Source organism: Corvus hawaiiensis, chromosome 5 (genome assembly GCF_020740725.1).
Source record: "Corvus hawaiiensis isolate bCorHaw1 chromosome 5, bCorHaw1.pri.cur, whole genome shotgun sequence".
Classification (NCBI taxonomy): Eukaryota; Metazoa; Chordata; class Aves; order Passeriformes; family Corvidae; genus Corvus; species Corvus hawaiiensis.
Genome location: NC_063217.1, coordinates 33,920,778 through 33,992,866, shown reverse-complemented (window position 1 = coordinate 33,992,866; position 72,089 = coordinate 33,920,778). Strand labels below are relative to the sequence as shown.

The 72,089-nt window shown below is 41.3% G+C and overlaps 2 protein-coding genes and 1 long non-coding RNA gene across 5 annotated transcripts; 2 read left to right on the top strand and 1 right to left on the bottom strand.

The window, feature by feature from the left end:
* Positions 1-32,027: 32,027 nt before the first annotated feature.
* On the top strand, positions 32,028-36,884 carry LOC125326468 (CDKN2A interacting protein). Of its 3 annotated transcripts, XM_048304749.1 has the most exons (4): positions 32,028-32,272; positions 32,369-32,499; positions 33,234-33,733; positions 33,773-36,884. In XM_048304749.1, exons 1-4 carry the CDS (start codon positions 32,049-32,051, stop codon positions 34,781-34,783), a joined length of 1,866 nt encoding a protein of 621 aa, XP_048160706.1. In that variant the 5' UTR covers positions 32,028-32,048; the 3' UTR covers positions 34,784-36,884. The 3 variants fall into 3 exon arrangements, with proteins under 3 accessions (XP_048160706.1, XP_048160705.1, XP_048160707.1); XM_048304748.1 differs by having other exon boundaries at positions 33,234-36,884; XM_048304750.1 differs by having other exon boundaries at positions 32,056-32,272; positions 32,369-32,468; positions 33,234-36,884.
* Positions 36,885-47,107: 10,223 nt separating this feature from the next.
* Positions 47,108-51,834, top strand: ING2 (inhibitor of growth family member 2). The gene is given in 3 exon segments (XM_048304883.1): positions 47,108-47,356; positions 47,358-47,658; positions 50,558-51,834. Coding segments are annotated over 3 exon segments (1,221 nt in total). The 3' UTR covers positions 51,229-51,834.
* A 5,047-nt stretch (positions 51,835-56,881) lies between these two features.
* Positions 56,882-62,937, bottom strand: LOC125326676. The gene is made up of 2 exons (XR_007203931.1): positions 59,034-62,937; positions 56,882-57,846 (listed from the first exon to the last, which is right to left on the bottom strand). It is a non-coding gene; the product is annotated as an uncharacterized LOC125326676 (long non-coding RNA).
* Between the last annotated feature and the right edge of the window lie 9,152 nt (positions 62,938-72,089).

Sequence of the window (72,089 nt, the reverse complement as noted above, 5' to 3'; positions counted from 1 at the left end):
AAATGCAGCAGTGCTTTGAGACATGCTGTGACAGCATACAAAGTGTTAGTGCCTGATCCTGAGGACTTTCAAAAAGAAAAAATTAAAACCTTCTGTAACTGAGGGTCTGATGAAAAAGATACATTTAGTATTATTGCCAAAGTTCACTGGGGCTCCAACCAGTGCACAATAAAACTAGATGCTGTGCTAAGTAACAACACTTGCCTCAGCTTTCTCTGCTCTTGAGTCCCCATTCCTACCAGAAGCACAGCCCACGATCAGACAGGAAGCCCGGGGCTACTTAAAGAAAACATTCTCGTCAGCTCTCTGACAGCTTTTAAACAAGCAGATTAAGACTGCTTCCAACTTTTGAACACTAGAAATAGTCTCAGCAAAAACAGATCTGTAAGGCACAGAAGGCTGCCAGCAGTGAGAAACGAGTCGAATCAATGAAATTTACTGCCTCACCATCTGATGGAAGATAACACATCTCTCCAGACTGTAGCAAATATATGCAAATATGTTTTATTCTAGCAAAATATTTATTTCATCACATCTGGAAAGATTATAGCATTGTTCCTTTCCTTACCAGCAAATACAAGCAGCAGCCTGGTAGTACCGGCAGAGTAGATTCATGCCCGGAGTACCAGCTTATGGAGTCCTGCAATTTCATCCAAGACTATGCTTTCAGTTTTTGATCACCAAATGGCAATGCATGCCGGAATGTGCAGAAAGCCTAATTCAATTGCTTTGGCAAACACATATCTCTTCTTCTCTGTGCCCGGGTTGTAACCTCAGGCCCACTGCTAGACCCACAGGACAGGCATGTCTCCCAAAAGGGAGCTGAACACCCCGCATGGGCTCAGCCAACACTGTTGCTCTTCCATCCATACACTGTGTTGATCTACAGTAAAGCCTGCTTGCTATTGCTCCCAACACCATGCTAGAGGAGCATTTGGAAACATGGAAGGGCTTCACAGCTTGGAGTAGAATCAAGTTTTAGGAGAGAATGCTCTTATGAATTAAGTGTGCCCATCAAGATTTTGGGTGCACTTGTCATCAGCACATATCTAGCAACCAAACACATCCTATGAAAACACATCTGTGCTCAGACAGAAGTATTAATAACCAGAAGGAATAACTGTGCTTCACACTTCTATTAGCAATGTATTAGCTTGCTGTAAATATTAACTTTGCTGTAGTTTAGACAGCTAAATGCAAATTAATGGAAAGCTTTTGGAACATAAAGAGACTATGCTCTTAATGATCTTCTTAATACTATCTTTCAGCATACCAGTGGGAATTATGGAGAGATGCATTGTGAGATATTATTTCTAGTGTCATTAGAGCCTTAAGACACACATATAAAAGTATAAGATGACATAAGTATGCATAAGGAGGATTTTAGTGACTCTTAATAACTTCTTAATCCTAAAAGTGTTTCTAATACAATTGTTTCCAGCATGTAATTTAAATTTAATGTTTAACAGGAATAGAAGTAATGAACCAGTTTTATTAGGATTTCTTATTAGAATACCTCAGTTCTGCAAATTAGCAGAAGTTAATATTTCAGTATCATACACTGCCATGGTAGAAGATGAATGGTTAGACAACAAACAGCAATGATTCTTTGTTCAGCCATGTTTTGTGAAAGAAATCAAGCACCTTTTCTAACATACACCACTTAAAAGCATTGAGAGTGAAGAATGAAGAAAATTCCCATTTATAAATTAGTAGGGGAAAAGCAGCTGAGAAACTTTATATGGCAAGACAAAATATGTATCCCAGCTATAAGGGAGACCATTTTGTTTTTGCAAAAGAGACAATTGTTCTAGGCAAGAATAGGATAGATCTTCTCTAAGTAAATTAAATGCTTCCTTTTTAAGTTACTTCTAAACTGAACCAGAACAATCTGGCAAAGTTCCACCTGATAGTATGCAAGCTCAAAACAGTAGTCCCTAAGATCACCTAGATTTCCTAAATTTAGACCTGTCCCATGCAAGAGTTTTGTGACAAGGTTCAGCCCTTACACCACAAAAGTATGATGAAAGACATGATTTGTGTCATCAGCAATAAGCTCTACAGTTACAAAAAGGCATCAGGTAACCAACAGACTTCTTCATAATGCCATTACAGATATAATCTGTTAGCTTAGAAGAGAAAATCTTACATTATTTTTGCCTCTTTTTGAGACTTGAAGCTAGTTAGTACTATGCAAACAAAATAACCCCAATCTCCCTTGCTTGCACTGACTGGTGGGGTACATGGGGAATATACCAACAGACCTTATAAATCACAAATTCCAGGTTCAGTTAGGCATATAAAGCAAGTAAGTCAAAAGTTCCCAATGGTAATGACCAGTCTGTCAGCTATGCTTCCTGTGTCTCTTCTGGAAAGCAGAATTTTAAAAGCCTCCATCTCAGGCATTAGAAAGAAATCCATAAGCACTCATTCCACATACCTGGGTGGGGACAGAGAGGACACTGTTTATGAATGCCAAGAAACAACCAAAAAAAGAACTGTCTCAGAAACATGAATACCAAAGCTATGTAGCACCCACTGCCCTGCCATAGGCATGCATAGACCTTGCTACATCTTTTTTTTTCAGGAAGGAAAAAAGCTTAATACTATTTGTGGGGCAAGCCATCAAAGGTATCAACCTCTTTCCAAGAAACCACTCAACTTTTCCCTTTGCTCAATCTAATCTCTATGTGCAAACAACAACTTTCCACACCAGTGCTGCCATAGAAATCCCGCTGGACTGTGCAAACTGGGGCCTCAGTCAGGATTTAAGCGCAAGCATCACAAAAAAATAGTGAGCCTCATTCCGGGTGCCCACCAAGGCCTTGCTGCAACACTTCTCACAGGGGAGCACAGACTTCTGAACTCTCACATCCCTTGCCAAACACCACTGCAGATCAACTAGGTCTGCCCCTCTCGTGGCACATTTCTCTGCAAAGCTCCCATTTGATCCCAGCCTTTCCTTACTCAAAGCACAAACCATAAAATTCCTGCTCTCAGTTTGGTTCCTCCAGTTCCCCACTTCCTCTCTCAGTTCACGTGGATTGTGATTTTCTTGCAGCCAAGCAATATCACTAACTCCACTACTTGAGTTTTCTTCTATCATAGGTCCTTCCTGCCCACCTCCTCAGCTGCCTCCACAGGTTCTTCACACCCCCAGGCACAGCTGAGAGCTAACTAGGTACTCAGGCTCCATTAAGCTTCCTTCCTGCTAATTCAGGATTATACCTCTGCAGTGAGCCAATCCCACAACAACTTCCCATCCCTGTGGTGAAAAGAGGGCAGACTTCAACCCCTGCTGTGTACAAAAAACATTAAGGAGCTTTTGTGTTGTATTTTACTAAGGAAGAACGCAGAAAACAGACTGCTTTCTGCCATTACAAAGATTTGCAGTGGTTTCAGAAAAACAGTTTTGCTTTGAGATGGACCCTTATGCTTTAAAAACCATGGGGAATAAAATTAGATAGACCTGCCCATTCCAGAAGAATAAATAGTTTTGGTTGTTCAGCTGAGATCAAAGAGACTCTATTCAAACTGATTTTTGACCTCTGTCCCTCAGATTTCAAATGAGTGTCCCTGTTGTTTGTGTATGCTTACACACATGACATATTCACTTTTGACTAGGAATGCCATTTACACTGCAGAAGTTTCCAGTGAACAGGTATGTTCTTGTGGAAACTGCTGGGTTACCATACTAGCCCTTCCTATAAACAAAAAAAACCACTTCCCTCCCCAACAAAACATGGAGATTTTTGCCTTAAATGCTGCAAAACTGAACACAAAGTACTCTTACCACCACATGTCCAAGTTCAGGAACAGCAGTGAGGAGCTGCTCCTCAACCCAATATGGAAGTACGCAATTGAATGGCCCAATTCTTAATTTCTGCATGTAAAGAGAGTAACCTCTACAGCCTGGTGGTTAGATCTGCACAAGAGAGGACACATGGATTTCAGTCCTTCTTTTAGCAATTATCCTAGGTCAACTGTTTGTAAGAACCAAGCTCCCTCACCTTCCCTTTCCTTTGGGAGTCCTCTCAGCAAGTGACACACTCACTCTTCCTGATCCAAAGCATACTTAATCATTTCATGCAAAACTTCAGTAAAGGGAATTCAGTAAGCAGAATACTTGAACACTTTATAGCCTGTCAATTAGGACATGGCATTTGGAATTCCTGCAGGCAGTAAATTAAATGGACTTTGTGCACCTACTGCCTGCATTAATGCTCTAATCATTAAACCCTTGGATAAACAAGGAGAGGGTACAGGCCACTCTTGCCTTTTTCCTACTCTAATAAATAAAACTTTTCTATGTCAACTTCATTTTAAACCCGAACAAAACATATGTGTAGCAAGTCAACCCAGCAAGCAGCAAAACATTTTCTCTACCCTTTCTGTACCTGACCCTTCAGACCACTGTGTAGGAATGTGCCTGTGTCACATAGGGTCACCTGGATACTCATACCCACTGAACATCTATCCCATCCAGAGACACTTGTCTTTAGACCACCCACTTCTCTTTCTACACTGGTATCAAAATGACACAGTTAAGTATAAATCAGAAACCCACAGATTGGTTTATCAAGTATTCTGGCTGCTCTCCCAGGCCTATAGAATACCCCGTGCTTCCTACTTCCTCTCCTAAAAAGTACCACTGTTCCTGAGCTACTGTGTTTTGCACGGACCCTGTGCTTGTTAAGTCCGGAATGGTGACAGGATTAATTTCCAGTTATGAAGGAGTTACCTCATCAGTGAACCTCATTGGGACCTGTACAGATGAGAGAGCTCTCCACCACCACCACGTCTGAGACACTTTTGGGCATAGCGTGTGTTCTGTGGGAACTTTATTATCAGAGAAGCAGCTCTTGTGGGTCACTGATCCTTCAGTGCAAAATTTGAGTACAAGTTTTAACATCACATACATAAATACCACTTAAACCCGTTGGTAGTTGTAATCTCTGGGCCTTTAACAAAAACCCCAAAACTTAACCTCAGCATGTATATTTCTCGTTTTGCTTCTCTTAAGCTTTTTTTTTCTCTTTCCCATCTCACCTGGGAATTAAAAGAGCCAACCAATTTACAACAAGGCTGCAAACCAGAATTTGGAAACAAAAAAGAAGACCAATTTGCTTAATATCTACCCCACTTGAATGAACCTCAAATTTGTTCAGCATTTATCCTTAAAGCATGCTTGACAAAGGGGCAACACGATGCTGAAATGCTCAAAGGCAAAATTGTTGTGAGATAATCAGTTTATGCTCATTCCCAGAGCATGGCATTCATTGTGTGCCCAGTACAAACTCCCTTCCTGTGCCAAAGGACAGAAGGGCTCTGGAGGGTTACTGGTCGTGACTGGAAGTCTCACTCTGTATCATGATATAAGCTAGCAACTCTATAATGAATCCATGCCAGTGTGTTACAGTGCAGGATAAAACAAAAAACAATGCAGACTATAAATTCATAGGATAGCTGTTTCCCAGATACTGAAAATATGGGCTAAATGCTAGTTTCAAATCTGTGCAACAGGCTCCTTGACTAACACTCGGTTCTCAATAAAGAGATTACTGTAGGATTAAGCCTTACCTTGGGAAGTAGAAAAGAAACAAATCTCTAATTATGTCTACTCTTGTACTCTGGCCATGATTTCTCTTTCTCTGGGGAAAAATAAGCTTTGTATTGTCTAAAGTTTAATGTATTCTTTCAGGATTTTTTAATATATTTTAAAATATTAATAAGATAACTTTCATCTTCTAGTTTTTACATGTACTTTCTAATAGGAATAATTTTTGTGATTGTTCTTGCAACATATACACATGTTCATGCTAAAAAACCCTTTTATAAATATGTTACTCTGTAACCTGAAATTCTCTATGGTATGTCCTAAACCACTTGAACCACTGCAAGAGAAGGAATTTTGGATTTGCAATCAAACAGTTTACTTTTCATTACTATTTAACTAAACTATTGACAAATATTAGCAAGGCAAACTGTCTCTGTTAATGACTAAACACCATCAAGAACAAAAATAACCTTCCTCATTTAGAGTGGAATGCCATCCAAGAGGCAAAACTTACTATCTTGTTCTTCCTCCTAGGGGCAAAGTTAAAGCTGGAATAACTGAGGAAAAAAACCACGGAAGTCTTGATCTAGAAAAATAAAATCATGGCTCTGCTGAGTGAAGAGGAAAGGAGACTGAAGGACCTGCTTTCTAATATGTCAGAGAAAACTCAGTATGTGATTCCGAGGGAGAAAATGAGAAGTTAATGTCAGGCTGGAACTGCAGTTTAAAATAACGTTAGAAAAATACATGAGATAGTGCTTTTGGTTGATTTGGTGAAGAGGACAGAGAAATGCAGAGAAAAAAATATAGAGAAATGAGGAAAACTAACAAGACATCACAGGGAGGTACAGGAAGATAGTAAGGAAAAAACATCAAGAAGATGTGAGAGAGAAACATGGAGTGTTGCATTTGGAGACAAATAATCAGATGCTGCACATGCAGAAGAAATTAGAATCACCAGGAAAACTCACTAAGCTACACTAAAGAAACAGAATCTAGAAAAGGAAAAAAACAACACGAAAAATAAAGAAAACCCTAAGTTATCTGTCATTTTCTCATTTGTGCTAAACCTAATCTAAATTACACAGAATAATGTTTGATTTAGAGGAAGTCAGGAAGGTTCTACAAAATCTTCTGGTTTTTTTTCCCTGGGAAAAAAAAGTGTCCCAATCACAGTTTTCCTGAAATATTTCTATTCCGTTAGGAAAAGTAGAACAAAATCTGTTATGCTGTGTTAAACTGAAATGATGTTTAGTTTGCCTAACCAATCAATCCCCTTATCTGGGGTTAATCTGTAACTAAGCTTCTCCTGGGTGAATTGTTGTAGGGTTTCTGGGGAGTTATTGTTCAACTACCACGTTCTACTCAATGGATTAGGTTTCCCAAGGAGGATTGCAGCTTTCCATCTGCCAAAACTGTTCATTATACAGTACTTGCAGGAAAACCAGTATGTCACAAGAGACATCACCTAAATAGATGCTTAGCCTAGAGATGAAAATGGGAATAGGCCACAGAACAGCATCTTTCATAGATGTCCCCATTCCCACTTGTGGTCATTATTTGCTTCCAGTCCACAGCCTTATTATGGTTTTCTATTTCCTACTCTCACCTCCTTTCACACCCAAGGATATTTTTTCCAGGCTCCATGCTCTTACCTCTACTACACCTCTCCACATTTCTGCCACCTTCTCTCTGTTCCCTCCTTTATTTACTAGACACTGTCTGCTAGGCAGCCTAGTACGTCTGCAATGAAAAATAATACGCTCTCCTCGGCATTTTGGGCACATCAGCCTGTCCAGGAATCTTCATTCTCAAATGATTGTCACTCAGACCCTTTTCATGAGCCCACAAAACACGCCTCTTAGCTGATGCTAGTTAAAGGGTCAATGGAATATGTGAGCAAAACATTAAGTCCTTGGGGTATGCTGGGACAGAGCACACATTTTTATAGGGTTAAAAAAAAACCCCAACATTTTTCAATGAGGTGTTGAGAAGTATATGCACAGGAGTGTAACATTTATGTATATCTGATAGGTGTGTTGATGATAAGAAATGCTTTCAGCTTCCTCTGGTTTTTGGCTTGACCCTAGCACTTGCTACAGAAGTAAACAGATTTCCAAAAATCTATTACAAAAAATCTATTACAGCAACATAGTTGAATTTAAGATGTACAAAAGAAATTAAGTATTGGATCACAGATTAATTGTAACTAGATTTCTTCTGTTTAGCTTTGTTTTTTTAAAGACAGCAACTTCATGTGTTTTACAAACTAAAGAAGCTTATATGCAAAATTAACTGCTATGTATTGCAAACGTAAAGTCATTTTAGCCCTTCCTTCCGGAATCAACTAACCTCACAGGAAAAACCTTTTCAAAGCTTCCCTCCAAAGAACGTTTGTTTCTGAATTATGAGAGACCTAAAGGATGAACTAGTCAAATGTTCTCCAAATCCTGAGCAAATCAGCTTTGTGTTGGAGAGGAGTTGTCTTCCACCCCCACAAAGGAGTTTCAGAGGTATGAGTTATTCAATGTACTAGTATTTTTCAACAGAAATAACAGATGTTCTCAAGTTTCTCCAAGCTGTGACTCCAACTGTTGTGCTGAAAAACGTCATGACCTAGCTCCTACAAACACATTAAAACTGATTTTTTTCACTTTAAATTTTATTAGCCAGTTGCTTTGCCTATTTATACCTTTAAACGTGATGATTTCAGCGACAAAGGGACTCATCACACACTAATTGAAACCAATGTCAGCACTCCAACTGAGTGCCAGAGTCCTTTACAAACACTGGCAAGCATCCTCAATGAACTCACGTTTTTAAAAAGTCCAATCTTTGCATCAATTCTAATGTCTTGCGGTATTCAGAATATCGAAACAACAGGTATAGGAACCAAAGAATTTAATCAAGGACCTGTCCTTTTCTAATTACACCTCAAAACTGCAAGATTAGACCTCCTTCTCCTTAATTTATAAAAGAGGTATTATTTGATGACATTGTTTGAATAAAGCACATATGAACCAGTGATGCAACCATGGTATAAGGCTCATGAACTGCTAATTCAGTACAGGATTGGACTAAATCAAATTCACAGTGGATAAAAACACTTTTAAAAACACACAGCTATCATTTGCATGTACATTTTAGTACACCATGTCCCCTACCTGTGAGCATGACAAGGCATAGCACATGATGTGCAATTTCCAAATTAGGCATATACCAACTGGTCACCTAGTGTATCTTAGGAAAATGGCAATAGGTGAGCCCTTTCCAAAACCTTTGCACCATGGGAACCCTCACGTGAGCTTCTCTCTACCCACCTCTCCATAGTCACAAAACTTGCAGGATTCCAGATGGTTTGGTATTTAAAAACAATTTTCTTCTCAAACTTGGCATATAAAACTGATAACAAAAGATGAGAAAAAAGCTGAGTTACTCAACAACTTTTTTTGCCTCAGTCTTCAATGGAAACCTCTTTTCCTATACCTCCTGAGTGGATGGACAGTAGGATGGGGACCAGGGGAGCAAAGTCCCTCTGATTATAAAGATCAAGTTCATGACCCTTGGAGGAACCTGCATGTACGTAAGTGTGTGGGACCCAATGAGGTACATCCCAGAGTCCTGAGGGAATTGGCTGATGTAGTTTCCAAGGCACTCTCCATGATATTTGAAAAGTCATGGCAGTCAGGAGAAGTCCCAGGTGACTGGAAAAAGGGAAACAATAGTGCCCATCTTTAGAAAGGGTAGAAAGAAGGACCCTGGGAACTTCTGACCTGTCAGCCTCACCTCTGTGTCTGGGAAGGTCATGGAACAAATCGTCCTAGAAGCTGTGCTAAAGGCACGTGGAAGACAGGAAGGTGATTTGAGACACCTAGCATGAATTGACCAAGGGCAAGTCTTGCCTGACCAATCTAGTGGCCTTCTCTGATGGGATGACTACATCAGTGGACAAGGGAAACTCTGCACATGTCATTTACCCGGACTTTTGTAAAGCCTTTTACAGGGTCCCTAACAACATCATTCCCTGTTAATTGGAGAAAGAGGGATTTCATGAGTGGATTACAAATGAGTTGGATGGCCGCATCCAGAGGGTAGTGGTCAATGACTCAGAGTCCTGATGGAGATCAGTGACAAGTGTTGTCCCTCAGGGGTCCATACCAGGACCAGTGCTATTTAATATCTTCATTAATGACATAAATGAAGGAATCAAGTGCACCCTCAGCAAATTTGCAGACAACATCAAGACAAATGGTGTTGTTGACACACCTGAAGGATGGGATGCCATCCAGAGGGACCTGGACAAGCTCCAGAAGTAGGTCTATGGGAATCTCATACGGTTTACAAGACCAAGTGCAGGGCGCTGCACGTGGGTTGGGGCAATCTCTGGTGTCAAAACAGCCTGGGGGATGAGGGGATTGAGAGCAGCCCTGACAAGAAGGACTTGGGGATGTTGATGGACGAGAAGCTGGATATGAGCTGGCAATGTGCACTCACAGCCCAGAAAGCCAAACGTGTCCTAGGCTGCATCAAAGCAGCACGGCCAACAGGGCGTGGGAGGGGATCCTGCCTCTCTGCTCTGGTGAGATACCAAGACCTCACCTGGAATGCTGCATCCAGCCCTGGGGTCCCCAGCATAGGAAGGACATCAACCTGTTGGAGTGAGTCCAGAGGAGAGACACCGAGATGATTAAAGGAATGAAGCACATCTCCTACAAGGAAAGGCTGAGAGAATTGAGATTGCTCAGCCTGGAGAGAAGGCTCTGGGGACATCCACTTGCAGCCTTCCAGTACCTGAAGGGGGCTTACAAGAAAGCTGGAGACCCTTTACATGGGCATGTATTGATAGGACAAGGGGGAATGGCTTTAAACTGAGAGAGAGTAGGTTTAGATTAGATAACAGGAAAAAATTCTTTACTGTAAACAGGTTGCCCTGAGCAGTTGTGGATGTCCCATCCCTGGAAGTGTTCAAGGTCAGGCTGGATGAGGCTTGGAGCAACCTGGTCTAGTGGAAGGTGTCTCTGCCCATGACAGGGAGGTTGGAACTAGATATCTTTAAGGTCCCTTGCAACCCAAACCATTCTATGATTCTATGATAAATTGGTCCATATATTCAGAACTTGTTATGAACGGGTTGATAGACAAGGAGCATGAAACCAGGTAAAATAGTAGTATTGCACAAAATTGATGTAGTCCATTCTGCATACATTAAAACTGCCTGACTGACAGACCCTAGAAAGTAATTACCATGGTGAAATCATTAACTAGTACTGTGTTAACTCTGGGGAGCTCTGCAAACAAAGATTCTCTTTTAGTTTGTCAGAGACACAAGAGAATAGTATCTTTCTGTTCAGGATTTATGGGCTGAAATACTAAGAGTTTGTTATCCAAGTCAGACAAGCCTATAACAGTAAAGCCTTCACTTAAAAACTCTGTTGATAACACTAGTCACTTGTTACAGACATATTCATAATCCCAAGAAACTTTCTTAAACACAATTCAGGTTGCACTTTGTTACTTTAGGAGATATCAGATGATTACAAGCCACTAAAAAGTATATTTAATTTTGACTCTCTCATAACAAATTGCACCATTTTTAGTTTAATAAAGTTAAATACACAATGCCTGTCTTCTTACAGTATTGCCTCAATCAAAATATACTTTTGAAGAAAATGAAAGGTTTTGACTGCTGCCAATAGAACAGATCTTACAGAAAGTAATTTCTCTAGTGCCTTGTTTCCTGCACTCACCAACCAAATATGTAGAGCCCCAGCTCTCTACACATTCATGACTAAAAATACAATGATGTGTAGCCTTTGAGAATTTTTTCAGATAAAGAAGGAGAGAGCCTTCCTCACCTGTAGTCAGAGATTTTGTCTGTGTGTGATTTACTCATATAGCGTGTTAAGTTATTTGAATGACTTAAGTCAAAGGCCTTTTCACCATGTACCTGGTAGAATCAACACTTAATATCCAGACAAATAATAGGGTTTGCAGCTTGGGAATCAAGTGTTCCTGAATACTAGAGTCAGCTATCTAGCAGTGATTACTGGGTGTATACTCCACCTTTTAAAAGCATAAATACTCTGAAACTTCATGGCCTGTCACCTTAATTAGCCAAACTACTTGACAAGTAAACAGACATTTTATTATCAGTGCTATTTGTTCCTGAGTGCTAGGTAAAAAAAGGTTTTGCCTTTCATTGCCTGCATGGAGAAATTACTAAGAAATCTGCTGAGAATTGTGCTGAGAATAGTACTGAAATCACTGAGATTAAACTTTGTATAACTTAGTATCCGTGAATGGCGTCAGGGACTCATCAAGACCACAGAGGAGCTGAAGCTCTCTCTTCTCATCTGGCATATGTGCTCACACTACTGAGAACTCAGTCCTACTGGGTGCTTTGAGAGCAGTTTTTACCCTTTCACTATTCAATCTATAGATTCTCTTGTGATTAGTCCAACAGCCTGAAAAAGATAGCTGGATATTTTTAAAGGTGTATTTATCCACTGTGCACTGGATTGAGTCATGCCCTGCACTGGGCTCAGCAGTTCATGAGCTTTGTTCCGTGGTTGCATTGCTGATTCATTCAATTAGGAACCTGATAAAAACAGAGAAGATGTGACTACCTTAGAGTTTTGAGGTGTAACTAGAAAAGGACAGATCCTTGGCAAACTGCTTTGGTTCCTGTGCCCATTATTTGGTATTCTGAATACTTCAAGATGTTAGACATTATGCAAAGACTGGACATTTTTAAGATAGAGGCATTATAAGGTAATAAGTAAAAGCACAGAAAGGAGGAAGGCAGATTGCAGGGCACTGTGACATGGCAAACAACCATATACAAAACAGGTTTAATTTTTTTGCTTCCCTTACATCTCTTTCATGTTGACTGCCACACCGAATAAAACAAATGCCCTACATAAACTAGCATATTATGTCAATAGAGTCATCTTTATCAAATGTACTTGTAATCTTGCCAGAGAACGATATCAAAGCTATTTGACAAGACTCATTTCTCCTGAATAAAACAGACACCTTGTGGTCATGAATGAAAATGTGATTTTCTCTCTGCTAAATATTGAAAGCATGTAGATTTCAGTTCTCTAGCTTTTTGTCCACCTCTCAGTGATCTTAAGTCTCTAAGAATCTTAAATTGCATACCCTGGCTATTAGTCTAAATTCTGCTCCAGTCTTAACCCTTTTAATTGGTTTTTGAAAGGTATAACTTACAACAGGATATTCACTTTGCTCTACCTACAAATGAGATGATAAAATAACAGAATTTCCAAAAGGAACAGAAACAGGAGGAAAAAATGCCATTTTCTTTTTAGCTTTCCATAAAACAGAATTGTGCAGAACCACACATGGCTCCATGCTAAAAGAAATGTGGCGAGATGTTTGTCCAGTCATCATTGTGGGTGAATTTGACTATGATCTTGCTAAGGGACCTGTAAAAAACATCACCAGCCCCCCATCACACCCTGCTGAGCATGGTTCTCACTGAGTGAATCAAACAAAGTGACTACAACCCCTCAGGGTGAATTCTGGTAATTCTACTAAGCCAGTAACAGTCACCTGTCAGAAAAGGCACAGTTCCAGTCCCCCTCCTTCTCTCTTAGTCCCTGTGGCAAATTTATTCCTGGAATCCACAAATTTAAGCAACTTTGGTATGGCAAATTAAACAGCCTGTGTTGGAACTACTTCCTGGCAGTATGTTACAGACTCAGAAACAAGACAAATAATTTGGTTTACTGTGTTTTTATTATTAATACTGCTCTTAAAATTACACCTAAACCCACCCTCACTGTAGCTTGCACTGTAAGGACATAAAAATAACAAACAGTTTTGCCTCTGAAGTGCCTTATAGAGAGAAGATGAGCAGGAAGAAGGGGTGATAACTGGCTCATATGAAAAAGCATCTCTAGAAAAACAGTTATGTAGTTATGCTCATACTCTGACAAGCCTTGAGGCAGAGACTTGATGCTTAAAAAAGCAGAGAAAGAAGGGTTTGGGGGTATTACACCGTTTTTGTGCTATGCATAATCAGCAGCATGGGTGAAAGCATGAAAGCGAATGTACAAGACTGCCTTAAAATACTGGTATCATTTGTATAATGGCAGCGAGGGATACTTCTTGGTGATGTAGATTAGACATGGCTTGAAAAGTAAAGCGAAGTCATTTGTATTTCACACAGTGAAGAAAGGGAGCCAATAGCATTGTGCAAAAGAAGAGGAGTGACAGGCCGGGGCAATCAGCTGAGAAAATGACCTTTGAAATTGGATTGAAAGACAATGAAAGCGTTGTTAAGTGCATATATGTTATGCATATAGCTCCCAGCAGCTGGTTTTCTGGGGGGGTAGGGAGACCACGGGAGCTGGGAAGGTAAGCCAAGCACACCTGGAAAAGATAAAAAGCAGTAACAGGATAGACATCAACTGTTGAAAACAAAGCACAGCCCCCAGATTAACAAGTTGAACAGCTGGTTTGGATGAGAAAAGAGACAGCGCAAGTACATCTACCATTAAGTGAACTGTAATTAAAGGTTAGAAATATTTGTAAGAAATTTATACAAATCTGAGACTACAGTCTGGAAAGCAGCAGTAATGAAGACTATCTCAAAACCAGTTATCAGTCCTGAGACACTTAAGCACATACTGAATTTCAGATAACCTGGACAGTTCTTGGTGTTTGCTTTCTTAAAGCAGAGGTGAATCTCAATTAAGTTTAAAGGAATTACATTATATTTACTGTCTTTCTCCCAGTGTCTCTACAGTTTTCCCACTGGAACTTAAAAATTGTGAGCAAGCAGAGATGAAGGGCGAATCTTAAGAAAAGGCCTGTCTTCTGCCAGAATTCTTGAGCACTGATTTGGGGATACAAAGATGTGGATTTGGATTAGCAGGCTACCCATTGATTCTACCAGCATATTGAATCCCCCTGGATTGTAAGAGCCTGGATATAGTATAAAGAATAAAGGAGTTCCTGCTTTGTCAAAGAAAAGAACCTTTATTTTCTCATTCTGTCCAGGTGGTGCTCTGCCATGGAAAAGGGATTTGCTGTAAGCCTTTAAGTGTTGTGCACTGACCAAATTTTCTATTAAAAAGTTCCACGTGAACAAATCAGACTACAGCATACATTTAGGAAGACTCGGGAGACCTACAGGAGTACTTTTATGCAGTGATAGCAACAAATACTGTGACAGCTAGCAAAATTCAGCTGTAAGCTGCTAATTATTGTGTGCTCCAAACGTCTTTCACAGACTAAAACCCTCTGCAGTTGGAGCACTGCAGTCTCAGAAAAGCTTATCTGGAGTTTATCATCTGGGGGCTCTGGGGAGAAAGGGAGTGATCCTTCCCTGACTAATTATGTAGCTTTCTCTGCCTTCTCAGATGGAAGATGAAATGTCAATTTTGAGAGCTTTTAAATATGGAAAAGAAAAAAACCCCAAAAATATAAAAGAATAGTTTACTTGGGTTTGCACCTATCAAAAAAAAAAAGCTTTTTGATATATAGGGCTCTAAGAAATGTTCCACCATTATTTTCCCAGGCGGAGGAAAAGTTGCCTGTGGGATAATGAATGCCTCTCTCTGTGCTTGCATACAGCCTGGTGGTTTGAGCCCAAGCTGTATCCAACCTGGGTAGAAATAATAGTCCCCCAAGGCTGCCTTACAGTGGGGAGATGTGCCACTTTTCTAGCATGGCCTGTAAGGAAACAAAGACAGGATTACCCTGTCTCACAGCACTAGTAAGATGAAATAGTCCAGCAAGTCTTTAATATTCTACATCCTATACCTTGTTAGGGTTTTCCTCCTTTCCTTTTCTAGGACTAGAATCAATTTCTGCTTCATTCTGATCTACAAGTCTGTGAACTTCTAAATACACAGCCATCAGGTCTTGCAATCAGACAGCACTTTATGGCACTCCGTCTGGGTTGTCTGGCAAGCTTTCACATGACACTGTCTTCTCAGCATAGTAATGTTTCATCTGGTCTTTGGTGGAACACAGTTACTTGTAGTATCTTTGTTTGCTACCTGCTAAATGCATTTATTGAGCAACATTTCTTACCTAAATAATAGCATAGCTCTACATTTGGCCTTCATTCATTGCCAACAGATTCCCTTTTACTGAGTTATGGAATTGTTACATTGTTTTAATTCTCTATACTGTTTTCAAATGTAATGTTTTTCTTTAGGAAAGAAGGTTTGTTTCCACAATCTTGTCTAGGTTAAATCTCATAACTTTCAAGCCACAGTTCCACATTTAAATATGAGGACAAGCAAAAAAGCACCCTTCTACAAACTCACCAGTTTTTATCTTGGGCATGTTTTATTGTATTCAGCAAATAGAACACCACAAGCTTGGGCTCATGGTATCAGCAGTCAAGTCTCTAGTTTATAAATGGAATTAATAACATTGTAGCCATAAGTTTAATATTTTGCTTGTGTTGTTGCCAGCTCCCTGATCTCCATGCACTCACTGTCGAAACAAGCCTCTGGTGCTGGCCCAGAATAAGAATGTATTTGATTTTTGCCACAGTGTTAGGTTTTGAGTTCCTGTCTGCAGTAATTAATTATAAACCTTTGCTCCCAGACCTTCCTCTCTATTACTGTTTTCTAAACAGCAGCTCCTGATTCTGTATATAGGATGATTATTATTTCTTCCCAGGTGTATTACCTTACATTTATCTATATTAAATCTCATTTCTCTTTCCTCTGTCCATCTCTCAAAAGTTGCCCCTAACTTTATTCTCCAGTGAGGAGAGATCCTTTCTCAGAGCTGCTTTGTTTATGTGATGCATTGCTAGAAGTGCATAATAGGTAAAATAATTGTGTATCTCTTCTAGACTTTCTATTTCCTCTTTTCTGCATTCCAGTTCTGTTCCTTCTGATGTAGTCATTGACTTCAATTCAATCAAGAACAAGCACTTAAAGAGCTGGCCCATTGTTTGGATAATGGCAGTAGTCCAGTTATTGAAATTTCTTAATCCTTTGTTTGGATTAAATTTCTTGTTCTCTTCTGAAACAAGCATGGGGGATGAGAGAAGAGATTAAACTATATTACACTGCATCCCAAGCCTACAAAAAGTATTTCATAAAAGTGATTTGTAAATAATCTCAGTGTCTGCTGTTTTTCTGCACCTGAAGGAAATTGTGTAATTTCATGCCAGCACTTTCATTTTGGCATGTTTGGATTCATTTGTGTCTCTGCTGGATCTATGTTTGACTTTTAGCTGACAGATACTTGGTTCTGGGCTAGCTTTCGGCACAGCAGCCCCAGTACTGTACATCACCATTGATTTGTACCCTGATGTCTCTCAAGTCTTCTATAATTCTCTCTGCATATCAGCAAAATTAAGATGAACTAGCTGAGAGCAACCCTTTGGGTTTTAGATAGCCTTTGGCAAAATCTTGCCCAGGAAGTAGATTTGCCTGATCCCAGCCAACACTCTAACTGAATCTGAGAAAGGCCCTCACACAGATGAGAAAGTGAATCTTTTCTTCCAATGTCACTTGAAATGTTCTTGAAATGCTCTATAGATGACAACAGTTGCTGCAGTAGTTTCTCAGGAGTTTGGGAGTTCATGCTCCCCTCCTGGCTTTGGCACTAATGATCATACAGTCCCGCAGGGAGTCGGCTCAGCAATGAAGCTAATTAATTACTGCAGACAGGAGCTCAAAATCCAACATTGTTGAAAAACCAACTGCCTGTGCTGTTTTGTCTGCAGCTGGTCTCCAATGGTTGCATTTGGGGAAAATCTTTAGCATAACTAAGAGCAAAAATACTCTTTTTCTCTCTCACTCTGCTGTTAAAATAATATAGCAGTGAAGGATGGAATAGTACCAAATGCAACAAATTAGAAAGTGGCTAAGTAATGTCATAATAAAGAAAAATTAGTTCTCAACACTTTTAACACTAGGGTACTCTTAGGAAGGGTACAGCTAAAAATGTAAGACTAGAAGAGACCATCTGGGTCACTGAGTCAGTCCCTGCAAACACAAGCCGTCATTCAATAATCACTGAGTCCAGAATGATCCACAGAATATTGACCCTGCATGTCTCCATACAAGGCAGGTCTCTTTCATCATCTTACAATAATCTTAAGACCTATTGTGAATACAAAATGTCACATCAATAATATGCTTCAGGAAACGAACAAATGAAATCATGGACATTGTCCATGTCTGAGGACAGATTCCCAATCCAGCCTTTCTCCCTTCCCCTTCTCACCACATGTACCAGCACACCAGCATCAGGTCAGGTCGTAAGTTTAAAACACACTGTATTAAAAGAGTGACTCATTTTCAGATACATCAACTCCCTCAAATCAGTGGGGAGCAAGCAGGATTTTTTGGGGTTTAGTTCAAGCTTAGTTTTTTGGCTGCAAAGCTCCCTGGACCAGCCTCCTGCTCAGCTGCAAAAATACCAGGACAGACAATGATAGCTCTGACTCAGATAAGGATAAACTGCTATGGAACTCTGCTTCAGAGATGAAATTTCTCATTGCAACAAAGCCAACTAAATGGCTAGCTGCCACTGAAAAGAGCAGCTCCATACAAGTCTGTCTCAACTGGCACTGCTCAATAAACTACTCAATAATTACTTACATTTTATGATGACATTTGTTTTCTTCTAGTTCAGCTTGCCATGGCCACCAGAAAAGTGGAAATGCATGGCCAAGGAGGAGGGGGAGAAGCAGAATGATCTCACTTTTTTTGCGCTGGCAAACTGCAAGAGTTGTGGCTACATTACAAAGCTGTGCTGCATAAGCAGTTCCCCTTGAATGCTCCTATCTGCTCCTGTACCATTTGTGTGCCAGCATCCCATGCCATACAGCCTACATTAGACAGGATCAATGCCTAATTAAACTCAAGAAATCTGGAGAAGTAAAAGAATCTTTTTTTTTTCTTCCTGACAGTGGTGTTCCCTGATTGAGTTCATGTTAAAGCTGATTAAGATTTGCCTGCATGATAGCAGAACAAGAAAAAGGTGTAGTAGATAAGGAGCTGGAGGAGCTGTGGACAAAACCTTCAGATTTTCCAAGGAGGTCCATTCCTAAGTGAGTGTTGGCAACAGCCTGTATCAAGCATAGAGTTGGACTAGATGATTTGCACATGTCCTTACAAACTACATTTTTGTGATTTTATAATTCTCTACCACAGGAATTAAAAGTCATATACCTGTACTCAAAGCAGTTTTTGTACGTGATAAATGAGATAAATAACTGCAGTTCAAACTTGTACAACCTATTAATGACAATGTTTTTCTTACCAGTTTTGTATGTGTCCAGACACAAGCCAGCTATCTCTATTAAATTTCAGCTTTTATTGGGTAAAACTCCTATCTGGGTGCTATTTCCACTCTCCTGCTGCCCAGAAAAACAGGCACTCAGAGCTTTCACAGAAGACTGCCACTGTGTTCTCTCAGCGCTTCTTCACCCTTATTCCTCCCTTATTTCCTCTACTCTGAGTACAGCAATAGAATAGTTATCTTCCTAATGTAGGACCTCTCCTACAGGAAGAACAAAATTCACTCTTTACAATGTAGCCTTTCCCTCTTTGTTTAGCAAAGGGGAATTACAATTTCTATGTATTAGTAGGATTTATGGATCATCTAAGTAGCAAAAGGAGACATTGTATGCAGATCTGACAGACACTGCTCCTTTAATTCAGAGCATTCATTAGGTAGTGCGAGCACACACTGAGAACACACAAGTGTCAGACCTCCACAGTTCTAGGGACCTTATCTCCCAATCTACTGACACATGCAATGTATCAGCAAATGTCAGCTGTAATACATAATAACTGATTATCCTCTGTATGAAAAAAGGAAGTAACTATTAGGATGTGACCTTGCTCTACACACAGCATCAGAAAAAGCAGTGCCCATGATTCAAGGATATATAAGCACTAGAAAAAAAAAGCAGAGGGCAGAAAAAAATATCCAGAGGTTGAAAAATAACACCTAAGGTATAAGGTTTAAGACGTCTATTAAATCTGTCAGAGAAGAGTGGTGACTGGATCACTGTACCCAGATATACACATATGGAAAAGGTACTTGATTGCAGGGTGAGCTTTTCAGTCTTGCAGACAGAAACATAACAAGTTGTAATGACTGGAAACTGGAGTCAGACAAATTCAAGACTGAAATTATGTGGTTTCTTAGCAGTGGGGTAACTAGACATTGGAACAACTTACCTGAGGAGGTGGTAGAGTCACCATTGCCTGGAGTCTTCCAGGAAAAACGAGGTATTTTCCCAGGAGACATATTCCAGTCCAGCCCCAAGGAAATCTCCTGAAAGAGATTAGGCAAAATGATCGCTTGTTTACAGCCTATCAGACAGGAAGCTTTTTCATACAAATCTATAAATGTAGCCCAACAAAGCGCCTGCTATGCTGCTTGAGCCGGGGAACTGAGGCTGGGCCTACTGTATCAAATTTATACTGTCCCTTCTGGAAGAAATAGTGCCCTTGTATCCCAGGCACAAATTTGATTTAAATATTTATCATCTGGTAGCAGCAGATGGATTTTTAAAATAAATAAATAATTTTTAAAAGAACAGAAATCAAACATATACTGCTTATAAATATTTACGTAGTTTTCACGGATAATGTTGGCTTTTGTGTTTCTCTCTTTAAAAGCATTTTGCAAAGTGCCATGACTTTAAAAGTCAGAGATATCTAGCTGTGCATGCACATATTTTTCTGGCAGGCACAGTGGAAAAAAACCTAATTGAAGATAACATCAAGAAGAATTTTAAAAAATTTAAAATACCCAACTTCTGATTGTTTACTCTGTGTGTGCCTTTTGCTAAGCAATATTATTTTTTAAAATCTATGTTCCTGCTATCAAGTGGTCACTATCACTGCCAGACCTTGAATAAAAAAAACCTGGTTGGTTGATGACATTATAAAGTTTACAATGATTGCTCAAATCTTCAGGGAACTGGATCCCTCTCTGTGACATTAAACGATTTATGATGTGCCAGGAGCAACCATACCAATATCAGAAAGCTATTAATTCTCATAATTTTCATAATTTCACAGGTATCATGTCTCAATCCATTATGTTCAAGTACATTATGCAGCATAGTTCCTTGCTGACTTGCCACGGGTCAGTTATCAACTGTTTGGGTTGGAAAGGATCCTGGAGATCAGGCAGTTCCAGCCCACACGCCATGTGCAGGGACACCTTCCACACCAGATTGCTCCAAGCCTCATCCAGCCTGACCTTGAACACTTCCAGAGAGGAGGCATCCACAACTGTTCAAAGCAACCTGTTCCAGTGCCTCACCATCCTCACAGTAAGGAATTTTTTCTTAATATCCAATCTAAACCTAACCCCTTTCAGTTCAAAGCCACTCTGTCTTGTCCCATCACTACATGCCCTCCAGCTCTCTTGCAGACCTCCTCTCAGTGGTAAAGGCCACAATCAGGTCTCCCAGAGCCTTCCCTTCTCCAGGCTGAACAATCTCAACTCTCTCAGCCTTTCCTCATAGAAGAGGTGCTCCAGTCCCCTGATGATCCTGCTCTCCTCTGGACTCACTCCAACAGGTTTATGCCCTTCGTATGCTGCATCCAGAGCTGGATGCAGCATTCCAGGTGGTGTTTCATCAGAGCAGAGGGACAGAATCCCCTCCCTCACTTTGCTGGCCCTGCTCCTTTTGATGCAGCCTAGGACACGTTTGACTTTCTGGGCTGCAAGTGCACAATGAACAATGCTTCTTCATCTTACCTTGTTCTTACTAATAAGCACTAACCTTCCTACAAACATCAACTTGAACATTCAAATTTTGAAAGAATGCTATGTTTATAGATATATTTAACAGTTATTTTAAAAGACAGCAATTCTGCAGTCAGTGCTTTGGGGATATATTTGCCATCCAGTTACATAGACAGAAAATTTATGTTGTCGTCATGATCATAGCTCCAATCTGAAACATTGCTTTGTCTCACTGAAGGGGGAAGGCAGATCTCCTGATAAATGTACTGGAGGAGAATGTGCTTTGCTCTTTGCCATACTCCTGTATGCCTCCATGACCTTGCAGTAGATATTCACAATTCCTATAAAGTTTTGGTGACTGAAAAAAATTATCATCCCCTTCTTTCCTGCTCCTCTCAGTACTTACAACCTTAATTAAGAAGTAAAATAGAACAGTTTTAAGAAGCAGCTATGCTGGATGCCCATTATTCCACAGCAACAACTCAGAGCCTGAAAAAGACACTTGAAAGAACATCTTCTGTTTTTACCAAGAGGGAGGTAAACCCTGGAACAAAGCCACATCTAACACCTGTATGTGGCAAATGCATCTGTTACTGAAGCTAAACCCTACAGGGGTAATGAACAAGAGGCCACAGGCAAAAAATTTCTCTCTCTGGATGCGGACATATGGCCTCATGCAGCAGTTTGTGCAGAATCCTCCAGCCAGGTCTGAGCCGGACTCACAGGCACTGTGTATTTACATGACCACAGTGCTGCATCTAGCCTAATTAGCATCATGTCCAACCTAATTAGCACCACCTACCACAGGGTTAAGTACTTTGGGTGCAACAGCACTCATACACACGTCTACAGCTGCTGCCTCCTATTTCACAAGTAACTCGATGAATATATGCTAAGTCCTGTGCTCTTTTGCATGGTGTAGAGGTGCCCTCTGTCATGTTTGTGTTGTTTGTTTTTTTAAACAGCAAACACAGATAATTTTATTTTATTGCTTCCAAGGCAATGTGCAGCTTTGCTCATTGCTGTTTTTCTATACAGTTTCTATTTAACTGAGTAGGAAAAAGAATGCTTAGCACACCAAGATACTAGGATGAAATATGTTTAGGATACGCTTCTACATGTGTCTAAAAAGAACACAGTGAAAACAGCTAGGTGAAAAAAAATCCCAAAATCTCTATGCTCAGCTGCCCCTGTAAGTGCTGACTCTGCTATCATGTCTCTGGGGCACTAATTTACAATTCTGTAAGATGTTACTGTAAACTGCTTAGTAGCAATGCTATGTCCATTTGCACAAGTATGAATGATGATCCAAGGTGTGAAAGCAAGCGAAAATAATCCTCTGATATTTATATATGACCTTAGGGAAGTACATCTCCTCCAGGGCATAGCTATAGGAATTTTTGCTTAAAAAAAAAAAAAATTCTGTGGCAGTTTAATCCCTTTTAGCTTCTCAAATAAACTGATAGACTATGCCTATTTCAAGTTAACACATGAACACATTAAGTGTAGTAATGAACTCCAAAATTCCTACAAGCAACTAAACTGGGCATTATCTGCTGGCAGTTTACAGTATGTGTCATGGTAAGAGAAAATCTTGAGAGATTTGAAAGATGCAGCAATTGCTCCAGAGAGTGTATTCCATATGTTGGGGGTGACCAAAAGGACATCATTAACACAGCTATGAGAAAAGCAGATGGAGTAGATAAGGAGACTGAGAGAGAAGAGGACAGGCAATGACAGGAAAAGACAAAGTTGTGAAGTGCTGTGGTGCAGTTGAGGCTGAAGTTGAGCTGACAGAGCACCCAGCTGCTGCTGGGTGGGTGGGCCCCATGGGCTCTCGAGACAATAGCCAGGCAAGCCCTCAGAAGAAGGGAGTGCTTCTGTGCTGGGTTAGCTCCCACAACTGGCTCACTTGGGTGAGACAAGCACCTGTGCTGGCACAAGGGAAGGGACAGGAACCAACCCATGCTGAGGAAGGAGGTGCAGCACCACCCTGTCAGCAGCAGGCAGCTATTAGCTTAGCTTAGCTCTATCGTCAGAATCAGGTCCCAGCCTAGCAGCTGGCAGTAGCCCTACGTAAACCAGCACAAGCCACGGCTGCTCTGCAACCCCGCGTCTCTCACCGCTTCTTCCTGCTGCAGACCCAACTGCCTCATAGCCTCAACTGGAGAAATAAGCTGGTTGTAAAAGGCACCTCTCCTCCCTCCCCTGTGATATTTTTCAGCCAAATAATATTCCTAATCTGGTTTACCACACAGATGAACAAAACAACTGTGCCAGCAAACCAGCAGGCATATTAAAGAGACAGGCACTGGTGGCAGGGAGCAAAAACTGTCTTAGGCCATCACAGCTGCCAAAAAAATTGTCAAACTGCACTCTCAGAGGGCTACAGGACTTGCAGAGACAGGGAAATCTATGGAGATACACTAAAGAGGTAAGTACAAAAAGGAACCACAGAAATAGTCCAGCCAAAGAAGTGCAAAAATAGTGTTTCAAGGGACCTTTCTGACAGGTCAGGTCAGGCCTGAGAAAAAAAAGCTGTCATAAGCAAGATGAGAGATAACAAAACCCTAAAAAAGCATATCTGTGATGTGAACAGAGATAAGAAGATGCTTTAGAGAAGAAAAGGAAATAAAATTCATATACATCAAGATAAACAGGTCAAAAAAAAGAGTGAAGTCAAAGATGACTCCTATGACTCTACAGGTCTCATTGACAGAGTGTAATTGTGTGCCTTCCAGACAGGACTGCAAACTCCTTATCCAGGAAGAAACAGGGGTCCTTGTGTAGGGACTGCAGATGGAGTTTCAATTCAGAAGGTTCTCTGAAACACTATATGGCATTTCCTCAACAGGTGGAAGCTTTTAATCCTGAATGCCTTCCTATGTAGTTTTTTTCAAATTAGCTTAAAAACTAAATTCTTGCACTTGCTCGTAAGGGTAGAAGTGGACAGTATCAACAGCATTGCCGTGGAGGTCAGGGGTCAAAATTTTTCAGATGCTTTGTAAACCTTCATATAAGAATCCATAACAGGCCAAAGCTGTTTCTCTTAGCCTTTACCTTTATTAGGGAAGAAGGGGTATTCATATTCAGAAGCCTTGACTCTGCCTCCACTGTAATTTTTCTACTGTCAAATCATAGAACTACAGCTAGGAGTGTTTAAGAGCTGATTTTGATGACAAATTATTACATCAGGAGGGAAAATGAGTCCACATTTGTCTGTTTCAGTAATGGAATGAAAAAGTAAGCCACTCTCAATTTCTGGAATTATACCCAGCTTCTGGAGATATTTCCATGCAATCTTGTCTCCTTCAGTGCCATCCAGTGGAATTAATGTGAAATATCACTCTTATGCACAGGGAGGATATACAAAAATACAACAGCACACAAAACAGCTCTATATTTTCAGGAGGTGCTGTTCATATCAGGTAAATTGCAGGTTGTCAGGGATATTGGTATAACAGTAATGAAAAATAAAACCATGATTTCCAATAGGTATAATTCAAATTAGATCTGACATTGTTGCCTGTATTCTCAGGAAAGCTCCTTATATAATTTCTAAAATAGTTATTTGTGTCTGCAAAATATGTAGGACATACAAAAGTCATACTGGTACAGCATGGTATAATGATTTAATAACATCCCTTTGTGTAATGCACCTATCCACATCGCAAGCCAGTAAAATATTATTTGTAATTTCGCTTCTCCTCCGAGGTACAAATAGCTTTACTGAAGGAGCAGGGATATCTGGATTTACAGGCGCTCACGTTATCAATAACACAGTGTTTTTAACACATATTCACACTCATCTATATTGTATTACATATGTGTCTGTATGCAGACATGCATACATGCTGTATACATATATATGCACACACACAAATAAAATGCAGGTATGTTGTAGCCTCATGATAGATTTCCTTTTATTTAAAACCTCCTTGCCCTTTCAGTACTTTCCTGAATCCTCTTGAATTACAATGAACTCATGCCAATATTTGCATTAAGATTCCTAAGGCCATTTTCTTGCTTTTTCCAAATCCAGGTTACAGCTGTCTGCCAAAGGCCCAAGGCTTCCTACTTTAAAACTCTTTAAAGGCGGCTTTCAAGATGGATTTTTGCAACCAAATGGGGTTCTACCTCTTTTGTTCCTTTATAGCACACAGAAAAGACAAGAAAATATCTTTTACTAAATTAAAAAGTCAGAATATTTTCTTGGTTTTACTTACCCTAGCATATAACTATTGGAAATGGAAAAAAAAAGTCATTGAAATACTAATGTCTCTGTGCTTGTGAGTTTTAACTTTCCCTTCTCTAAGTCTCTGTTCAAATCCCAGTGGCTCCTCTGTCAATGCTCCCCTTCCCATCATAGCTTGCCTCTTTTCTCAGAGTCAAGATTTAATTCTGTTTGATTTTGTCTGCTCTACCAATGTGCTCTCATTCTTCTGGCTTCCTCACTGGCCTCCACGTCTATTCTCTCATATAGATTCCTTGTCTATATGTACTTGTTCCATTGCCTTGAACTCATTCTCCTTCATTTTTCCTTGAGAATTTAATTTCCTTCCTCACCCAATCCCAGTGTCCTATCCCTATTGCTCTCATGTTAAGGTTTCCCACTCCCAATACTTTCAGTCTTGACTCCATACTTACTGTTTCCTTCCCTTCAGCCAGGTCCTTGTTCCCTCACCATTCCAATAAGACACACTCAAACACACATGAAAAAGAGAAAACAGCATATTTTGGGGAGCACAGGGGATGATTTCCATAGCCTCATTCAGTCTACAAACCCACCCCAGACCATAGTGGGAACCATAGGTCCCTTTTGGGTGTACAACAGGGGAACACTTGACTGCAATAATAGTAAGGATGACAGGGACACACGCTAATTCAGGAATGGGGAAAATTAATTTCTTCAAGGCTCATAGATTATCCTATGTGTAGTCAGAAGGCCAGACACCCCAATTCAGTTTTTTCTGACAAATTCCAAGTTTGCTCTAGAGCACAAAGGCATTTAAGAACCTCAAATATAAGATCTCCACAATAATTTACCCTAGAAAAAGCCCTTTTTTCTTAGATCATGTTTGGCAGTAGTAAAGTCATCCTAAACTTCCATCCTCGATATGGAAAATTTCGTGCCAAGCAGTGGACTTTTAGCAAGTGGCATGCTACCTAAAGCATAGTTTAGCAAGAAAAATTTAGCAATTGATATGCTACCTTTAGCTGTAGTTAAAGTTTAACAAACTCATTTAAAGAGCAACAACTGGCAACCCTATTGTAGGCACTGTTATATATTTAAAGTATAATGTATTACTAAACGCAAAATAGTATTTAAGTTAGTAATAAGAGCACGTATGCGTAAAGGATAACTATGAACAATTTGCTTCCATTTTTACCCTTAGTTTTTATACTCTGTAATTACTCAATACATTTTCCTCAAGTACTAGTTTGAAAACAAACCAGTGGGAGGCACCAAGTCAGAATAACAATTTAATGGAAATTAAAGAAAAGGAAGAAAAAAGTAAAAGAAAACACTATCAAACTGACAGAGTCAAGGTACAACCTGACACCCTGTTAGGCACAGTGGTGGTAGCAGTCTGGTAGAATGGTGGCTGCAGTCCTCTGAAGCAGTGATCCTGTAGTAAAACAGTCTGCTCTTCCTCAGGAAGTCCAATAGTGGCTGTGTAGCTCCTGTCCTCTGGAAATCCAGTGGGAAGGGTTGTCTCTGGTGGTCAGAGTCCCAGATTATATCTAGGATGGAATGCTTGGTTCCTCCCTCTGGGTGGAGCATCTCACAATGGGGTAATGAGTCATGAGGCCAAGTGTTGATGAGGCTCATTAACAGAAGATAGTCCGGAGGGAGTTATCTCTGAGTCATGCGGCAGGACAATGATGGGCAATTAACAGAGAGATAGTCTGGGGGGAGGAGGCAAGGAAACACTGCCCCACCTGGTTTCAACAGCTCCTGAGGATGGTAATAGAATACACTGCAACCCAGGACACCTCAGGTGAGCAATCTCAGAAGAGTGGATGATTTTGTAACCCAGAGCTGCTTACGGTAGCATAAGAACAGTTGTATGACCATAGTGAAACAAAACCACAGGTCTACTCTAACTTCCATTGACAAGTCTAGATAGTAATCAATGCTCTTCTAGCAAATAATTTCTTTTATTCTGAGGATTAGTTTACTGAACAGTAATGACTGGCTACTTTGGCATATGCAGACACATCTCCCTGGAAGTGATTTCCTTTGCCTGGGCAGGAGAACTTCAATGATCTGCTCTAGCAGAACACATAACACTATATCAGGAAACAGCAAAATGTCTCTTTCCTATCCTTCTTCAAGGTGCATTTCTAATGGACTTAAGGCAGAGCTCTCCAGTAGTTTACCTATTACTTATAGCAGGGACCAACCTAAGATGGTGTTCAGGGCATTTATTGTGCTGGGCCAGTAAGATTCCACTGTTATTGCCTTTCTGTGGCAAAAATTCTGAGCTCTCTTTGCATTGCATGATGTTAAGAGTACAGTTCTCATATTAAGCTGAGTAGAAAATGTCACTATATATTAACCTTAACTGCACAGAATGTAATTGAACTCAATGGGAGATACTGCCCTCTGTGTTTCAGTGGGACTTGACTTTGAAGAAATAATAATTCAGTGGTTTATAAAGGCACAAATAAACTTATTATATAAGAAGTGCAGGTGCAATACTGTGATTTATAGACACTGGTATGATTCACCTTGAGATTTTTGTTGTATCTTGCCAAAAGCAGCTATTACCAACCCCCAAATTACTCTTAACAACACTACTATCGACATGGTATTTACAAGTTCCTTCCCTAGTGGGAACAAAAACCATCTCTTTTCTTCCGATGTTGAAAATTAAATGCACAGCATTAGCACCATCAGTGAGGTGTTTAACTTCAAAATTGCCTTTCCTGGTGAGAATGAAAATAGTACTTGTTTTGTTTTTCAAAATTAACAGCAGTGTTTTTCTCTCTTTTCTAATGCATACACTTGTTTAATCAACCTGAGACACAGTATGTCTCTTAGTGTTCAGAGAGCACTGCAGAAAAGCACCTCTGCTTTTCTGTTGCATGCCATCCCATACTCCAGGGCTAGGATTTATCCTGTTTCCATTGTGATTCAACCACACATTAATAAAGCAGAAAGAATATGACTGGAAAAAAACAGGTAGGGAAGGAAGACAAAAGACTCAATTTTTAAGTCATCTTTATACAAACAACAATATATTGATGCAGCAGTAACACCAGAGAAAATTAACCCAAAATTAAAGCATAAGGTTCCAGAAAGGTACCAGACCAGAGAAGTTGCTCACTACAACCAAAAACTGTTGTGAGCCATTCCAGATGAGTGCAAACCTGTTTCTGACTTTTCTCCAGCTGTCACCAATATTTGTGTCAACACATATGGTCAGTCAGCAAAGAGGTGAAATGGCTCTCAGTTCATTTGTCCTCTAAAACTGGGCAAGAAGAAGTTCTTTTAATCAGTCCTTTAGCCAGTCTAGGACCAGATAATGTATTAAGCTCTGTAGCTGTGCTGCGTCTCCAACACTTCCTAGAAGAATGCTTTTGTAGGAGCCCAGGACTCACAGGTGAGTCCATATAATCTTATGCACATGGGGTGACTAGAAGCACTCTCAAAGCTCTGAGGTGTGGAGTCCTACTTCTGATGTTTGGCTGTCATTAACTCAGCAACACAACAATATGACTTCCGGAGATCCCTCTGAGTGTACGAAATGTTCCTATCACCCTCTGGAGTCTAACCCTCCCCAGCTCCCACTCTTAACTGGTATATGAGCAGCTCAACATGGACTAGTCCTTAGTCCACTTGGCAACTCAGATGCTTGTGGAGAAGGATGGCGCATTCTTGTCTGTACTGTTTGCTCTTCCTCTTCTGCAAGAATACAGACAATTCTGCTGCAGCCAGTCAGGCTTGGTTGAATTCCTGTTGTCTCTGAGGGGCAGATCTCAAGCCTGGGTCAAGTCCCAGCCAGCTTCATTAGAAAACAAACTGTTTCATTGAAGAGTGTGAACAATCAGGCTGGCAGAATGGATGACCTTGGCTGAGGTGCAAACTCAAACTTATGTTTGCCTGGGATTCCATTCACCCTTCCTTTCTAGGGTCTGTATGGCCCATGAAGTCAAGAACTGTAGTATCACAAACTCAGAGGTCTCGGAGACAGGCCCACCTCACCTCTAAGCAGAAACCCTAATGTGACAGATCATGCCCTTCCTGTATTTGAGCCTACATTAGCAGATAACCACATGTGGGACTGATAAAACTAATGCCTGGAAACAGATGGTGACTACAGTGCCGTTTCTAAACTTTCTGACACTGTTTCATAACAAACCCATTGCTCCAAGACACCCACAGCAGAGAGAGTACAAACTTTCTGCCGTTTTCTTCCTCTACATGCAAACACAAAACAACAGGGAGCCTATTAGCGCCATCCCATTCATTACCGTTCCCTTGCTCTCTATCACTGAACTATTCTTGCCAACACACAAGATAACATTGTGTGGCCTAACCAGGAAAGCAAAGGAAAAGCACTTCCACTCCAATAATGGATAAAGAGCAACAGTGGACTATAAAGAGCAACTGGACTATATTTTTCATTTCCTCAGTCACTTAGTTTTTGCTCTATAGAGGTATTCTTAGTTAAACCAGTACATAACCATGTCCACAAAATAAGACATCTAAGTCAGTTAAGGAGAAATGCTCCTTCCTTAAACACAATCTATCCTGTAGTTCACTTCATGATGACATGTAGGTGTTAAAAATTGAAAACTTAAGCAAACCCAGACTTTTCATTCAGGAGGAAAAATCAATACAGCTCTCCAGGGACAGCCCTTCAGAATTCAAAATTCTTTCCTCTTTTGCACTGATTCTGCAAGCACCATCTTGGCAGACTGAAGCTTGTGACATTTTCACAGCAGGCTTATTACTTTTTCACAGAGAATTGTTCAAATGGTTTTGAATCAAATTCTGGAGTAATATTTTGCAAACTAAAGACAGCCTACAGAGCTGCAAGAACAATTAGCTGAACCCTTTGTAGCCAGCAGTCCTCACTTAATGCTTCCTCCAAAATGCCACAACCACCCATGTCCTTGCGACTACCTTCCTGTCATCCTTCCTGTCACATGCCAATGTTGTAAAACGTGGAATATGTCAAGATTATTTTAAGTCAGGATATTCTTTGGTGCAAGCCTAATCATCAAGAAAGGAGACCTAATCAGTGGAACAAGGACATCCAGGAATTAACAGGCTTTAAGAACGCAACAAATAAAGATGTTGATGTATGTCTGCGTATACACTGCTAACTTGGCAAGTACTCAAAGTCCATGTATCCTATACCTGAACTACATATATTAAAAATTGTGTCTATTGGTCAAAATACCCCTGCCCGGGTGAAGACCCCTCCCCTGAGCATTGGATAGAAGTTAGCTGGGGTTACATAATTTGTATGCAGATGGCTAACCAATCATAACACGGGGGCTGCCCTTGGAAAGTAACTAACTCCAAACTTCTGTGTAGCAATAATGGCACAGAAATTCCGGAGCAGCGTACTTGATTTGTGGAAAACCACTGAGCACCCAGGCTTGTGCAACTGTGAAATAAATAATCAATGTCTCTCTCTCGAGTATGTAGTTATTGTCCTGTTGCACACCAGGTAACAAATCCGATTTTGTGGACAACACCGAGGAGGAGAGGGGGACAGGACCCGAGGGTCCTTTTCTTTTCACCAGTGGAAGAGGATCTAGGGGTGCTGGTTAAACATGAGCCAGCCACACATGAGCCAACAGTGTGCCCAGGTGGCCAAGAAGACTAGTGGCATCCTGGCCTGGATCAGAAATAGGGCAGCCAGCAGGAATAGGGAAAGGATTGTCCCTCTGTACTCGGCACTGGTGAGGCCACACCTTGACTGCTGTGTCCAGTTCTGGGCCCCTAATTCAGGAAGGACACTGAAGTGATGGAGCAAGGCCACAGAAGCGAAACGAAGCTGGCAAGAGGTCTGGAGCACAATTGTTACCAGGAGTGGCTGAGGGAGCTGGGTTGTTTAGCCTAGAGAACCGAAGGCTCAGGGGAGACCTCACTGCCCTCTACCGATACCTGAAAGGAGCTTGTAGCCAGGCGGGGATCGGCCTCTTCTCTCAGGCAACGAGCGACAGGATTAAAGGACTTAAAGTCTTAAGCTGCACCGGGGGAGATTCAGGTTGGACATTAGGAGGACTGTCTTCACAGAAAAGGTTGCCAAGCATTGGAACAGGCTGCTCAGGGAGGTGGTGGTCACCATCCCTGGAGGTGTTTAAAGGAAGACTGCAGATGGCACTTAGTGCCATGGTCTACCTGACAACGTGGTGTTCAGTCAGAGGTTGGAGTCCATGATTTCACAGGACTTTTCCAGCGTAACTGATTCTGTGATTCTGTGGTAAAACACCAACTGATCCCCCGTGAACTCCGACCTCAGCAAGCCTGGAAAAATCAACCTGTAAAGCAGAACTTCTGCTCACGCTTTCAGCAGTCAGAATACAGGGCCAGCAGCCGCGCCCAGAGCACCTCTTTTCCCCCGGCACCCAGAGATGCGCGGGCGGGACGCGGCACAGCCCGTTCCGCGCCGGCGCCAAGGCCTGAGGCGCTCCCTCCGCTCCCCGCCCCGCCCCAGCCGGCCCGGCCCCGCCCCGGCGGATGTGAGCTCACAGGGCGCCCGGCGGAAGGAGCGGGGCGGGTGTTTCCGCGGCGGCGGCGGCGGCGATGGCGGGCAAGGCGGCGGCGGCCGAGCCCCTGGGGCGGACAGCGGAAGAGGCGGCCTGGGCGGAGACGCTGCGCGGGGCCTGCGAGCCCGAGCACCAATGGCGGTACCGCCGGGAGTTTCTGCTGCGCAATGTGGGGGAGCTGCCGGCGGCGGGCAGCGCCCAGCTGCAGCGCCTGGTGTCCCTCTCCATGGTGTGGGCCAACCACGTCTTCTTGGGATGCCGGTGAGTTCAGAGGGACCCGCCGGGGCTCGGGGGGGACGGCGCGGCGCGACCGTCTGACGAGGCCCCTTCCCTCCTTTCCTCTTGTCGCCGCTCCAGGTACCCGCCGCAGGTCATGGAAAAGGCGCTGGACATGGCCGAAGGCATCCAAGTGACCAACGCGCCTGTCCGCACCACGAGAGACGAACTGGTTGCCAAGGTGAAGAAAAGAGGCATATCAAGTAGCAATGGTTAGCAGATCATAGCTGTGACAATACATAGGAGTCTAGAAAATGCTTGTTTCTGAATGTTCTTGGTTTGCCTCGGGGTTAGAAAGTAGTCGAAATAATTTACTTTTAAAACTCCCGTTAATTGTTTCCTCTCTCTGTGCTGTTCTTTTTCTAATATAATGTCTCTAAAATGGGCATAATGCGTACATAGTCCTTTGGTAATGTAGAGCTATTGTTTTGAATTTCTACATCTGGTACACTTTAATACTTGTGCGTTGTGATGTGGGCTGCTGTACTCCAGCTTAAATATGTTCTTGTTACTTTGCCTTTGTTGCCAGTCAGACATTGCTGCTGTGTAAGAAACTGAGTTTCTTAAAGAAATTCTCAGACTGATGTTTTAAAGTTGTTTTGTGATACTAGTAGACAAAATACACTTCTGTTATTTTTAGGTCAGATAGCCCATTTAATGTGTATTGGCCGGTTTTGGTTTGGACTTCAAGAACAGAAATACATACTTGCCTATGGGTCCCAAACCAACAACTGAAATCTCGCATGAGTATTTTCAGGATTTTGTCCAAAAAATCCAAAATTCTGAAATAGTAGGTTAATACTTGAAATGACAGTTCAAGGTGTATTGCTAATATATACCCTTTAAGTTCACAGAGATTATTGCTAGGTTTTAGATTATTTCTCTCTACATGGATATTTCATAGTGCAGAAATCAAAGAGGATCACATATTTTACCTGTTTTGCAGAAGGGATAGAGCAGCCCTGCAAGAGACAAGCTGTTGAGAAAAGCAGAGACTCTAAGGATGCTGGAAAGGATGTGAAAACAACCAAGGCAGAAGGAGTGAAGGAAACAGAGAGCACATTGCCCAAAAAGCAGGAAAAAGGTACTAGCAAAGATCCAGAAAGCTCCCAGTCAACTTGCAGTTCAGATCAAGAAATGGTCGTAGTCTCAGACATAGAAACAGAAGGAAAGCCTGCTAATGCTGAAAGTACTGCTGAGCAAAAGCCACCTTCATCTGAAAAGGAGCCAGGAAAGAAGCCTTGCTCAAGCCCACCTAAGGAAAGCAAGTGTGAAAATGTGCCATCACCTGAAAAGAAAACTACAGAAAGTGTAGCACCAGTGGCTGCTGAAAGCAGCCCTCAGCCAGATGTGGTGGTGGCAGCACTGCCACCAGCTGCCAAGAGCACCCCGCAGGCAGCAGTGGTAGCAGTGGCAGTGCCATCAACCTCCAAGAGCACCCCACAGGCAGCAGCAGTGCCAGCAATCACCAAGAGCACCCCACAGGTGGCAGCCGCAGCAGTGCCACCAGCTGCCAAGAGCACCCCACAGGCAGCAGTGGTGGCAGCAGCAGTGCCACTGACCACCAAGAGCACCCCACAGGTGCCAGCAGTGCCACCAGCCACGAAGAGCACCCCCCAAGCAAGTGCTGCGTTGCTGTCTTCCAAAACACAAGTGAGTGCCCCAGCATCAGTATCCAAGAGCGGTGCTCAGGTGAGCAGCTCACTGCTTCTGGCCCCCAAGAGTGGTACTCAGGTGGGCACCTCGCTGCTGCTGGCCTCCAAGGGCACTGCTAAGGTGGGCTCCCCGCTCCTGGCCTCTAAGAGCAGTGCGGAGGTGGCTGCCTCGTTGCTGGCCGCTCGGAGTGGCGCGCAGCCGGGATCCTCACTGCTCGCTTCCAAGAGCAGCGCTCAGGTGGCTGCTTCGCTGCTGGCTGCTCGGAGTGGAGCTCAGCAAGGGCCCTCCCGGGGTGGAGCTCAGGCAGGTGCTTCCCTGCTGGCCTCCAAGAGTGGCTCACAGGCCGGCGAAAGCCCGGCGAAGGCTTTGTGCAAACCGCTAACCAGTGAAGATGCAAAGGAGAGACAACCTTTTTTCAACAGACTCTACAAAGCTGTAGCCTGGAAACTGGTTGCTGTTGGAGGCTTCAGTCCTAACGTAAATCATGCAGAACTTCTAAATTCATCTATTCAGTCTGTAAAAGCTACATTAGATGTTGCTTTTGTTCCCCTGAAGGAACTTGCAGACTTGCCTCAAAATAAAAGCTCTCTAGAAAATATAGTTTGTGAACTGAGGTGCAAGTCTGTCTACTTGGGTACTGGCTGTGGTAAAAGTATGGAAAATGCCAAAGCAGTGGCTTCGAGAGAAGCTTTGAAATTATTCCTCAAGAAGAAAGTTATTGTGAAGATATGTAAAAGAAAATACAAAGGTAGTGAAATTGAAGATTTGGTGCTTCTGGATGAAGAGTCAAAACCTTCAAATTTGCCTCCAGCTTTAAGAAATCCTCGTGAGATCTTGTAGGGGAGAATCACTGTTTGTACTGTGTATAGTATTTCAACACAAGGACTGAAAGTTAATTTTGTACTTTGAAAATGTAGGCTTCCAGATATTTTGTATTTCTTTCTCAGTTTTGCAAGACAATGATAGTTCTTTCACTTGGTAGCAATTGTATAAAACTTGTTAGAGATGACAAGTACGCATTTAAAGGTATTGCCTTAATATACAGCACACTAGTGTGCTGTTGTATTTGCAAAATAGTCTACCTAACTCTTCTATTTTTAATTAAACTATTAAGGTACAATTTGCTGTTTAAAACCTGACATTTTTGTAATTCTTACAGTTTGATGATAGTGTGCTCAATTGTCTACCATATCTTTTCTAGGCTCGTAGAAGTGTGTACATAGGGACCATAATACTTGAATAATTGAAAGTTGTTTAAAAATTTCAATCAAAAAGTTGAATTATCTGTTTCAGGCTTGTTGCTCATAATGTTCACTGTTGCTCACACTAGGAGAGAAAGTAGTTGGTTGACTATTTTTATGGGATGTTTTCGTAACACTTGCAATATAAGTGGCATCGTGATCCCATTTAACATTATACTATCAGGTTAGAGCCCATTTAATATCACATTGGCAAATTAGCAGTTAGCAGTCAAGTCACAGCTATTTTGGCCACCAAAACTGTAAGCAGATTTAATTTATATGGTGAAGTATCATTTACAGTTTTGTTTGGTGTTTGGTTTTTTTTTCCAAATGAACATGGATTTCTATACTAAGTATATTTTGACTGCTACTAAAACAATAAAACCTCTGTGATAAGCTTTTATACTACTTTGGTTTTGGCTACTAAATATTCCAGCCATTTCAATAACATTGCAACACCTTCAGTAAAGCTTTACTTTGAGTGGCTTCAAGGTGTAATCCCACAAGGATGAGTTGGTTTCTTTAGATGTGTAGCTGAAATACTGTAAAACTGATAGAGGGGACCTATAGAATATCAATTTCTACTTTCGTAACACCAAGATAAGCAAAACGAAAATGCTCCTGTCTGTTGGAGACAGTGAGTGTATTGTAAAGCATTCATTCTAATCAAGCCCTTCCTTTGCTACATTTTTACTCCCTGTACAGAATAGTTTGAGGCAAAGAAAGTGGGAGATTATCTTTTATTTTCAATGTTGCTGAAATACCTGCACAAACTGCATGTTTTGGTATATTGGATAATGACATGTAATTGTAAAAACATGATGTCTTCAGTGCTATTTTGAATTAATCTTGTCCTATTACAGTAGTTAGCATCATTAAGTGGCATCCTTACTCTTGACTGATAGATCCATTGATCAAGTCCTACAGGAATGAATAGGAATTTCAGGGATCTCAGTAGTACATACGTCCACTTTAAGTTCTTTTGTAATTTTTGGGACTAAACTACAGTGGTGTTCACGCTGTACCCTGCGTGCTTTTGAACAGTGGCTGTCCAGTCCATAGCACCAGAAGCCTGCAAGGCACTCGCACTTCCCGATGGCTGGTTGAGAACTTGCTCCACCTGACCCCTGTGCTTCTGTGCCCTCCGTCGCCCTTTGCCCTAGTTAGATTTCTCAGGAGTTCCCCCTGGCGTTCCTGGAGCACCACCCGGCGTTCGGAATGCAATGTGCTAAATTGCATCTTAGTGCAAGAATTGGTGTCTGCTTCTAGCACAGGGCAAGCTTCGTGCTGTGCTTAGGAGCTGTGGTATTCATGATGGGAAGTGTGAGATCTGTTTTCAAGTCCTTACCCTGTTCAGGTAGACACATGGAAGGACTGTGTGGGGGCAGGAGTTGCATCCTGTGCCCTCTGTAGTACAGCTTTCTCTGCTGTTAGTTTGGTCATCTCCAGATCTCTGGTTCAGAATTGCAGCATGTGTTGTAATGTGAAAACCTGTGTTTTTCGTCTGTAAAGCAAAGCTCTCAGTATTCACTGACCTCAAGGGGCTGTTAGGGCAACTGTGTTAAAAGGCTGAGGTGCTAGATGCCTTTTTTAAAAGACCTGACTTAGGATTACTTTTTTAAAAATTTTCAATGTTATTCCTCTTTGATGTTTGGTTGTGAATCATTAAAGAACAAGTCTGTAGCTACTCTTAATAGAAACTGAAAGTTGAAGCGTGTTATTTTTCACATTCTGCATAGAAAGCAACTCAACACGCGGATTCTAACATACAAGTGAATAAGCACTATTCAAGTATTTGAGTGAGAATTTATTAACATTTCATTAGTCCTAGAGGAAGAAAGAAGTGCGAAGAACTGGCTGTTGCAGGAACTGTGTAATCCTGTCAGTTCTAAAACCTCTGGGTCTCCCCTCCAGGTACTGTCTTGGTCTCTAGCGACTGGGATGCTGGTCTTTAGCTGTCAGACCCTGCTGACGAGGGCCAGCGAGAACACCTGCACTTACACTATAGGTGTGCAGAGTTGTCTCAGGGGGGCGAAGCAAACCAACCAACCGAAAGAAAAACTGACTCTGTTTTTTCTACGAAAGTACAGGAAATCACAGCCATCAGGAGTGACTCCCGTTTCCTCGGGGGACAGCTAGCACAGCCTAAACACGTACCGCAGGGCCCTTGCGGACGGCCGCCGGCTGGCTGCTGTTGGCAGCTCCCAGGTGCGCACCCGTGCGGGGTGTGTGGCCCGCCGCGCCCTGTCACGGCCCGCGGGCGCTGGGGCGGTATCACCGGGGCGGCCGCAGCGGTGGCCACAAGGCGGGGCTGGCGCGCCCGCCCGGCTCGGGGCGGGGCCGAGGCGCGCTATTTGCATAGCGTCTTCCCGGGACTGCTTCGTCCCTTCGCGGCAGACTTCTGCGGCCGCCCGGGGCACTGGCGCCCCTCAGGGGGCAGCGAGGCCGCCTGCCCGCTGTGCATCGCCTGCGGAGACCAGCAGGGAGGGAAACGCCCGAGCCGAGACGTACTCGCCGTGCCCGCGAGGTTGTCCTGTCTGCCGGGGTTTATAAAGCGTCATCGGCTAGCACAGCATGCCGGGATGTTCTGAAGACCTGCTCGCTAGGCCACGCACGGAGGACGCCCGTTCCTCATGGGCCCCGCGCCCGCCTAGGGGAAAGTCCCCGGACCGCCGGCAGAGAGTGCCGGGCGCTACCGCGCCCCCGCCCGCCGCCGCCGCCTCACGCTATCTTCCGCCGAGACGCCCGCGGGCCGAGCGGGTGAGCGCGGGGCGGGCTCTCGTCACGGCCACAGACACGCAGGTAGCGCGCCAGGCGCGCCAACAGAACGGGGCTCACTCTCAGGCCATCCCATTTTGCCGGGTGGGGCTCCCCAGCGGCGCGTCCCACGGGACAGCTCACGGCTGGATGGTGCCTTGCCGGTGCAGCACAGCCCGGGGCGGGCACAGCAAAGCGCGTGTAGGGCGACACGCCGCTGCAGGACAAGCGGCCCCGCGCCCCACTGCCGCTCACACCCGCTGGTGTGAATAATTTAGGCTGGAAAAGACCTTTGAGATCATCGAGTCCAGCCTTTGACCGAACACCGTCTTGTCAACCAGACTACGGCACTGAGTGCCACGTCCAGTCTTTAACCTTAAACACCTCCAGGGACGGTGACTCCACCACCTCCCTGGGCAGCCTGTTCCAATGCTTGTCAATCCTTTCTGTGGAGAAACTCCTCCTATCGTCCAACCTGAGCACATTCAACTGGGGAGGCACTCCGGGGGGAGCACTTAACCTTCCTGAAAAGGCTTTCCCTCCTTCCCTGCTCCAGGAAGTAGCAAGAGGCCAGAAGGAAGTACTCTGCCGCGGGCACTTGCACCACTTGCACCAGCAGGTTCGGTGGGTATCTGAGCGTCGGCACAAAGGCTGACACAGCACCGAGTACACACCACACTCTTCCAGCACAACAGCCACTGCACAGGCTGTGCTGTGCAGGGCGCGCCTAGCCCCGGGATCCCTGCTCCACCTTCTCTGCAGAGAAGGCCAGTGCGTGCCACCAGTGTTACTTGCCCACTTTAGTTAGGCTCTCATGCAATTCCCAGGTACTATGCAAGATGCTGCTGCCCCGCTGATAAACTGAATTAATTTCATAGGCAGTGCCACTCTTGCCTCTAATATGTCAAGCAAATAGCACACCACCATGCTCGACTGTGGAATAAAGCCCTCTGCTGCCCTACTGTCATTTCTGGGTATGAAACATGACAGAAGAGCACTGACAGATATCCCCAAAATGACATAAAATTCGGGCACCCAGACCCAAAATAAAGGGTTTATTACCTTACCCAAATTACCTTTGTTACTTACCCTAAAAGCTCCCAAGTGGCCCAGAGACAATGGTTCCTTCCAGTTCATTCTGTCCTGGTATTTATGAAGTTCCTGTGGTGAGCCCAGGTCTGCTAAATGGTGCCTCTCTCTCTTTGGTTGAGCCTCAGGCGTGTCGCCTATATGCAGGCACAGTACCATTTGCAAAGCCTCTTAGTTTCCAACACCTGCTGTTCCTCTTCCAGCAGTATCTTCATGATGACCTCCTTCCAGCCATGTCAGAGCCCACACAGAGGAGCCCAGTGTGCGGAGCAGAGACCACCTCTGCAGAACTGGTGGTGGCAGCTCTGACTGCCTCACATGAGAGCCCTGAAAGGGTGCGCACGGGGCTCAGAAACCACCTGGTTTGAGCTGTTATTCTGGTTGCTGTCTTAGCCACTTGAACTACTTAAGTGTCTTTCTTTTTTCCCATGATCCTGCATGTGATCACCTATACATATGTGGGAAAAGAGAGATTTCAAATTAGAACACTATCGAAGAACCCATCCCCAAAGAAACAACTAAACTAGGGCACAGTTCTATGAAGTGTTGTTTTTTTGGGTGAGAAACTGTGATGAAATCTCAGTGTCCCAGTTTCTTCTACTACAAGGATATATCTAAAGCTCTATGGAGCACCTTCTGTACAGGCTGAAGACCACAGTCAAACTTGTGGAGACAAGCTGAAGTTCGTGCAGTGTCTGATGTGTCCTTGTTTTTCTTTTTAGGCCCTAAAATATAGCACCGTAATGATTTGAACTGGTTCTGTGCATGTGTGAACAAAATGGTCTCATTTGTATTTTATGGTAAAAGTTGGTCTTCAGATTTGTTAGTAGGAGAGAATATGTCAAACATCAAATTTCTCTTGCCCATAAGTTAAATTAAGCTGACATGACGTGGTCTAGTGGTCCAGAGACTGAGGGGAAAAAGCACACATTGAAAGAATTTTGATGCTGTCTCTCTCTTTCACTAGGCAAATCTGTCCCCCAGCTTGTAAGTTGCAAAATACAGAGGAAATAAAAGCATATGTATATGTATTTTTATATATATGTATGTATATATGTATTTTTTAAGTTTTTCTTTCAAGTAGATGTTCATTTTTGCAATGTTTTTGCGTAATGTATAATATGCCATGCTCTTTGTTCAGGTAACAACAATTAACTTGTGTCTGTGTGTGTGCCTTCTAGATGGTTCTGTTAGTTGCCACTGCCACAGCAAAGGTACTGCCATTAGGTAGGTTAAGCATTTTTAAGAAAATGCTGTCAATAAATCTGCTGTCAGGAAGCATCAATTTTTAGTCTGTGATTACTTAACACTCACTCACAGACAAGCATTTAGGAAAACAGGTTTTATGTTGATACCTGGTAACAGTTTCAAATATGTTGTAGGCTAATTATGAAAATGGTGCATGAGAATTTCTGAGCACCACTACCTGTTCCTAAGGTAATGGAAGATTGAGTTACAGTGGTTACTGGCTATGTATTTTCCTCCTGTAGTAACATTCCTGCAACTAAAAAAGCATTGTTCAGCTCCAGCATCTGAGCCTGCAGCCCTTTAAAGTTTTCATTGCCACTGCTGGTCAAGTAACATTAATTGTTGGGCCCAAGTGGGCTGCAAAATGACTTCTCTTAAATATGAATGTCAGAGATGAATCACATTAGGCAAAAGATATTTTGTCACTAGTAAGAGAACTGATCTAACCAATGGATTTACTAAATCCTCTGATGTTTTACATTTTACATTCCAAGTCCTCTGGTGTTTAGCCTGGAGGGGAGACAGCTGAGAGAGGATCTTATCAATGTCTATAAGTATCCAAAGGAAGGGTGTCAAGAGAATGTAGCCAGGCTCTTCTAGGTGATACCAAGAAGTAGGACAAAAGGCAACATGCAGAAATTGATAAATAGGAAGTTCCACCTGAATGCGAGGAAGAACTTCTTTACTGTGCAGGTAACCAAGCACTGGAACAGATTGCCCAGAGAAGTTGTGGAGTCTCCATCTCTGGAGAGGTTCAAAAGCTGTCTGAACCTGTGCAATGTGCTCTGGGGGACCCAGGCTGAGCAGGGAGGTTGGACCAGATGACTCACTGTGGTCCCTTCCAGCCTTACCTATTCTGTTATTCTGTGATTTTAACTGCAGTTAAGTTCTATGTTCAGTCGCGCTGCCTATATTTTGACAACAGCCTTCCAGCCTAAAGCCTCCTTTAGTTCGGAGTAAATGCTATATTTCTCTTTATTATTTTGGGGAAGAGGGTGTTTGAGAGGCAGGAATCTACTCATCTTGTTTAACCATTAATTTTTCTCACAGTTACAACTGAATGATAAAGCAAATGTAAACTCTGTCCATTCTTGGGAAAAAAACCCCTGTACATTGGTCATATCCTAGTAGTAAAGGATAATACTACTTTTTGGCAACTTGGAGTAAGTGATGGGACTGAAAAATTTGCATAGCAGCAGCACCATTAGAAAACCCATAGTGTGGGTGATTTGGTGCTACTGGGTTATTTTGAAGATATGAAATTACCCTGTGGTGCTATTTGTGGTGACCTTTCAGTTGCACCAGAAATTAATCATTTTTACTAGGTTTGGGTAAGCAGATTCCAAAGGAGAAAAAAAAAATCCACACTAGGAGGGAAATAAAATGAGGCTTCCTCCTGCTTGTTGCAGAGTTTTAATGACGTATGCCAAAACTCTGTCCAAGTTTTCAGGGAAACTCTGAAATTCATAAATGGTAATCATAGGCATATAATTACCCCATTTTCACATACAGAGTGGAATTCATTTAACTGACATCTGTGACAAGAGACCTGGGTGCCCCTTACAGTCAATGGAGACATTTTTAGAGCAAGACCTATTTATACTAAGATTCTCTCTCATTCGACAGATTTAGCTGGGTGACTCCCACCTTTTTTTCCTCAGCTGGAAAGAAAAATTAACATCCGCCTATGGGAAAGTAGTATGAATGTCTTAAACCATCACCTACTGAAACTTTCCACAGGTGCACTGCCTGCCCTCATTTCATAGTCTTGATTACAAAGGTGCACTTGTGTATGTTTGTTCCTCACAAAAGGAAGAAGTAAGAATGTGTTTTTCACATGACCTGTGCTGAGCAACAAAATCACAGAAATGCAGCATCTATGTCAATATGTTGCTCAGGCAAGAATACACAAAAAATCCTTTCTTAATTGTGGGCAAAAGGGTCTTGGTTCTTTTCCCTTAAATTCCTGTGGATGCTTCCATTTACTAGAATGAAAGAGGATCAGGTTTCAGGGCTGAGGTAAGACAAGAAAGATGGTTCCTGTCTTTGCATTAAGATTACCTTGTTACCATTTCTAACTTGGTCTCCCTGAACATCATCTGCACGCTTTCCAAGGTTTTTCTAATGGTGATTGGTTCTAGAGCTGGAAACCATATCCACTGATCATTTCTGCTTTATAACAGTAGGTGAGGAAGAAGAGTTACTGTTTCCTGGAGAGAAAGACACGAAGTGTTACTTCAGACACAAGTGGACAGATCCATGTTGTAAATGACAGGAAATGATCCACGTGGTGCTATCATTGCAGTGGCCAGATGCTGCCTCTCAGCTGATCTGCAGCGTCCCCCTCCTCTAAGGAGCTGCAGTTCATATGCCAGCCAAGGATGTTCCATAACACCTGTGAGAAGCTGGTGTTGTCCAGCTCCTGCTGCTTTCCAGAGGGTATTCCAAACAGAGCTGATAGCCTCTAAAAGGAGCAGTGTGGTTCTACTCAAAACAAAATGATAATGTGTCAGTATGCTCTGATGAAAGCAATGAAGTCATATATAAGTGAATTTCTTATCATGTGCTGCCTTGGGCCTACCAATTTCTCAAAACACTTTTTGCCATGGCATTCAAGTATGGAAACTGAATGTGAAGAATTATAAAAAATAAATAAATAGTTATTACAAAAAAAAGCACAGAGTAAACTTAGTCTGCACTTTTTACTCCATTTTTCACTCTGCTCATGGTGAAATAAACAGAACCTATCTGCTTGAAGAAAAAATTGAGCAGGATATTGTGACTGCCCTCTTCCCGTGTTAATAGAAGTCAACTGGTTACCAAGCTGGGTTCCAGAGGAGATTTCCTTTTATAGCATATTGGCAGAAAACAGACTAGATGTTGTGGATGAGAAAGAACATACATCTCCTGGTAAGTGCGGGATATTTGTTATTTGGTACTGGAAAGCTCTTTGGTACAGTTGAGGATGAAACTAACAGGGAAAAAAGCACATGCCAGTATTTTCAGGAAATCTACTGTTTAGTGTATCATCTTATTGAAATGATCTCATGTCAGCCCATTTCTTACTTTTAGGTATTCTACACTTGTGTAAATGAAAGAGAAAAATAGTAATAGTTCTGTTCATATGATCTGTATTCCACCAGGGAAATCAAGCCTAATATTTAAGGAAAACCAAAAGCAATGTCTGGCATTACAGGGAAGTATCTTCTTTGGATGACCTGATGTTAGAGAAGCTTTTGAGAATAGCTTACCTGGTCAAACACATTAGTATCCCTGTAGCTCTGGCGAGGACAGTTCCTTCCCAGAATATAGCAAAAGTCAGCTATGGCCTAGAGCTTCCTTCAGCTGACTCTTTAAAAATCCCATCTGGCTTGTACTCATTCTTTTTTTAATCTGTTTATTTTTGTGGTATCTCGGATAATTTTTCATCCTTTTCATCCCATGGAGGCCAGAGAAACATTTCTGACAAGAAATATATAGAATCAAAAATCAGTTCTTTTGCTTAAAAGAAGCACCCTGTTATCATCCTCTGATGGACCTAAGAAGGTCTTTCACAATTACAGCCCCCTATGGACTTATCAATAAGGCTGCTTTTCTTTATCCACAGCCTGAAACACTTCCTGGGTTATCAATGGAAAGCAAGGAAAAAAAAAACCCAAAAACAAAAACCAAGCAAAACCAACCAAACAAAAAACCCAAACCAAACCAAGCAAACCCAAAACAAATCAAACAAAACAAAACCAACACAAAAACCCAAACCAAACCAAAACCAAAACCAAAAACCCCCTAACCAACTTGTGTATTATTATGTGAAACAGGACAGGAATCATCTGTGATCTGAGGATGTAAAATCAGTATTATGAAAGATGAGAGGCAAAACTTCAATTGGGGAAAATAAGATTTGGATTAAATCTCTGGAAATATTTTTATCATAGTGAAATCTGTAATATAATGAAATCATCTTTCACAAACAGAAGGGGAATACTCTGATTTGGGCTTTTAAAAACTATACTGGGAAATTATAAAGAAACAAAGACTGTGGGGTCTATTCTCCATGAAAACTGGGGTTAATTTAGAGATATATAAATAAATCTAAATAAACTGGTAGAACCTCTCTGTATAACTTATCTTTGGAGTACATCTACTGAGATAGGTTTGATGCAATACACCCTAATATCACATCCCTGTGTATGCCAACCTCAAGCCGACAATTTTCCACTTAGCGGAGAGGGTTGGTGAAAATGTATGATCATTCTGCCTGTCCATCTTTACAAATAGAAAGGTTTTGCTTCTGCCATGCCTCTTCCTATCTCCAGATTATTCTCACATACAGACAGTGAAAGAAGGGATACAGCTGGGTCTCAGAGCTATCTATCAACCTGCAAAGTTAAGTCCAATACACCAAAATTCTCCTGTGCTTGCTCCTGGCCATTTTGAGGCCTGAGCAAAGCAGAGAATTAATTTGGTCTGCTCTTCCTGCTTTCCTTTCCCCTGAGGTTTCAAACATGCAGCAAGCTAAGACTTCTTTTTCCTAGGGAAATCTGGTCCAATGCCACTGCTGCATTCTTAAGGTTACTCAAAATTTATATCTTTATTTTAGTGTTTGAAAGCAGTAGACAACACTTAAATTCAGAAATCATTAGCTGTTCTCTGCTGTAGCTTAGATACTGTTTCCCCCATAGCGACAAACAGCAAGCTTTTAGCACAGAAACCACCTGTAACAAATGTTATGAATTATTTTCTTGGCTATGTTTTTACTGACAGTGCATGCAGAGTTTCTTGTGAGAAAAAAAAGTTATGCCAAAATGTTGCATTTAAATTAATATTTAATTGTATTTAACATTTAATTTTAAATAACATGATAATTTTGAATGAACATTTTTGCTTTATTTTTTTCTGCTCTGCAGGGGAATCTCTTATTTCTTAGCTTTGCTTCTTCATGACATGGCAGAATGTTTCACCCATTCAAACTTACTATAAGCAGAGACACAGCCCCTCCACACCTTTCTCAAGAATATTCTATCAATTATATTAATCCAGGTCCTTTTCACTGGTATACAGGTTGTGCTTTTTGCCTGTACAGTTAGTGTTATCTGTTAATATTATATCAAAAAATTCAATCTTCGGTTCCTCAGAAGTGACAGCAATGAATGCTACACAATAAAGTTTCAGTGAGTTACTGCCAATGGAAGCCAAGGTAACCAGGTTATTGCCACTTTCTAAATCTATTTGTGCAAAAATGAGACAAGTAGCGAAAAATGTTCTGGGGCTTCATTAATCCGAGCTGTAACAGTGCACAGAAAAAAGCAGCCGATTTTACAGGTGTTACACTGTAAATTAAAACTGTTCATTTTAAGATTAAGGTGCGCTCTTAAGAACATGAACACACAGAATTACAGACTTCCTGTTTTTTTGGCCAGAGTGACACCAGTGTAGTGAAGGATGTTTTGAAAGTACTGCCTACAACTTTGTTTTCATTGATTTTCATGAACTTGCCAACACATTGCTGCCTTGGGCGAAGCTGACTAACTGCAGCTACAATTACTCAACAGCTTAGACACAGACAGATGAAAATCCCTGCAGAACATCTGCTCAGTGGCCGCGTGACTTGGAAGTTAGGAATGTTTAAATAGTTCTGTGAACTACAGTCTTAAGAAAATAATACTTGCAAGCTGCCATCATGTGAGACACTAATTTTCCTGTAGGACTAGCCATGGAGCTGTTTGGTGCAGACCACGTAGAGACAGAATCACAGGAAAAAAAGAGTCTGGATGGGAAGCCACCAAAGCAGAGCCAGCTTCACAGCCAGATCAGGTTGTGTCAGGCTTCGTCCAGGTAGGCTCAAAAAATATCCAAGGATGGAGATTATACAACTTCTCTGTGCAACTTGTGCTGCTGCTTAACCACTACTCTAGATCATGCCATCCTGAAATGGTATTTACAGGATTAGTATGGGTACTCTTTTAGTGCTGGCTACTTAAATAGAGGTAGGAATGTAAGACAGAAGGGGGGTTGGAGATTTGAATTTATTTCTTCTTTTCAATTTTATTCTTGAATTCAATCATCTCTGATTTTTTTTTTTTTTTTGCTACATTTACCATATGCATTTTCTCTGGATTTTTTTTCAGATGCCTAAAATATAAATGAAATAGTGCAAAATATACAGGTCTCCTCAGGGTGTTTCAAGACTCGACAAAATTAATTTTCTTTTCCGGATGCTTGCCAATTATTATTCATATTGTAAAGACCTGAAAAATGTCTCAAAGAGAAGTGGAGATGAAATCTTGACATTTTAATAGTTCTCTCCACTTTAAATAATTCTTCCAGTAGGAACAATTATATAGCTAAAAAGTGTATAGCCGAAAAGTAAATTTCAACTTTTGTTTCCTACTATAATTGTTGTGGCCAACATTTGACACAAATTCTACAACGGGCATGGGAAAGACAGGACACTCTGTGAAATTTTGGAGATTTGCTAGTAGGCGAGTGGCTTTTAAAAGGCCAAAGTTCTTTGGTACGTGATTTAAAATACACTTGAAATGATTCCTCAGGATAAAATGTCACTCAGCTTCCCTAAGTAATAGCTCATCCCGAATCATCGTTGCTCTTCTTTAAAGATAAATCAGGTAGCTCTTACTGTGGGCAGGGGCAGTCCGAGCTGCCACCGGCGGGGGTGGTCGGGGCCCCTGGGCGGGAGGAGCCCCCGCGCCGCGGGGATCCCCGCGCGGGTCACGGCTCCGCCCGGGCGCGGAAGCGGCGGAGGCGCAGGGCGCCTTTAAGGGAGACTCCGCCCCCCCGCACGGTCCCGCCCCCCGCCGCGCGGCAGCCAATGGGAGTGCGCGCCAGGGGAAGGCGGGAGAATGCGAACCCCTGGCAGCGCCGCCGGCCGCGCCTTATAAGGGCAGGGCCTCGCGCATGCGCACTTCCGGCAGGGGCGGGGGCGCCGAGCGGGGGTTTTGCTCCGGCGGCGGCACCGCGGGAAGGGGTGCGCGACCCGCGGGACCCCGCGGAGGGGCGGCCGTACCCGTCCGGCCTGGCCTGGCCCGGCCCGGCCCGGCAAGCGCTCACCGTCCCCCGCGGTGCGGCCGCCGGAGGGCAAAGGGGCGGCGGCAGGAGGAGGAGAAGAAGAAGGGAGCGGGGCCGCCGCAGGGACCCCGCGCCCGGTGCGGGCGGCGCGGCGGCAGCGGCGGATGTGCTGCTGGCGCGGGGGGATGATGCTGGCGGGGCCACAGCTGGTGGCGGGGCCGGCGGCGCCGGGCGGGGAGCGGGCCCGGCTGCTCTCGCTCTACGTGCAAGACTACCTGGAGTGCGTGGAGTCGCTGCCGCTGGACATCCAGCGCAACGCCTCGCTGCTGCGGGAGATGGACACGCAGTGCCAAGGTGGGCGCCGCCGCGGGGCACCGGGCGGCGGGGAAAGAAGGGGATAGGGGACGGCCTCCAACCCGCCGCACATGCGCCCGGCGCGGAGGAGCCGGGGCCAGGGTAAAACCCTGCTGGGGCCCCGGGGGGCTGAGCCTGCGGGGGCGCGGGGCTCCCGGCGTCTGGTGGGTCCCGGGGAAGGCCGCCCCGCCCCGGGGCCGGCGGGGCCGCGCTGCCCGGAGCTAGGCCCCGGCTCCGCCGTGTGGGGCCGCTCCCGCTCCGCCCCGTCGGGCAGCCGCGCTGCCCGAACCGGCGGTGGCGCCGCGAGGATCGGCCTCCCAGCAGCTCCTCCCGCCGTGTGGGGCCGGGGGGGCGGCGTCCCGGCGGAGCCCGACGGCCGTCCCACGGTAAGACCGCGCGGTGGGGGTGGGGATGCATAAAGCGCCAGCAGCGTTCCCTTGGGTCGTGGAGAGGGGCTGTGGAGCGGGAAGTTGCCCTAAACCTCATCCAGAGGCACGGCTCCTTCGGAAGGCGAGTTCAGTGCCCATTAAAGACCTTGCACCCCGCGGAGTTTGCGGAGCACATCAGTGCCCGGCAGCTGCCGGCCGGCCCCTGCCATGAGGCAGGAATTTGATCCCGTGGAGTCGGCACTGGAGCCGCATCTCCCTCCTTTGGCGTGGACAGGAGGGGACCGTGGGGACCGTCAAGGCCTCTTAGACGTTGAAGGGCCGTCTCAGGAGTCAGCTGTTGTGAAGGAATTCTTTCATTTATCTTTCTAATTACCCGAGAAGATACATAAGAACAGGCTTTTGTAAGTTTCCTGGGATTTTAAAGTTTAAAGGGCATAGACTTGCCTGCAGCATTTTGAATTCCTAGTGAAGGCTGGACTGCCTAGCAGACTCTTTACCTCCTGATCCATGGTGACTAGCCAGCACTCCTCAGCCTTTAATAGATTAAATATTTTATTTAGATTATACCTCCTCTATGTATTCATCCAGCTACTAATACAATACTTGGCTATAGAAGAAGTTTGTTGCTAGTTTTAACCAAAGCCTTCAACTGTTTAAAAAAAAAAAAAAAAATCTTCAAAATCCTAAAAATGGGATACAAATATTTTAGACCCAAGTCTGAGAATGTAAAAGCAATGCCATATTATTTAATCTAATTTAAAAAGTAGTGATGGTCTGTGGAGGAGGGAAAAAGTCACTCTTGTGCTTAGAAAACAAATCGTTTTACCTTTTATTAGGTCCACCAAACTTATTCAGATTATCTGTAGTGAACATTTGGCCCTGGTTTGGGTTGGAGTTTTTTGTTTGTTTGTTGGTTTTTGTGTTTTTTGTTTTTTTTTAACAGAGGTTTCAGAGCTGTTAATTAAACATCCATCTCTGTCAGGCCATCTCTTTGCTCTCTTTAGTGGGTGTTGTTCCATGTAAATTTCAGCATATCTTCACAGGCTGCATCCAGTCAATAACCCATGTAGGACGAATGTTGTTCTCTGACACAGTATGAACAAGCAAACAGCTATTGTTTGTGAGTGGTTCTGGGTAGGGCATTCCCAATATAGGAAATCTGTATAACTGTACCTATACTCCTGCCTCCATGCTGATATTGAGAAAATACAGGTTGAATTACTGGACAGGCAGAGTAGTGATTTTTATTGTACCTTAGAGGAAGTCTGGAACAGAACAAAATGCAGTTGGCTCTTGTTGTCATACAGGTATCAGAATTTATAGTAAAAAGCAGCTGTTCATGCTTAAGCTACTGTTCCAAGATGTCAACAGGAAAAAAATCACTAGGAATGATGTTGAGATAACAAGCTTGAATCATTTCACAGCAGTGCAGACAAATTCTTTTAAAATGAAAGTGAGTGAACCAGTACTGTACCTAACACTGCATCAAGTTTCACTGTCAGTTCTTCTAATTATTTCCTTCCCTGTTTGGAGTTTCTCTGTCCTTTATGTATAGATCTAATGTAACATTTGGCTTGGAAAATACTATTTTAAAATCCAGCAATATAGAACAGCAGAGTACAGACTAAGACTGATGTATAAGACATTTATTGATCTCATATTCAGGTTCATTAAGCTTGCTTCTAGAACTAAATTTAACTAAAGATTCACAGCAGCTCATGCAGTTATTTTGCATGACTTGGAAGAGGGAAAGCTTGGAAGTCAAAATGTGAGCCACTCATTTACTAGTTGCTTAAAAATATCCTATGATGCACTAAAGAGAAGGTCACCTATTCTGAAAAGTTCAGCTGTGATTTAAAATGCAGCTTGCTGTAATTTGTTTTGGTAATAGGGAAAGCATTTTGAGGGGTGTAAGTTGATTTTCATTCTGATTGTATATTTGCTATTATGTAACTTCAGTTGTCATACTCCTTTTATAACTATGTCTACTTGAAAATGTAATGCCAAACCTTGAGATGAATAAGAGGGGAAGGGAGAGGACCTGGATAAACTAATTCTGGAGTATCATATATCATGATATATGACAATTCTATGAGTTTCAGGATTCTTTGTGTGATAAAATAAGTTATTGCTTTGGTTTGTCAGCCAGGGTTTTGGAATTATTGTGGTAAGGACTCTTAGGAGAAATTCCTCCTGTTTCAGATGGAAGGAGCATCTGGATTATCCATGTCTCAACAACTATACTCTTTCTTGTGTTATCCTTTCTTTTTCCAATGGCTAAAATAAGCTTGTTCTTTCTCAGAACTTGAGAATTTTTTCTTGCAACAGATTGTGACCTTAAATACCGATTTGATGACCACATGCAACTAGAATAATATATTCAATGTAACCCACTAAGGTATACTATAATTAAGATTTGTACTATTTCTCATCATTTAGAAATAAATTTGTGTTTTCTTGAGCATGTTCCATCTTGTGTAATTATTTTTATTATTATCTTCATTTTATAGAAGCATTAAAAGAAATAGATGATGTCTATGAAAAATACAAGTCAGAAAATGATCCTGTTCAGAAGAAACGCTTGCAGCAGCATCTTCAGCGTGCATTAATCAACAGTCAGGAACTTGGAGATGAAAAAATTCAAATAGTTACTCAGATGCTAGAACTGGTGGAGAATAGAGCCCGTCAAATGGAAACACACTCTCAGTGTTTTCAAGATCTGTCTGAGAATGAAAAGCCTCTAGAAAAGGCCAAGATGGAGTCCTGCCAGCCAGAGAGATCCTCCCGTAGACCTCGTCGCCAGCGAACCAGCGAAAGCCGCGATCTGTGCCACATAGCAAATGGTATTGACGACTGCGATGATCAGCCACCTAAAGAGAAAAGGTCGAAATCTTCCAAGAAGAAAAAACGCTCCAAAGCCAAGCAGGAGAGAGAGGTTTCACCTGTAGAATTTGCAATTGATCCCAATGAACCAACTTATTGCTTATGCAACCAAGTGTCTTATGGCGAAATGATAGGATGTGACAATGAACAGTGCCCTATTGAGTGGTTCCACTTTTCCTGTGTTGGACTCACGTACAAACCAAAGGGGAAATGGTATTGCCCCAAGTGCAGAGGAGACAATGAGAAAACAATGGACAAATGTACTGACAAATCAAAAAAGGATAGGAGATCGAGGTAGTGAAAACAATTCATGTTTTAAAGAGTTGCTCCTTTTATATTAAAATGTTTCATTTCCAGAGAACATTGTTTTAGGAAATGTATAAGACTATGCAATAATTTTTAATCTATAATATGAATGGAGTATTAAAAGCTGTTATACCTTCTGTGATCTTTAACTTTCTGCACTGAATAACCAAATAATAGAAACAGGGTGGCTTCAGACCTTTCACAGAAGACATTACAAGCAGATGGCGCTTGGTTTCAACTTAACCCCATTAGTATTTTAAAGAACCTTGTGAATCCTGAAATGATGGTGGTGGGAAAGATACTGAAGAACTTCTCATGTTATGGTAAAAGGGGTTGAAAGGCCTCACATATCTGCTAGCATCTTAACAACTGAGTTGTTCCTTATCCCAGGTTATATGTTTTCAGTTTTTGTGTTAACATCGCACATTTGGAGTTAGGGGTTTTGAATTCGGTTGTAACTGTAAAAGTCTTCCGTGCTATAAGCAGACCTCTTCAGTGACTTTCATATGACCAGTATGTTATTGCAAGAAAGAAAATACCACTAACTTAAACTTTTTTTTTTTTTTGCCAACATTAAACTCTTGTCTTTGTGACTGTACTTGGGAGTCAATTTTTGGGTATGATACAATTAAGGTGTATGCTCAATTTTTGATATTCTTAATAGGTTTTGTCAAGCATCCTGTTATGGTCTTTATCATTTAACATGATCTCTCTATAAGCCTTGAAGTGGTAGAAGGATCCCTTGAGAGGGCAGGATATTAACATTTCAGGGAACAGAAACTGGAAATGTGATGGAATCTTCATTATAATTGATCTGTAGAAGCTGAAACATGACCGGTATTCTCCGGGATGTGAACTTTGCCCTTCCTTAGGTAGTATTTGTGCGTGCATGTGGCCAAATCTGTGTTTAGGCACAGCACACAGTTCTTGGACTTGGGCAACTATCTAAAAAGCCTGAAGGCAAAAGCTTTCAGTAAAAGTTTGATAGATAATAAAACAAAATATAAGCATGCATGGCACAGAGCCAGTTGACAAATCCCAGCAGGTTTCTGACAGGCTATGTAAGCGTGTTGTCCTGAAGTATGCTGGTAGTATCTAAACACTACTTGGGTGGTAGTTAAAAGTGAGCTTCCTCACCCCCATGCCTTAAAGGAGGTGAAAAAAAGATGAAAACAGCTGTTGCTGCTCCTTTGCAATGGGAGATGCTAATGGAGAAGTGAGTGGAGTACCAAAGCTCACTCTTGGGGTTCCTGCTCAACAGTGCTCTTGAGACTGGAGTTGTGGCAAGGCAGGCAGCAGCTCTGCGGGGCTGGGTGTGGGGCTTACCTGTAGGTGGGCTGCAAGTGCTCAGAAATCCCTGTAGGTCTCTGTCCCTTGCTGCTAAGGTTTTCCTTGACAGTACAAAGGGAGAAGTGACACCACCTCTGTCCAAGCCTGGTTGGAAAGCAGTTGTGCTGAGAGCAGCCCAGAAGGCAGGCAGATGGGCAACAACAAGCTGAGACGGATGAATGCATCAGAACTCCTTCCTGCATCTCCACTAGAGGGCCGTGCCGGCTGGGGCTGGAGGGTGGAATGTGCCGTGCGGGGCACAAAGCCTCGGTGCTGTCAGACAGATGGCACAAATCAATGCTCAGGATGCTCGGTATTACAAGGTAAGTAACATACCAAGCCTGTTTCCTCAGGTAGGATCTGATTCCTTAGCAGGGTTGAGCATTTGCAAGTGGCTAACGTGTGCTAGGAGAGTGTAAAGGCAGGGGGTTGAATTTTTGCTCTGAAATTGTAGGTTTATGAAGTGGAGTAGCGCCCCACTGGGGAGACCTGTACCACAGTAAGTAAACGGCTCCTGCAGGAAACTCCTGTAAGGACTGTGACCATCAGTAGGGTAGGAGAGAGGGTAAACCTTATCCCTACCTTGCTTTCTAGGCCTACTGGCTGATCTCAGGTTGCAAAAATAGTCTTGAGGGGCTGGATCATGGCTTTTGATGGAGCATGATCAGACCAGCTATTGGAGATAAGTGGCAGTAAGTAAGTTGTCTTCTGAACATTTTACTCCTTTTTTTATTTGTTATGGCTTAAAGATTCTCAAATTTCCTTCTTGGGAAGAATGATTGGAAGCCTTGGGCTGAGTATTATATGAACATCTAATGTTTACCTAAAATGGACATGCTCCCTAGTATTGAAAAACAAGCATTGCTTAAGTAAGCACTGAAGTTGCAGAACAAAGTACAAGTGAAATTGTAGCTATTAATGTTTTATTAATTTATAATGATTTATGTGGAAGACTATTGCTTGAATTTGTACTGGATAAATAAAGAATACTTCTTTTCAATGCAGAGAGGAAAGCTGGGAGCCTTATATAATTGTTCATCTGAAATAATTGCTGAAGTAGGATGTGTATGTTAGGGTGTTACAGAAAGGAAATTTTAGATTTTGAAAGTGGTCCAGATAAATATCTGTAATGCAGGGATGCTTTCTTTCATGCTAATGGCCCTTCTAGTAGTGAATAGGAATTCTCAAGGCTTCCAGTGAAGAGAGTATCAGAGAAATGGCACTTGCTTGGCTTAATACATGAAATTGCTCAAAACCAGAAATAGTTCCGTTTATATTGCAGATTAGCAGCATGCCTCAAATATACTGGGTGCTTCTACAATTATTTCTTTTAAATGCTCTAGCTAATTTGTTGTTAAGATATACGTGAGAAAAGATCTGATGTTATCTGGTATTTAGCCTTTCACCACTTTTTTTAACCAAACCTAAATTTTGTGAGTTTCTATCCGTTCCCATAGAAGATCAATGGTTATTGCTGAAGTTGCACATAAGATGCAATCTTATGTATGAAATCAGAAGGGTAAGTAGAGAATTCTTATATAGCTTCTTAATGTTGAGTTACTTTTCTTTCAGGGATGAACCTCACTAGTGAAATCAGAATGAAAAAATAAATACTGTTTAATCAGTTCACCTTCAAGATATGTATTGAGTGTCATGAAGTAAGTCTTATCTTCTTGCAAAAAAAAAAAAATCTGAGCAACACACACTTCGGAATTTGATGGAAGTCTATGTGACTACACAATTAACTGCTTTCTCTTTTGAGATGCTGCATTCTAATTCAGCCTAGTTACATCTTGTTTTCTTGTAGCTTTTGAAAAATGGTGCACTTCTAAGTTCTTTCTTTTTGCCTTTCGGTTTTGAAGTAATGCGAGTTCATCAGCAGCAAAAGGTCCCCATAAGCTATTTAAAATATTGGAGCAAGAATGTTTCTTGATCACTGTCCTGTGGCTGGTTTTATTAATTTTGATGAAATAATTTAATCAAACCAAGCTTTAAAGCTAAACACAAATACACATAATAGAAAGCATACTGTTTTGAAAGCAAAGTAAATAATTTAATATTTCCCATCTATGTTGTAAGGCCATCTTGATATCTGCAGCACAATGATAATACTTCTGTATTTAAACCAGTTTTAACTGTGTTTCCCTGCCAAGCTTTAACTAATCTACACATCCAGAAATGGTAATGTGATACTGACAGGTCTTGAAACTGGTACAGAATGGATGTAAGGGATGCCCCTTTCTTCCCTGATTTTATCTAAGGATTTTGTTTTGGATATCCCTTTAGAGCTGAGGTGGGCCTTTATAAAGAAGATGGCATTTCCTAACTTTGAAGACTCTTCCATTTAAAAGTCTCTAACTTCAGCTTTAAGGAAACGGCTACAATTTGTCTGAATTCATACTTAACCTGAGCTGTTTGGCCACACCAGCAGGTTAAGGGCTTGGGAGTTCTTTCTCCCTCTTATCTGCATATATATTTCTTTTATTAAGAGGTCTCATCTCCAGTAGCTCTGCAAATCTTTGATACTGATACCTCAGACTGAAAAATATACCACAGGTCTTTGCATTTGATCCTCTGAAGTTGATGAGCAGGGCTTTCACTCAAACCCACAACTTTTTCTGTCCAATACTAGTTAGGTAAGACATTTTGCTGTTAGTGGTAGAAACAGATGTTAATGTGCAAGTGTTCAAGTCCCACACCTACATATCCTAGAGGGGAAGGATGTCTTTTTTTTTTTTTTACTATTATCATGCCTCTTTTATAATACATGTCATGAAAGAGTTGAAAGGAGTTTGAAATTCTCTCCTGTGACAATTTTCTGATTACTCTGCAGTCTTTAGAACAGCTTGAGGATTATGCAGCTCCACTACAGCTGGCCAGTAAACAGTTGTGTTTAGTGACAATTGAGAAATTTTTCATTAAGCAAAGCTGTCATTTTCTTTTGAACCCAAATCTCAAGGTCAGGATTAGATTACATCTGAATACTTTCTAATTTTTTGATTGGGGTAGATAAGAGTTCTAAAAGCTCATTTTGACAAATTCTGCATTTTTCCTCCTATGTCTGCATTCTTTTTGTTTACCTGGTATAAGGCAAGTTCAGTTTTAAGTCAGCCAGTAATGTTTTAACTGCAAGTATTAGGCTGAACTGCATTTCTGTTCTGCTGCAGCTGTGTTCTAGCAGAGCATTACTGTCTATAGCATGGCCAATTTTGTACTTCTCAGAGATGCACTTCATGCATTGTATGCTTCTGGGTTTTTTTTCTTAAATATACATCAAGGAAGTTACAAGTAGCATAGACACAGATTCATACTGTAATTTCTGTTTCAAAGGCATGTTTTCCAGTGTAGAGATTAGTGCTTAGTGGGTGTGTAGAAAAATAAAATCCTCCCTAAAGCTTTGCTTTTGTATACTTACAGAATGCCTCCCCTGAAAATGGAAAAACTGGTGAATGAATTTCACTGCAGTGATTAGCTGTGCACATTAAGATTAGAAGAAAGTTATAGTTTATAGTTGAAGGAATAGAGGGGAACCAACTTGGGTACTTTTTGGGTTGAATGTAGTGTGATTTAAGAATCTGGAAAGGAAACTTTCATCTCCTGAGAAAGAGCAGAAATAGAATGAATTCTAGAACCTTTGATTCTAAAGTTCAGCAGAAAAATTAGGATTAAATCCTGTCCCAATTTGAATAAAATTCTATTGAGCAGGGTTCTACCCAGCATACTGATTTCCAGCTTCCTTTGACTAAAGCCTAAAAAAAGATTAAAGCTCCATGGCAACTACTATCTTAACTCCTGACAGCCATAGTATAAATTACATCTTGGAAAAACCTAATACTGAAAAGTTTTATTTAGGTCACCAGTCAGGCTAGGAAATGGAAGGCTTGTAGATGCCACCCCAAACTTCATTTTGTCCCTTTATGGTATCAGTGAGGCAGAGATATTTGTGGGAGGCAATTTGCATGCATATGCAGTATGAATTTAAAAATCTGACAAGCTTTTGGTGTGTAAACTTGTTTCATACTTCTGGGGGAAAGACTGCAATTTACTTGTGACTGTAACCTTCCAGTAAGGAATACAGCAAGGTTCAACTGGGAGACAACAGCCCAGATAGGGACAATGTGAGGTTATCAAAATAGCTGCATTTTCTGGCAGTGGAGGAACAGTACTGGGTTGGGGTTTTTCGGGTTTTGGGGGTTTTTTGTTTGCTTGGTTGCTCTTGGGTTTTTGTTTGGGTTTTTTTGTATGTTCTGTTTTCAGTTTGGGGGTTTTTTTGGTTGGTTTGGGGGTTTTGTGTGCATGTTTTGGTTGGTTTTTTCTTGTTTGTTTGTTTTTAATGGAGAGGGGAGGGAAATAGATGGAGGTTGTGAATTCATTTGCCCACAGGTGTTCCAGTTGTGCTACAGAAGCAGAGTCTCAGACTTGTATGGAGATACTGCTTTCTTGTTGTTTGAGGTTGACAATGCATAGGTTATCAGTAGTGGGAATGAATATAAATGGACATTAAAAGTCTAGAGTAAACAGAACCTGTGGTAAACAACAACAATGCAAGCCCTCAAATTTCTATTTGCATGAAGACTATCTGGTACTGCTATTTACTTAGTTCCATTTTCTTGTTCTTTGACTACTTTTGACCCTATCCTCTTTGGACTATGTGTTTTTCAGGCCCTGAAGAATGCCTTTAATTGTCTGAGGAATGCTTTATTAGATCCATTAAAATAGCCTGGATAGCCTGGTGGCTGACACAGGGAGGGACTGGTAACCAGGATCCTCAATCCTGTCCTGCAGTGCAGGGAAAAAGCAGGGCAGAGGGGGTGGTTTGCATACTCCCTAGCCTGTCAGCTGCTGCTGGGCAGACAGGATTATTCCAAGGCTCTTTTTGACCTCATCAAATAGCAAAGTTCAAGTCCTCAATATTCTATTTAAAAGGAAAAAAACACCCATCATTTTGCAAATAAAATGAAGATAATATCAAAATTAGATAATGTACTAGATATGTACTGCTTCCATTCAAAAATGTACCAGAGTTGCAGCCCACTGCATTCCTACATTATTGCCTATTTAGAAATTTTGTGCTGAAAATGTTTAACGCTAACATGCCATCTATTACTGGAGAAAGATGAGAAAGAAGCAGTGCCATTACAATCAGTTTTATATGCCTGCAAGTAGGATTGCTTTTGCCTTTTCGTCCAGCAGCTGGAGTGTGATGATCACAGTATAATGTACTTCTTCATAAACTGGATAAATGGTATGCTGATGTTCAAATGGATCCCAAGCTTTTATCCTGTGAACAAATAACAAGAACATACTCAAATACAGATAGATAGGTAGTAAAGTCTGTAAGAAAAAACTAAATATGGGGTTTTTTTCCCAAGGGTGTAATATTGAGATAACAAACAATTGTCAGTTGAACACAGTGAGTTGTTTAAGTTAACCAGTAGAGCTGGGACACAGGAGATGTCACAACTACATTGTTGTACATTGGGAGAGCTTTAAAATATGGTAAAGGATTTTGTATTTCTGAGTATCAGATCATCAGAATTTCTGCATTGGTGAAGAAGTATTTGTATTAATTTCATAAAACTTGGAAATGTTGAATAATAGATGAAGTCATATGGAAGCAGACAATGAAGATTTTTCTAAATAAAAATACATACTTTGGCTATAATTTTCAGTGCGGTAACCTGCAGTCTAATGATAGTATGCACCAGCACGGCAAATTCATCTACATTATGATTACATTTTATGTAGCAATAGAAGGTAAGAATAATTTTGAGTCTTTTCCCTCTTACACAATTAAAATATTTGTAGTAATCTGTAAAGGTACTTCTGGATGATTTTATGTAAAGAACATGCAATAGAATTAGTGATTATCAGACCAGAGCTATTCTAGAGTTGACTTCAGAAGATCTACTTCCCCCTTCCCAAAGCTCTGCCAGACCAGGTAAGTTAACAGAGAATGTGTTCACTCTTACACTGTGCAACTTTTGGCCCTGCTCGCTGTGGGGAGGGTCCTTAATGCATTAGCTGATGAAGCTTTACAGCCACAAGACTTGTCTTCCTGTAAACATGCTCTGCACTTTTGAAATCTGCTTAAGGATAAAAGATGATGCTTTCTTGAAAAGTGACATTTTAAGTATGTAAACTTTAGAAAAATCCCAGATGTTTTGTCACATGCTTGTGGCTGTTGCCACAGAGACAAAATTGGTTGGGGGGAAGCAGGTCAGACATAAGTCTCATATTTAATAAAAGTTTTTTTGCTTACAATCCTCTGTCTTGTATTAGTGATTTGTCATCTGTACTTGATGACATGAGGTGCAATAGCAGAGAAGAAAGCATCCACAGATTTCAAAGGCTTGACTTTGTGAAGTGCACCAGAGTAGCTGAACAGCAGCTTCAGTAACAACCAACTGTAAAAGGCTGTTGAAACTTCTGAGAATTAAATTAACGGAAAAGAAATTTAAAACTTACTCGTAATAATCCAATTCTTGCAGATTCCTCAGAAGAGGAATGTCCTGACAGTACCCAGAAACATTCCTGCATCAATTCTGTTGCTGGATGAAGGATTGAAAAAAAAAAAAAAAAATCTGGTATTTTTGGAACACAGCTTTGAGACAGAAGTTTATTCAAAAAACTCAGTAGGAAAAAGTTGTTAGTGAGTTAAGGTCATGTTAGTATGCTTGCCACTTGGTAAGGCGCCTCCTTGAGCTTTACAGCCAAAGTAAATCTGCATATAAAGGTATATAAAATGTGCCCAGAATATAATTCTAGTTTTCCTTTTTACTAAATGAGGCACAGATTTTAAATGGAATTACCTGATGAATATAAAAATTACATTTTTCCATTCAATTCTTTATAGCTGAAGCTAAGTTCCTTAGGCTGACTGTGCTTTCAAACACCTTTTATTTTCCCACTTACGTAAACTGATACTATTTTCTAAGAGCTTGTGCCTTTTCACTCTGCCCATTTCTCCAAAGGTGGTGTTCAGGCATGCTCTTCAGCAGGTGCTTTATCTCCTATTCAATAGCCTGTAACAGGTAAGATTGAGGTGAAATTTTAAATCATGGCCTTAGCAAAATATGGAATCTGCACATAGAAGGTTCTGTCTCTGTTCAAAGACTGGCTCTATTTAAAAAAACTTAAAAGCCATGAATGTATAATGATGTTGAAAGTGGTTTTTTTGCCTTGAATAGCAAAAATGAGGGAAGACACTGGCTGCAAGCTCCTGAACTAAAGCTAGGCATGCAAATACTGAGTAATGGAGAGTAAGTTCATTCCTGTAAGATACTGCATGTGTTTTCAGCAAAGTTTCAGCCAAGTTTCTACTGAAGGCTTGGTTGCATCAACCAAAAAAACTAACTAAGGTATCCTAATTGAAGTCATCTTACTTAAAGCTCTAAAACATGGCTGACAGAATCCATTAGGTATCTGGGTCAGTCCATGGGAAGTATCTGAAGCAGTAACTGTGGTATTGCTATTTCTGCCATGCTTTTGAATAATGGAATGTTACAAGTTTCAGTTGAAAGTGGTGCTGATATAAACAACTCCATTAAAATAGTTTTGTCATAGTTTTATTTCAGTGTAATATTTCAAGCAGTTCTCTGTTTAAACCTTAAATAAGACCCATTAGAGATCACCATGTGAGCTGTTAGGTTTGGCAAGATCATGAGATGATTGACTGGTTTTCCAATGGCTCTAAATAAATGGCATGCATTACTTCTCTTGGTTGTCTCTCATTACTACTGTTCATGCCTTAAAAATACTAAATTTCTTCTAAGTCTTATTTTGATATGGATATAGACACTGGAATCATGTCACCTTCTACTGGAATCCCACTGGGTAGCTGGGGATGGCTGGCTGCATTTATCACTAAACTTCACTAGATCCCTTTATTTTGTTTGATGCTTGTACGTTCTTCTGTCCAGGGTCTCCCTGTGTTCTTTGTGTCACTGTGATTAGATTTTTAGTCCAGAGTGGAATGATCATCATCTACTTCAGCTGGGAAAAGAGGGGGTCATTCAGAAATAGTCATACCTAAAACCAGAGTGCCATGTAAAGAGAGCAGTGCTTACCAAAGATGATACAAAGCAAAGCCTAATTTCAAGAAAATCATGCAACTCCTTATCAATGAGAGCCCAACATTCCTGCTCATTTCCAGTGTAGAAGATGAGAACATATAAGTAGAAACCAATAGATTTGTGTCATTCCTTGAAGTAGCAAAAACCTTGGCAAGATGACTGACCATGGTTTTATCACAGTGAAAGGATGGAAATGAGTCGACAAAAATGACACAGGAGTCATTTTGTTTAAAAAGATAAGTTTAAGTAATTTTTACAAACATTACAGATCCTTGACTTATCAGCAGAAGCACAAAATCTGTTAACTAATTCTTTGCATTTCAGAACGTTACCTTATCAGCACTAGCCAGCTTCCTAATTTTTCATTTCTGACCAAGTGACATGGTAGAAGAATGTGATGGTTCTGGAGTGTACCATTCATTTAAGAAAAAAGAGGAACATATTCAGGAGTTTACCCATTTTCCATCACTACTCCAAACCCAGTTCTCCTGGTATTATATGTAATTGTCAAGTAGTAGAAATCTGGCTCATTTTTCAGTAATTTTTAAACTTAAAATTTAGAAAAAATAGTAATTTTAAATGTCTTTCAGATAAACATCTAATATTAATTTGATACTAGTCTTAAAGAAGAGCACTTCAATGACTATTTAATATAGTACAATAATCAATGATAAAACCCCCTCGGATGTGAAGAGATTAAGATCAACATGTTGCTAATTTTGTGCCACAGCAAAAAAAAACCCACAAAAACCCACCAAATCTTGTGAGATGAATAAATAGGAAATCTGTTTTCAGACACTGAGTAATTATATGCTATTTAGTTTCGGAAACCACACTTACAGGTGGAGGGAGTTCAAACAAACAAGATAGAGGTGTAGAAGACAATGACTTCTAATGATAGAACTGAGCCTAGAAATGAGAGGACTGAGGTCAGGAATCCTCAGTCATGTGAAAGTTTGCTTTCAAGAGGAAAGGGATAATCTGTCTAAGTGAAAAGGACAATAATTAATGTCGCTTGGATTGACCACTGGAAGTTTAAATAAGACACTAGGGAGAAAACAAAACAAAAAGATGAGCTGTCCAACCAAAGTGACAGTGAAGCACTGGAATATATTACTTTGGAAAGTAAAGATCTCCAGTGACAAAGATGCTACAAGGCAGGCTAGACAATCATGTTGACATCAGTTTAATTGTGACTGATCCTGCTCTTGGGCAAGGGAAATGGATTAGATCAGGAGTTCTTGAGCTGTGAGAAGACAGTGACATATCCTTGGAGGCCCAGGTAAAGCTCCAGGAGAATTTAATCTGGTATTTCTCCTTCTTCCGACCTTTTCCCTTAGAAGTTCCCACTGAAAATCACTTGAAGAATGTTGTACTTAGTCTCAGTCAACAGGATAGGAAGGGAGCAGAGCCATCAGATCCTCCCTACCTAGGGGTGCATTTTGAGCATTGCCAGTGGCCAGCTGGGTGGACACTTGTTCCACGTTCATTGCATTCCCTCAGCAAAAGTGAGCTGAAGGTTATGCTACCCCAGCAGCAGAAAGTCCATGGGGAAGGCTGACCTTTCCCCTTCTAGTGAAATTCAGGTCCCCTACTGAGGAGCATTTAGAGGCACAGGATGTGAGGAATGGTGTCATTTCCCAGGGGTATCAAAACTTGGATCAGGGAGAGGAAGTTTCTATTGATACCTGGCAATTCGGGCAGTGGCTGCGGAACACAACTACCCAGGGACAAGATTCTAGCTATTGTACAGAAGTAACACCTACTTGCTGGACAGAAAATAGGGGTGCTTGTATATATGAAGGACCTATCCCATTACAGTAGAGAGATAGGCCCAATAATAAAAAATGTCAGTACCATTGAAATAAATGACTTCCTAAAAAGGATTTTCAGCTCTGCTTTCTACTTGCTGCACGTAATTAATAAATTAATAACAAAATAATTATATTCTCCACAGTCAGAGAAAATTTGATGTTCAGCTATCTTAAACAGCAAACCTGGATACTTTGCTTTGGTTTCAACCTATTCAAGAAACACTGGAATAACATTTCACAATATTTTCTTTGGTAAGTGTTAATTTTTGGTGGAGGTGAAGTGGGTTGAACATGGGTTGATGGAGAGTCTTTTAGACTAATGATGCTCCTCACAATTTAGATATTTAAACCACACAGAAAGGTGGGAATTCCCTTTCGTTCCAGCTCACCTGCCGGATGGTGGGGCGGCCTCCGAGCCTCCAGGCCCCGCCGGGCCGGGGCCCCTGCCCCCTTCCCCCTTTCCCAACGTTGCGGCACGGACCCTGGGTCGCTGGGAGGGGGAACTGTCCCAGAGCCGCAGGCAGCTAAAACCAGCCATGGACTGCTCACAGCTAAACCCATCCAGCGCGGCTTCTGGGGACCGGCGGGTCCCTCTCCTCTCCATGCGGAGCCGGCGGAGTCAACGGGAGCCAGCAGAGCCTCCTGTCTGCAGCCAGCACACTTCGTGCTGCACTGAAGAAGACACCACACAGCCAGCAACACAGAGGGAGCGAGGCTTTCCCCACCGTAAAGCCCGAACAAGAACACCCTTCAACATGGCGGCTTCAGAGTCAGAGAGAAAGAGAAGTGAGTCACGTGGGACGGAGCTGAGCATGGCGACGGGAGAAAAGAGGGCGGTGCCGCGATTCTGGCGCGCAGCTTAAAAAACTTCTTGCAGGCCATGGTAAGAAACTGTAATATCACAAACTGTTTGTCTCTTTAATCCATTTGAAGTACATGGGGGGATGGAGAATTCACGTGTGGCCCGTGAAGATTGTGAAGAGTGCCTATGCCAGGCTATATAGAAGCAGTGAGAGGTTTTTAGAGACTTGTGGTGAAGAAAGCCTTTGTGTTCAGGCCAAAATAACTTATCCTTAAAAAGATTAATAACCCCATGTGATAGCCTATGTTTGGCAGTGTGAAAGAACTGCGAGATTTTCATGGAAGAGATGTTTTACACCACAGCAGATTGTTTCTTTCTGGGCAGGTCTGCTGTTGGTGGCAGTTTGGGAACCATGTGAAGCAGAAGAAAACCCTTTTTTCCTTAAGCATAAGAAAGAGACTTTTTAAGAGCTACAACACTGACTAAAACTCCAAGTTCTGTTATCCTTTGTGTGAGTTGGGTAAAAGGAGGGAAGTGCTGGAAGAGATGAGAGGTTTGCTTTAATTTCTTGTTATTTCTTTTCACTTTTAATTCTGTTAGTAATAAACCCTTTCTTTGTACCGCAACTGTTTAAGTTTGAACCTGTTTTGCCTCGCAGCTCTCTAGTTTTCCTCAATATTTTCTTATTTTCCCCTTATGAAAATAAAACTGATTTCGTATGCTTGACAGCTGCATCAAACCACAACAGGAGGGAACTGGCAAAATGAGAATATTAATTTTTAGCAACTTATTCAGATAACGTAGTATGTAATCCTCGCTGTGCTAATAATTTCTGGGTAGTTTCATGCAAATATTCACCATCCAAATTCTTTTTATAAATACAGCAGTCGCTTTTCAACATGAAAAGTGCATTCAAACTTAGAAAAAGTAATACTTTGCATTCCAGTTTCTAAGTTTCATGGTATGATACAATGGATTTTCTCTTCTTCAGTGTATCAGGGAAGCACCAGATAGGGGCCATTGTACGTCAAGACAGTAGTGTTAGAAAGAGGATAGATGTGCTGGTTTCAAGAAGGCAGAGTTGGCACAAGGCTTGCACACTGAACTCAAAGACATGGTGCACGTGGTATGAACCCACTGTGACCTTCGGAGAGGCAGATCATGTGGCAAGTCAGTCACAAGCTCAGAAACGTTTATACAGATTTATCTGCACTTTTTCATCTCATTTATATCTAATTAAAAATGTGTACCCTTTTCTCAATCTTAGCATATTTACTTACATAATTAGTTAAGTGGCATTGGTGGTGGTCAGTGAACCTTAATACCAAATAAATCTCTAGGCATAAATCCTTTCATATGGCCATATAAATTTTCTGTATATGTGCACAAATGCACTTGTAATAACTTCTCCAGCTGATCTGTCTGTTGACCAAATTCAGTGATGGCTGAGAAAGATCAAAATGAATCATATCAAATGAACACAGGGCTGACAATACCTACAGCAGGTCAGATAAAATGTTCACAGTAAAGCCAAACACAGCCCACCAGTGATATATGCAGGTGACAGCAAGTAGCAAAGATTATTAATAAACTTTGCAAAGTTGTGAAAAAAGAAATTCTGCTTAAAACAAAATGAAACTGTGCAATTCTTATTACAATTTAAAACTTGATCTTTAGGAAGAAAAAGAATAGATTTCCTGATTTGAAATCTAATCATCAGTGTAAATTAAGCAATTAAGAAGTGGTCTTAATTATGGTTATGACCCCAGAACACTTACCTATTTTAGACCTTCCTGATGTCAGACCACAAAGGAAACTATAGAGTGAAATCAATACAGAAATAAGTGGCATAATAATTAAAAAAGGAATACAAAGTTGGATAAAATAGCTTCTCAGATTTCTAACAGTTGTTACATAACATATCCATCAGTAAGCAGAACAATATTTTGTGAGCTGAGAGAAACTGTATAAACTTGGTCCATTAGGGTATTGTTTCACACCTTTTCATCTTCACTAAGCAGGAAGGATGCACAATTTACCTAATACATCATCACTACAAATGTAAGGCTTCTGGAAAACCTGCTTCCTTCTCATCTTTTGTATATTGTAAGCACATGGTGGCAAACTGCACCTAAAGTAACTACTGCACACAGCAGCGGGAGATTAAGTCAAAACTTGCTGTCTGTAACTCCAGACTTCAAGAGGTGAATGGAATTAGTGAGGAAAATTGTCCATATGTTTACCTCCCATTAATCCAGGACTGCCTTGTCAGTGAAGACAACTTATGGATGACAGATGGAAAAAAAGACTGGAAAATATCAAATTAGACTGATGTCTAGAGAGACAGCAATGCTACTGAAATAGTATTTAAGTGAGGTCAGTCAAAATCCCTCCTTCCTGCTTCTCAGGCAGCCTGAGTCACTAATTCTTGCAGTTGAAGGAATATAATAATTGCACATCACTCTGGTCTTCATCTCTTTGATCTCCCTGCTTCAAGACAAGGACAGTTTCGCCTTAGGAGAGGTTACAATGACCTCACTTAGTTATTCCAGTAATTCATATTTCAGTGTAAATCCATGGCCTGGACAACTGATGTTTCAGCTTCAGCTCTGCAGTTTTACAGAAGTTAAAATTGTCACTTGTCTCTCTTTTGCTCATTGTCCTTTTGGGTGGAGCCTGCTGGTACAGCTCCCTGGTGGCCTTTGACTGAAGACGGCCTGCTGGAATAGGTTGCTCAGGAGTTTTCTTTGTATTGCAGCTCAGCCAGCTCTTTCCAAATCCAGCCTCTAAATTCCCAATGACAAAAAGGTCCCTGGCAAAACATCAGGATTCTTTGATATCACATGAACCATGTTCTGGGAACAGCACCAAAAGATCTTATCCAAACGTTTCTCACAGACCTCACAAACACTAGGGAAAACCAACTCACTGCAACAGGCACAGGGAAGAATGAGTTGCATCTTTCTGCTCCAGTGAGGTCTTTATTACTACTAGAGGGTTTTATCTCCAGAAAGCGACTTCTTTTGTCTCCCTCCATTTCTGGAAAAGGGGGCCTTACCTCATATTTCAGGTCCCATAGCAGCTTTGAAGCTAAGAAGTAAAGCTGACCTTATCCAGACTTAAAGTTTCCAGTCAGTTTGACAATACACCATAAAGAACTGCTTATTTTCAGATTTGAGCTTTGTTTAGAGACTTCCATGAGTATCTGATGGATTTTAAGAGAATGCCCTTTATGCTAACAGCTATTGTGACTCAAGAAAATAGAATTAAGATGGTTGACTGAACAATCATTCTAATTAAAAGTATTTAGCAGTTAGTTGTATGGAGAATGAACATATGGTTTGCTCTATGTATAAAACTTTGTGGAAGATGCAGTCAGTGCCAGAGACAAACTCTTCCCTATTCTCAGGGAGGCCAAGCAGTAGCCCTCCCTCAAGAATCCTGTACTCTTTACTTTAGCAAGGATCAGTGTAATGACCTGATTGTTTCTTCACATACTTTTTCAAAAGGTCGTAAGTTAGCAGAGCCTAGTTAAAACATACTTTAAAAATGCCTTGCCTGCTTTGTGCAATTAGTTACCTTAGTACATGTATTGTTTAATTAGGTTTTATAGAAATGTAAAAAAAAAATCCATAAGCATGCACATCCCCCAGATTTACTTTCTGAGTAAATTTGTGTTTAGTACCTGAAAAATGAGTGTTAGAGAATCTGGAAGAGAGGCAAATCCCTTGTTTGTAAAGACAAGGAGTTTTGTATCCCTCATCAGCACAATTTCAAAGCTTTCTACCTTTTCCATTCTAACAGCATTCTGATTTTCCTGTGTTTAACACTGCAGCCACCACAGCAATGAGATTCCTACATACAACATCTCCAAGACAAAAAAACTCCAAAACATCCACAATTAATGACTAGCAATTATTCTGCCTACCATGGTTGTCACTATTGTGTTTTAAAGTTTGAAGTGGCTTGGTTTATGAATCTTCTGAACAATTCCCTGCCAGTGATCTGCGATTCCCCAGCACAGATATAGATGTATCCAGTTGCAACCCAGGGCTGAAATCCTGACCTCACTGAAACCAGTGGGAATCAGGAGTTCACTTTTGGAGTTCTGAGCTTTCCTAATTTAAAAAAAATGGATTTTTTTGACTATAATTTGGCTGAGACATGGCCTAAAAAAAGTCTCCACATCAAGGAGTTACAAGGATGAGTCCTTTGGCTAATGCTGTATGTTCAACTTTCTTTTAAGGAGATGATTCCAACAATGCTCAGCATTGTGTTTCTTTATGTAAGTTCTGAATCCAGCCCTTTGTGGTGTGTGAATAGGCAAGGCAATTCAGGCACAAATTACAAAAAGTAGTACCTTTTATGTGTCGTTTTTGGCAAAACCACCTTTCAAAGGTTTCAGTCATGTTTTCAAAGGCAACATCATGTTTTTCATGTTGTCTTGTCAGCTACCTGCCCTAATCTGAAAGGAAGGCAATGTTTGAACATCAAATAACTGTGTATTTTGAACTTGCTTGGAACAATTAGGTATGGCCACAATTTCTCAAATTCCATTTGTGTTTTTTGCCTGGTTATTGATCTTTGCAGCCAAGTTCCTTTTGAAGGTAGTCTCTCCACCACAAAAACCTAAACAAAGAAGTTCAGGAGAAACACCTACCTATTTGAGGTTAAACTGAAAAAAAACCACAAAAACTTTTGTAGCACAGGAGTACAATATTCTGCATTTCCAAGTGTCTGTGGTTGTTCTACTGGGACTACCTTGCAAGTTTGTTTAACAGTCTACCTGAAATTTGCTGTCCACCATTTTGGTAAGTACACAAAGGCCAGGTACACTGATGTTTGCAGTGGTGAACATTTCACTCTCTAGGTGAAAGACAGGGTGCTGATCACTACGGCTACAGCCTGATGTAATTTGGCTTCCAGAGAAAGTAGATTTTAGCAAAACTTTCTCCTTCAACTGTCTTACCACAACACCTGTGTTCAGAAGGAATGTTTCCAGGTATCTTTTCCTAAGCCAAGCTGCACAGGACATTTTTTTAAATATGCCATGGTTTGAGTTTAATGCCATCAAATGCATGTGTTAATCTCTTATTATTTATAGGAAGATCGAAAGTGTATATTCAATTATAGATCTTTGATATTAGTATTCAGTTTACTGGTAAACTACTGAGGTAGAAAGAGAAGCTTGACTTCAGCACTGAAAATCATACCTTGGTTTCCAGAAGGTGGAGATTTTTAGGATTAGAATACATTTCAGTGATAAGGATCAATCATAACATTTGGAACTTAATTCAAATTATCATAAAATTCCACCAAAAATCCACATTAAATTTGGTTCACATCTCTTGTATTCTCACAAGCATGAATACACTTATTCACAACTTAAGCCCATCTCCTTTGTCACATGATTTATTCCACAGCATTCAGGTCACTTGGTATTAATTTTATTAAGCAAATGGCACGCTGGTTTTCATTGCAACCTTGTTACAGATTTTTATGTGAAATGGTAGGAAATTAAATAATGTACCATAGTAAAGTAGAAGAGATTATTGAAATAGAATATCCAACAACAATAGCAATAGTTTGAAATTTCCATTCACATGATCCTTTCAGAAATTAATAAAATCCAAAGAAACTATTCTCCTTTATTAAGAAATGGCAACAGCAATGAAACCACTCACCTCCAAGGTGAACTGAAAGTGACTTGGCCATATGCCTATGGTCTTCACATTCCAGAGTATTATCTCAGTACTCTCTGCAAATGGATTAATGCCATGAGATGATAGCCCAGATGATTAATGAAGCAGGTGCAAATAAAGTCATTGCAGCAACCCTGAGGAGTGTGAGAGTAGACAAAGGTGCTAACACTGCAAGGTTCTACTTGCTGCCTTGTAAGGAACAGCAGAGCTGTTCCTAGCAGGAGGGAGGCACTTTATAACAGCAAGTGTTTTAAACTCTCTATCTGAGAAGAAAACATGCTCTATCAAGAATATTTTAGGGTCAAACTTATGTCAGTGTAAAGTGAGGGCAGCCCTGCTGACCCTACCGGAAGTAATGGATTTGCTCTTGGAGTAGCTGCAGGGCCATGATAGGATGCAGGTACCAGAACCTGAAAGGTTTAATGGAGGTGTAAAAGAGCTGAAACCTTCTGCCTTCAGACAAAACACAGCTGGATGAAAAAACTGTGGGTAAAAGCCCAGCCTTTAGGAAGAACTAGACACCTAAAGTTGTTGAAAGGCTTCCAGTGTGATTGTCAAAAATTCCAGAAGAATTTAGAAAAGATGCCCTTGAAGATCTCATGGGCCACCATCAAAATATTTTTAAAAATTGGTCACAACTTCCTTTTCTGAAGAAGCAAGAATAAAGTTTCTAAACATTTATTAGCTAAAGATCACAGGGAAGTAGTCATTAGTTACAGCTTCTCCCTGAACAGTGGCTACAAGATCTCAACATATCAATTTAACAACCACATCTCCTTTGCTAGCACTGAATACCCTGGCTTCTTTTCTATTTATGCACAAATGAAGAGTCAATTAAAACAGAAAAACCCCATGCCTGTAGCCTTAATGTATCACACTGCTAAATAAAACCTGAAGACTTAAGTGCATGTACAAGGAAGACTGAACTGTTTCCAGACGTGTATGCTCAACCCAGTGCAAGAGGGATATGACAATGTCAGGTCTATACTGTTAGAATCAACTAGATGAGCAAGAATGAGCCCCAAATGCTCTGATGCACCCAGATTTGGACTTTTTATACCAACTGTGACATGACTAGGAAGGGGAGGACTGCTCTGGCAGTGACAGTTCAGGAATAAAAACTATCACATTGCTAAATATTCTAGTTAACTGCATATTTTAATGCTATAAAAGATTGTCATGTATGGTAGTTGGGAGTTGTAATGTGGTTTGATTTTGCTATTTTCAAAATATTTTGCCCCGTCTCCTGTCTCTGCCTGCACTGCATCTAGATGCAGAATTCATTATGATTTGCTGTCCTCTCAGTGTCATCACCATCTGCAATTCTAGTTTTATATACTTCAGATGTTCCAATGATAAAAAACAGAACTACATAAGGACACCAGCAGGCACTTTGGATGATTCCCTTTACAATCTCTTTTATGTACGGTCTGTTGCTTCCTTCCTTTTTAATCCATTTTCTTCCTAACACTTTGTCTTAACTCCTTGCAACTGGATTTACCTTTGCAAATTACTTCTGTCTTTGATATAGAGTATTGCCAGTGACATTCAAAAAAACAAATTAATGTGAGCGGCTGACACTTGTCCTAAACCTCATCAGTCAAGTCCTGTCAAACATACTGCATAAGTGATTATGACCATCCTTTCCTAGCATTATATGCTATAGAAGTGGTCACCCTTAGGAAACCCATCATTTTTTTACATGACTACAGTATTTACACAGCAAAGATTTATAATGAACCCCCAGCTGATACTGGGAATAGGACACCAACTGGGAGAACACTCCTGCACTGCATTAGCACAAATCTTGTTTTCAGAAAATTCAGTTTGACAATCTCAACAAACATAAAGCTGTGTGCCAGAATGGTGAATCAAATCAGGAAAAAACATCCTTCAACTTATGTTTGGAAGAAGTACTTGAGCAGTTTGTTAGTGGAAGATATAGTAGGCTGCTGAAGAGAGGAGAGAACTCAAACCTACAAAATTTATCCTTGGAATCCCTTATAAATTTGGATTTGGTGTATGTAATGACAATACATCAATTATACAGCAATGGAGTAATATAAAGAAATTATTAACAGACCTGATTTCTCAAAAACAGAATGATGGAAGGCTGATATTCAGTTGAGTTATGAAGAGCAACTTTTTAATCCTGAATTCTCAATGGTGAAAAATACTTTCTAGCAGTCTATAAACACATAGAATATAATCTTTCACTGAATTTCCTGATGTAAGTATGGAGCAATTTCTGTGTAAAGTAGTATCTGCTGAAGAAATTATTTCATGTAGCAACTGGCATGAGTCCCTTAGATCGAAACCCTGAAAAATTAAAAAAAAAAGATACAGAGCTGAGTATATTTCCTGAGTTTGTAGCTGGCATGTATTCCTTTCCCTTTCCTGACTTCAGAATGAAGTATGAGGCAATAAAATTCTAAGAGGAAGGGAAGTCAAATAAGAAAACAGAGAATGTGGAAGTGTAACCCACACACAAAGCAAAAGTGAAAAATAAATTCAAACAAGAGAGAGAATTGAAACAGAGATTGAAATGACAGCAGGAATGAAGTGCAGAGAGAGAAGTACAAAGCTGTCAGAAATAATTAGGAGGAACATAAAAAGTAATAAGAAAATCCCTAAAAAAGCAAAGTGAAGGGTCATTTTATAGCTAGTTAAATTCTGAAAGAAATTATAATACTCTTCTTCCAAAAGGTTGTAGAATTTTCTCCCATTCTATTTTCTTTAATTAAAAAAGATCCTTAAGTGCACATACAAAGTGTGTGTAATTTATCCAGCAGCCACAGCTGAGAGACACAACTGTAAACTGCGTAAGTTAAGGTTTGTTTTGGTTTCAAAATTAATGAGTCTCCTGCTAATATTTTTGAAATTTTTACCTTTCTATTTTCTACATTTGACAGATTCATTCCCATTGAAATGCTGGAAAATACCTATTAAAAGTCCTGACAAGTTATCCTATTATTAACTAAATTAATAAGCAAAATAAATAGAGTAATAAGTCCTCCTCTCTGAAATGATGAAAAAAAAATGGATAATGAGCCCTTCGTAAGTTAGACAGGATCCAGACATATAAAAAAAAGGTATTAAAACCTCATGCTCCAGTACATAAGGCAACTTCT

Excerpts from the sequence above, each read along its gene's own strand:
- LOC125326468 (XM_048304748.1), top strand. The coding sequence starts at position 32,049 with ATGGCGGGCAAGGCGGCGGCGGCCGAGCCCCTGGGGCGGACAGCGGAA. Across the intron at positions 32,273-32,368 it reads CACGTCTTCTTGGGATGCCG|GTACCCGCCGCAGGTCATGG; the intron begins GTGAGTTCAGAG and ends TCGCCGCTCCAG. Across the intron at positions 32,500-33,233 it reads AGGCATATCAAGTAGCAATG|AAGGGATAGAGCAGCCCTGC; the intron begins GTTAGCAGATCA and ends CCTGTTTTGCAG.